General features: G+C 45.0%; 2 protein-coding genes and 1 long non-coding RNA gene across 4 annotated transcripts in view; 2 read left to right on the top strand and 1 right to left on the bottom strand.

Annotated features, from left to right (window-relative positions):
• Positions 1-12,624: 12,624 nt before the first annotated feature.
• LOC146206190 (uncharacterized) lies at positions 12,625-21,405 on the bottom strand. The gene is made up of 4 exons (XR_014704380.1): positions 21,295-21,405; positions 20,475-20,579; positions 15,791-15,859; positions 12,625-12,827 (listed from the first exon to the last, which is right to left on the bottom strand). It is a non-coding gene; the product is annotated as an uncharacterized LOC146206190 (long non-coding RNA).
• Positions 21,406-21,440: 35 nt separating this feature from the next.
• On the top strand, positions 21,441-36,747 carry LOC146206189 (uncharacterized). 2 transcript variants are annotated; one of them, XM_084590818.1, is made up of 4 exons: positions 21,441-21,792; positions 30,382-30,521; positions 31,900-32,031; positions 32,530-36,747. In XM_084590818.1, exons 2-4 carry the CDS (start codon positions 30,432-30,434, stop codon positions 34,603-34,605), a joined length of 2,298 nt encoding a protein of 765 aa, XP_084446944.1. In that variant the 5' UTR covers positions 21,441-21,792; positions 30,382-30,431; the 3' UTR covers positions 34,606-36,747. The 2 variants fall into 2 exon arrangements, with proteins under 2 accessions (XP_084446944.1, XP_084446943.1); XM_084590817.1 differs by lacking the exon at positions 21,441-21,792 and adding an exon at positions 23,154-24,394.
• Positions 36,748-53,938: 17,191 nt separating this feature from the next.
• The window catches only part of LOC146206188 (uncharacterized), a 21,817-nt gene continuing 8,068 nt past the window's right edge, over positions 53,939-67,687 (top strand). The window contains exons 1-3 of the mRNA XM_084590815.1: positions 53,939-54,115; positions 54,641-54,756; positions 67,105-67,360. Coding sequence (XP_084446941.1) covers positions 54,082-54,115; positions 54,641-54,756; positions 67,105-67,360 — 406 coding nt within the window. The 5' untranslated portion in view covers positions 53,939-54,081. The remainder of the gene's footprint in view (positions 54,116-54,640; positions 54,757-67,104; positions 67,361-67,687) is intronic.

Raw genomic sequence — 67,687 nt, 5'->3', positions numbered from 1 at the left:
ATACCTACATACTTTGGACTGCCGAATGTTCAGTTGCACGGCGAGGTGTGTGTGTGTTGTGCCGGCGCTAGATCTTCGGAGGTCGATGCAGGACCTAAGACAGCGTAAATGCTAGGAATAGCTCGCTCGCATTACGGGCAGATCGAGGTGATAGTTTAGTGCGAAGCGAAAGCTGCTCGTGAATGTGCGTATCTCGATGCCAGCTGGTGGAGCTGGTGCAGTACGTAGCATATCGCCTGCGGCTATGTGCTTGACAGCGATGTTTGCCGTACACAACCCTAAGTGAAGACCGTGATCTATGTTAGAACGGATGCACTCTTCGTAGCACCTCATCGACAGTCGCGGCTAGCTGATATCATAGAGGATGAGATCCATTCACGCGTAGCAAGCGGAATGTGGCCGCGTTCGACGTGCATATAGCCATGAGCCTGTATATCGACGTCCGCCGTATCTTTACGAGAATCGAATGGATACGTCGGACGTACCTTTAGACACTTCGATGTTTTAAACCTGTTCCCGATTTTCCGTGACAGTAGATCTTTCCTTCCATACAGCAGGTTTCGGTATTGCTTTAGCATTAAAATGAAAATTTCGCCGACTGCTGGCTTCCGATTGAGTGGCGACTTCAATCGGTAAATCCCTATTCACTATCAGGTTTAGCAGGCGGCGGTTGTGGCAACCCTGTATTACGGAGACGCCATAATGTTGGGCGGTTCGAAACTAAAAAGCGTTCATCAGCGTCCTCCCTGCTGCGCATCGCTGATTTGTCGGATACTTCAGACGCCGTTTGAAACGCCGTCCAACCAGAGCTCGGATTTCACCGACGCGTCATAATTCGCCGTGGGCCCTCCCTCTTCCTTTCTCCCTCTCTCATGTTGCGTTATGCGTTCCATGGTTGCCAGGAAGGCTGCAATAACCTCACGTGAATAAGCTATTTACGTCCGTCCGTGCCAAGTCCGTGCTATGTCCGTACGCTGTCCGAATTCCCCCAGGGAGCATCTGAAAAAAATGGCAGAGCTAAGCTTATCACGCGCATTGAAAGTAAAAGCTGGTTGGTTGGCATCAGCGCGGCTAAGGCTCGATCGTTTTGGAGCATCTAAATATACTCGTCCTTCTCTGGCGGATGCCATTAATACCTGCACTGCCACTGGAGCAGCTGATGCAAACTTAAGCATGAGCGCCTTCCTTAATTCACTCCGTGCTGTTTCGTACCTTCGCCAGTTTCATTACGCGAAAAGGCGCAAAGCTGGCAAAGCTATCTCATTTCTCGGTGGACGCCTCGAACGCCCTGGAGCATATGATACATCAGCAAGCAACTGCATATGGCAGCTTCTGAGAACGACAGATTGTGAGTAAGTTCAGCGAAATACGGATAACGTACTTTAAAAAAAATACATCGTGCTTTTTTCGCCGCAAAGCGTGTGGCTAGAAGGAGAAAAGAGGGGGAAGCATTTTATGGCCTACATCTCAGATACAGTAGATTTTTTGCAATGGAAAACTGGTGTCGTGCAGTCTTCGGAGAGGCTGAGCGGCCCGAACCAACGGCCCACCGCCCACGCTGCCGGTCGGAGAAAATACCAATAGCGTTGCTATGGTGGCGTTGCTTGGTTTGGCGGGTCACAGTGCCGGTGACAGGGCAACGTCTGCGCTGTTCCTTGAAGCATAGAGTTCCTTACACTAATGCCTTGAAGAATGCCGTTTCGTCTGTTTGTTAAAACTGTGAGTGAAAGCAAAAATTGATGGCTCGTACATATAACTGAATACCGTAAAAATACGATAGTAACCTTCAAAACCATAAGTTGCTAATTAATTTCTATAAATAGTGAAACTTATGTTTAAAACGAATGGCCAGCCGAACTGTCGGTTGATCCTTTGTCCGACCGGTGGGGCCATAAAACCTGTTGGATCACCATGCTGTTGGCTCACGCCTGTGACAACTGGCCGACAATTCAGTTTCTCCCATTCCAGAAAAGAAAAATACAGCTAGGCAAGAAACGAAATTACATCTCAAGTTTAATGTCTATAATATACTGGAACATTGCTGACTGGAATCTTGCCCCTTGCCTTGCGCCACCCTTCAGCATTAAAAAAAAAAAGAAAAAGAAAGTAAGTTTGGCAGTCAAACACGAATACAGTGAGAAAACATGTAAAAGAGACAAAAACTTGTGTTGTTGCCGTTCTCGGACAGCATGAGAACTTTGATTGCTTTGATCGTTTGATAATGTAGCCTTTAAAATAAAAGTTGGCTGTGGCTACGGACCCGGTGGTTTTTCTTCGGGCCGGCGTTGCTGCGACCCGGTTGGAATAAGCTAGAAGCTTGGTGCAACCGGGTGAAAATAAGCAAATCGTTATTGCAACCCATGGATTGGCTTGGCTTTGTTTATTATTTTCGGATGGCCGGCGTTGCTGCGACCCGGTTGGAATAAGCTACAAGCTTGGTGCAACCGAGTGAAAATAAGCAAATCGTTATTGCAACCCATGGATTGGCTTGGCTTTGTTTATTATTGTCGGATTGGGGTTTTTGCAGGAAAGCCCAAGGCAGATCACGTGTCGTGTGTTTGTAAACGACGTTTGGAATGTCTGGTCGTGTGAATCACGATTTTTGCGCCGTGCACATTTCGTGCCTCAGTGCTCATCTTGCAGTTTCTTCATGGATTACGTTAGTAACGACAGAGGCGATAGACGCAGTAGAGGCTTCGTGCATCCACGGAAGTTGAAAGAGTGCTCTTACCTGCGGACCCCGTCGGTCTCTCCGTTCATTCTGCAACAAATCATATTTGCGTGTTGCTTGGATTTATTTTTGAAGCATGAATGCTGCACAGTGTGGCATACTAGAAACCAAGAGCGTATGTAAAAGGCCTGTGTATGGGGATCGTGATTTGGTTTGTGCTACCATGGAAGAAGAATATTCTCAACGTGTAGGTGGTCTTGGCTTCCGTTTTGAAGGTCGCGGTGTTTATGTAATCACCGTATGTGATCGCTTGGCTGATTCTGGAAGGGTGTTTATGTGTTCTTTCTTTTGCAATGCCGGGCACTCCAGATAAAACGGGTCTTTTCGAAGCTGCGAGCAGTTTTCCCAAAACTGCCTTAGCGAAAGGACACTTCTATTTCGTGTTATTCACGAGGTGTGCGCGTTCGCGTAGTGTACAAGAGTGTGTAAAAAATATTTAGCGTTCACCCGTTCCTACGTTCCCTGAATCGCACAGGGTATAGGCACTAAGATGGAGCCGAAATGGTGCCTTTTGCCCTCAATATATCCCAATATTAACTTCGAAAAAAATATCCAGCAGGTTCGGTACTCGATTTTCTTTTACCGCTTTTCCCAAGTTGCGTCGCCTGTCTGCACGCATTTTTCACATTGCCCACATTCTGCTGAAGCTGCCTGAATTGAACAAACCTCTATCCACGAGTTTAATCCAAGGCTTTCTGACCGACCGCTTGCGGTTTGTTACTCTTTTTCAAAGTTTTCTTTCAGCTATGTGTTCCACAAAGCACTGTCCCTTACTCTTAACGATCTCCCTTCAGTAACTTCTACCATCCACATTTTAGTTGATGACTGTGTACTTCGCTGCTCTGTAACCAACTCGTCCGACGCTTCTGCCTTATATCTAATTCGCATACAATAGTGATGTGCTATGTGGCCTCCGTCCCTGAGAAGCTTTAAACAGTTGATTTCTTCTCACCACTGCCAAAACAACACATCCTACTTACAAAATTAACACTAGTACTACTTTTTCCAAGAATTCGTTTAAGTACCTTGGTGTTCACCTCACTAATGGCTTAACATTGTCTTGCCTTGTAAGCCATGTAACTAATTACTCTAATAGAACTGTTGGATACCTCTATCCTAACCTACCCATGGCTGGCACCTTCTTGTGTAAAATTACTAGATTACAAAATCCTTGTGTGATCACAACTTTAATATACCAATCATATAGTTGATCCACACTACTGTAACTTTACTTAACCTTATGAGCCTGTTCAAAACCATGCCACCAGTTTCATTCCTTCAAATACTATCTCTGCCATGAAATCTCTGTTACAGTCTCTGTTCTCGTCACTGTACTTCATGCCCCTGTCTTTATCACAAGCTTTTCATACAAGACCTCATGGCAGTCGTCTCAGCTAACCTGTGTATAGAACACCTCGCACAGGTTGTCGTAAAAGTGGCGTTTCACCGCATGCCCGCACAACTACATTTCATGAGTCATTCTTCGCAAGCACTGTTAACAACTGGAATCATCCCTCATCAGTGATCCTGTAAGCTTCAATACTGCCATCGAAGAACCTGTCTAATCATAGCCATGTATACCACTAGCCTGTCGCCATTTATCACTGTGCACAAGCCCATTCCTTCTGTAGTCTTGCATTAGGACCTCTGAGGTATCAATAAACACATAAATAAAAGCATGGTTGATAAAGATTCCTTACAATATGGGAACTGTGATTATGTTCGGCAGGAATATATATATATATATATATATATATATATATATATATATATATATATATATGTATGTAACTGGATCATGTTGAACGGTGTTAAGCTTGAGCTTGGCACAATTGTCTTTCCTGTGATATTGAACTTAGAAATTAGGGTACTGAGTGATAACACTGACATGGTGGCTTGCCTTTTGAACTTAGAATGAACTTAGAATTTAGAATTTGATTGCAGTATTCCTTTCTTATCTTACACTTACTCACCTATGGAGCTGAAACATGGAGGCTAACGAAAGGGTTCTATTTAAGTTGAGGACAACACAGATGACTATGGAATGAAAAATGGTAGGTGTAACATTAAAAAATAGGAAGCACATAGAGTGAGTTAGAGAAATAACTTGTGTTAATTACATTCTAGTGGAAATCAAGAAGATGAAATGGGCAGGGCATGTAATGCGTAGAGAGGACAACCGATGTTCGCTTAGGGTAATAAACGATTCCAAGGGAAGCAAATCGTCGCAGGGGACAGCAGAAAGCTAGGTGAGCGGATGAGGTTAAAAAGTTTGCAGGAGTAAAGTGGATGCAGCTGGCACAGGTAGAGGAGTATAGGAGAGGCCTTCACCCAGCAGTTGGTATAGTCTGGCCGATGATGACTACGAGCCATTGGAAACTTGTCCAGCTGCAACGAACTACACGGTTTGTTTGTAGCGATTCTGCTGTGAATACAAGCAGGTGCTTCACCATCTAGCCTGTCATGCCTACGACAGACAAAAGCATACTTGGAACTCTTATGGAGGTGATGCCACTTAGGTGCCAGTCACTAAATGTGTTTTCAAAACTGTTGGAAAGTCATACAGGGCCTATCGCCAGTGTGTTGAAACTAAGATAGCTCAAGCAATAATTTGAGCAGGCACAGAAGGCCATAAAGTAATGAATTTGAAGGGGAAAAAGGCTATACTTAAAGTGTCACCTATCTTCCCTGAAGGCGTTACTGGCCAGTACCCAAAAATTTATCGGCAGAGGCGCAGGATCAAAAAGCATATGCCCAAGATAGAAAGCAGAAATGTACTGTTCATTGATGTGAACTTCAAACTAGTGGCAATACTTGAGCGCATTATAGTTGTAAAGTCCACCTTTTAATCTTACAAAACAGTATAAATATCTTAGTTAAACGATCTTCAATTATGAAGTGTAGAAGGCAGCATTCCATTTGCTGCTATTTAACCCTTTGACTGCTTTTGCCGTACAGGTGCTGCGGCTGCATGCCGTCCCGCGGCGTTTTTGCAGTACGGGTATTGCGCTAAACACATAGCGTTTGAAATAGTTCGACACTGGAGGTGATTTTTTTTTTTTTTTTGAATATTCGACAGCCAAAGGGTTAAGTGAGGAAGCTAGAATTCTATTATTAAAAGCGAGTCTAGAATCTTGCTCCAAGACATAATGTGATTGCTCCAAAATTCTGGTTTTATTGCTTCAAAGCTGCTCCGAAGTTACTTTATTACTGCCCCCTGAGCTGTTCTAAAACGCTTGAGGCTGCTTCCACCTGTGTAAATATGATTACTTTCTTCCTCTGTACAGCGCTTCAGCCAAGAAAAAGCTCGGTTATAATTTCTTTTCCGTGTGTTTTTGTTTGTGTGACTAAACTATTTAAACTAATATTCTGCCTTAAGGTCTAAACCAACTTAATAATCTCCTTAATAATAAGCGAAGCATATAAGCAGAAGGAGCGATCACTTTCACTTTGACATTAGATGTTGCAGAAAGTCGAGTTCATCATGGTTGACAGCAAAGTCTTATTCATTGTAATAAATTTATGGCTGTATCAATACTTGTGCATGTTACTTTTGGAATGAGGTCTTTGAGATTGAGATAGATGTGGTCAGTGGTAGGGAGATGAACACAGCACTGACTGTCAACTGAGGTTTATTGGAAAACGGAGGAATTTATGCACATTTTCATAAAATGTGACTCAGCCGAAGTCAAAACGTCATATACACGTATACCAGTTTTCTCTCCTAACAAAGCATTGACAAAAAAAAAAAAGTAACAATAAACAAGAAATTACAAAAATCCAAAACACAAGTGAAGTAGTATACACCATGAGCAAGCACATGCCTCACCGCTAAACATTCGATGAAGACAAATGAAAAAGCCAGGTTGAGCTGTATACGGGCTTCTGTTGTCAAAATGTAAAGTATGAATGAGCAGGATTAAGTCGTGTCGTTAGCCTTAAAAACCACCAGATATAGAACCAAAAACTGCCATACAAGAAAAGATATAACATACTAAGCATTTTGAGTAAGCCTATGCTACTTACAGGATCTCAAGTTCTTTTTCACTGAGCATTATCGAAGGTGCACTGACGCACAAGCCCTTTTTCTGTTTGATGACTCTTGCCTCCAGAATCTCTCTTGTAATCTGCTTGTTGCTTCTACCAATAATCTTTGTTTTGTGAAGCCCAGTGCTTAAAGTCTGGCTCAATCGGAGGGGGTCTGTAGTGATTCGAGCATTGGTGGAAAGGGAAATAAAGAGAGAAAGTGGCTGGTTGCCTGTTTTGCAAATCGTTTTATACAAAGGGGAGAAATCATTATTTTTCTCCATCTCTGGTTTTTATTAATACTCAATGTGAAACTGTTGAAACAGTAGAGAAAAAATCTTCCAATTACACCACTGACAAGAACAAAACAATGGTTACCTGGTTTGTATTCTTACAGTCCTCATGCTTAAATTCAAGCTTGTGGGGATCTCAGACCCCTCTTAAATATTATGGGGGGGGGGGGGGGGTCTCTGACACACCCCCTGGCTTTAAGCCCTGTAGAAGCCAGGGCATACAACCTGTGCACCTGCTGCAGTGCAAAGCAACGTTTCCTTAGCAGATGTTTCTTTTTTGCACGTTTTTCATAGTTATAATTGTGTTCTCAGAGCCGTTCATTGAGGCATCTACCCGTTTGTCCAATGTAACATTTCCCACAGCTTAATGGGATCTCATACACCACACCTGTGCTGCAGGGTACAAATAAAGTCTGGTGTTTTATGCTACATGTGCGTCACTGCACACCACAAGTTTGAGTGATCCTACAAAGCTTCGATAACTTTTCTGAAGCTGTAAAAACTACTTCGATATTCACTTTTTTGCCTATTCGTTTCAAATCATGCGATATGCTGTGCAGATAGGGTATTGCAACCAGATTTTGTTGTATTCTGTCCACTGTGTTAGGCATAGCTTCCTTGCTGTTTGTTTTCATTTTTTTATAGGTTCCTTCAGCAACTGAGATGACACCATGTTCCGGATAGCCGGCTTCTTTCAACCTGTCAATTTGATGAATGAAGCTGCTTTCCAGGCATTTTCGAGATTATCTCATTCTTCTTTTGACACCTCTTCCTTTCTTCTGTCACTAAATCTCGTGTCAAACTTAAAATGGGAACAAATTTAAGCATTCCCATCAGGTGATGAGGAATGCTTTGTATATACTGATTCACTAAATGAGAAGCATGGGCATGTTCAACTCAAATAAAATTAGCTACATTTTCTTAATCTTCAAAAAGCATTTGATACAGTGACCCTTAAGGTTTTAACTACCAAACTAATCTACTTAATTGTCTTCTGCTGTCCATTTATTGCTATTCTTATGATTTTTTGCATCAGATTAATCAACCAAATCAAACCTGGTGATAATGTATCAGTAAAGGGGGTTGTAAAGGGTGGGGTTTATTCCATCTCCCATACTTTTTTCCTTAATTTAATAACACAAGCCCCAAAATTTAAACTTCCACGAGTTTGTCCTTCTAGAATGAACAAATTATGTCACTAAGTGTTCTGACAATGCAGTTTCAGTGAATAAGAATCTGTTGGCACCATGCAGGGGTTCATGCCGACGCCCATATCAGTATCTATATCAGTGTAAACTTTCCCAAAACATAATTTTGTTGGCATATTTAGCGCAAGAAATTTTTATGCGCGGGCCAAATTGAAACCACTGTGATGATCGAGCGCGTACCTGGCCATAACCTCCTCTATTTTTTTCGAAAAAAAATAGAGGAGGATATGACCTGGCTCACTTATGAGCCCGTTTCATATGTGCGGGTATACCTTGCTCTCGAAGCTTGCCGTCCCTCCTGTGCGCTACGAAGGAGCAAGTGACAACTTCGGAGCAGTACGCTGCCATCTACGCTACCTGCTCGGGTAGTTTCGGCCGTACACAGGCGAAACCGAAACTATACAGCGGGTGAGCGCAAATCGCCACGCTAGTCATGCATGCTGAATACGCGCCACGCACCGCCGCGGGTGTCACTCCTTTCATAATGTTCGAGAGCGCCCGGGAGGAATGGCTAGCGAAGCGATCGTACAACGTACACCCGTACATATATATGCCGCGCGCACTAAATTATCCTCGACCGAGAGGTTTCGTTTTCTGCCATGCGCGGCCTAAATTCATATTCTAAAAGCGGGGATGATAATTTAAAATACCGATATAGATATTATAATTGCGACCTCAGCAAACCTATAGCTGTTAGTAAATGAGGCGCTAGTGCGCATGACTAGTTAAAAAGTATTATCAGTTATATACCAGCGCCTGCTTAATTAATTGTTACCACGTGTTACCTATTGCCTGCTCCACACCACCGCAGAAATCGCACCGCATACACGGGCACAATTAAAAGCCTCCAGCCGAACCAACCCGTGAAACTACATGTTAATTCTGCAATGCCCGCAGTCCCGGCATATAGTTTCTTTTTTCACGACTCGCACCCGCAGCAGCGGAGGCTGCAACGTATTGCACGCCGCCCGTAAGCGTGTACGTGGCGTCGATCGGCATTGCAGTGCACCGTTGTGATCATTTAAGAGCCAACAGATCCCGTACGTCTTTGTTGGCCAGCGTGTATAAACGAACTGTCTGGCGACTCGAGCAGGGTAAGCCATGCTAATTCGACCAGGAGGCGACTTCGTGCCAGGAATTGCATGGTTGCGATTTTATAGGAAGTCAAGATTGAATTGCGATGGCCCAGTGGAAGCTAGGTGAAACGGGACTGCATGGCCATGTCACAAAAACGTAGCAGCCGCGGGCAAAACCAAGCACCCAACAACGCAACAGTGTCTTCTGCAGTCCCCCCCCCCCCCCCCCCTTCCCCGCTGTGCTGGTGCAGTTGGCGTACTCGACTTCTGTGTCCAAGGGTGTGGGATTCAATCCTGACTGGGGTGACTGCTTTTCGATGGGAGCGAATACTAACAAGGCGCCCGCGTGTACTGCGCGATACGGTAAAAACCCAGCTAGCTGGTCGAAATTTTCGGAGCCTTCCACTATATACGGCGTATCTCATAGCCTGATCGAGTTGCTTCGGGACCTCATAAACCAAACCAACCCATCTTTTGCAGTGCAGTTTAATTCGTCCCCCACGTACCCACCTCGCATACACAGCATATGTAACGCGACTCATTCGAACATTTGACCTCGAGAGCTATTATTCGAACTGAAGTGGAAGTGCGAATTTTCATGTTGCACTTGATCTCAGTGCGTGGTTATGCATATGTTTGTTGTGAACATAAAATATGGAAAAAGAAGTGAATTTTTTTTACTATATATTTTGCGCGGCCGGATTTACAAGCAATGGTATATCCAGCAACCAAATGACCGTTTATATCGAACAATTTGTTCAAATTATTCCATGTTGGTCTCTAACAAATACAGTGCGTGAAATATGCATCAGAGTGAATTGCCGAACTTTCGTCCTCTGATGTGCTCCTTATTAGCTTCGCCGGTTACGCGACTGCCATAGGGCTGCGCTGTAAGCTAAACTCGATAATATATTTTATGTGCTCAATTAGTAGAGATGGCTTACCTGCTTATAGTGCAATAATCAGCGAAAATTGATGGCCATTAGCAACCAAACTGGAAAGAGGGTTGAATCCGTGCCGCGGAGGGCGTGGCGTCGCTAGGAGAATCGACGGCGACGATGCGCCGGCCGACAGCTGCCAGTCGATGACCAGACGCATTGCATGCTTGGTTTGTAAAGGTGACCACTGCACAAGTGCTGCCGATATTTTACGTCGCAGTCGACAAGATAGAAGTGAAAGCGATTAAGTTGACTTACATTGCACTCTCTCCAGGCGTTTTAATTGAGCAGTAGCCCGTCCATGTTTGGTGTCAGTGCTGCGTTTTCATTTTTAGTATCAACCAAGCAGCTCGATTAGACCACTATTAATTGTGCTTGAGGGAGTATATATGACAAACACTAAGTGACGACTAGATATATCAAATTTTCTTTATTAAATATAGTAGTTGGCAGGGCCCTTACCTGCAGGTATACTTAAAGCCTGATAGCATCTGGTTTAAGCACCCTTCCATATATATTTCACGGAAATCAGATTAAGCCTAGCTGAGTCCACTTAGAAAGGTACCCTCTCGCAAAACATGGCTTGCCAGTGCAAAAGCACGAAGGTACTGTATAGAAACTAGCAGATGTCGTCCTTGCATGATGGAAACTGGCAGCTTGAAATATGAAATCTATGTGTGCCAGGAGGAATTCTATGTAATATTAAGCATTGCAATACTTTGCTTGAAAGCATATGCTTTTTTTTTTTTTGCTCATTAGTTTCATTCACAGTGCACATATGAGGTGTCCACTCGGAGACATTTACTCTATTTTCCTTTTCCAAAAGCTTGCTTCGTCCCTGACAGAGTACTGCCAAATTTTTCACTGTTTTAAGCTAAGAAAATTTCTCCCTGCAAAATTGGAAAGTGTGCCAAGTAATTAAGTAAGGCAACAATGCTATGCTTCAGAATACTCAGGCTACTGGAGGCATTAAGCTGAAAGTTTCATCATTAAAATCTTGTCAAACATGAGGATAGTCTGAAACTGAATTGATAAACTACTTAGGTTAATACTGCATTTATGGCTCCAAAATGGCTGGGATCACACATGTATGCTGATGGTACAGTGTAGCAACTTTTGCTGCTATACGTACCTTAATTACTATTTCTCAATTTTTTGGAACGCTGTCATCTTGACAATGCTATATTTTTAACTGCCGATTTTACTTACAATTACTGTGCCTAAAGGTTAAAGGTGTGGGAAAGGTTATACCAGAAACTGAAATACACCTAAATTGAGCAAATGCAACAAATATTTCGGGGGCACTTCAGCACCGCTGTTAAGAAAAACATGCCACAGCATTTACGACTCCTGTATCCTCATCCCTGTACATTTAGTTGGCTACTTGTTGACTCACCAATCTTAGTTTGCACTTTTATCACACATACAAATTTGTAAAATTACTAATTACTGCATTATGTAAATGAACTCCCAACTCACACATCTGACTTGGGATTCTGAAAGGCAATGAGTTTTTCTCATGTCAAAGGAGCTGCTTGGGTAGATAGCTGGACCATACCATGGTCCCCACATCACACAGACCAATCCATCCGGTCATACTTTCTGCCACTCATCCTTGTCGCTCAAATTGCCTTTTTTGGTAAATATGGCCTTTTAATGCAGTCACATTAAATTAGGCGAGGGCTTCAACTATTGTTACATGTAAAGAATTACTGCACACGCTTTTTTTTTTTATGCCCTTTTAGTATGCTGCCTCACCATCCCAGTAGCATATAGGCACTGCAATAGCGTATTGAGAGGGTATCCAAGGTTAGAATTTCATTGCTACAAGCATGTCACCTCGCTATTGAACACAATTCACTTTGAAGGGTTAAGAGTTCAATATTTTAGTAAAGTGATTAGCATTGCCAAATGTTTGAGCATTACGTGAGGTGACAGTATGGGTGTAAGCATTGCAATTAAGAAAGTTGCTGCTCATCTGCAAAATACTGAATTAAACCAACCTTATGCAATTCAACAAACACCGCCCACTTTGCCATTTTATCATCAGTCCCTGTCTGCAGTTCGAAACATCTTCATTGGGCTTACCTCTAAAAATTGTCTACGAAACATATTTGTGAATGTTTCTTACTTCACTGGTTTTGCAGATTATTTCCAGTCTCAAAAGGAATAACAAATACATGTGGTTCTATGACACATACAGTAAATACTTACCTTTCTAGGTAGGTTACAAAAGGGAAGTAATGCAGAAGGTAGGCAGTCTAAACATAAATGAGTGTGTCAACATGGTGTTTTGGCACTGGAGTGTTTATTACTCCAATCATGTTAGTTAATAATGAATGAAAAGGCACATAAGTAGGAATACTTTATTTTGACACAGAAGCTATGGCCAGTGTGTGTGTTGCCATTATGCTCGTAAGTGAAGTGCAGACTTGTGAGTACACTGTTGAGCCAGTAGCACAGGGAGCAGTCAACTTGGGCCAGGGAATGCCATGCTTTGAAAGGTGGGCAGCTGTTGTGATCTCTCAACTAGTATCAGTCACGTGCAGGATCGGCTGTCACGGGGAGAAAAAACAAAATAATGCAACTCAGAACAATAACAAAACACCCAGAGAAACTCAGAGACGTACCAAATTTAAATAAAAAGATAGCAGGACTGCAGCTAATGCAGCAGCTCATATATTCTAATAGTGGATTTGCATATGGTCACTACACCCTCAAAAAGGAAAGAAGCACAAATGCTGCATTCATGACTCGTCAAAGGAACCAGACAAAAAGAAAAGTGTGCACCCTGTAGCATAGCTCAAGAATGAGAAAAGCCAAAACAATGAAAAGGTTACCCTAAGTATGGCCAGTACTAGTGCTCTCTGCATGCGTGTGACAATGTATCACTGCAGTGCACATGCACAGCAGAAATGGACACCATGGGTGGTAAAGAACTGATATGAAGTTATCAACACTGGCCGCAGACATCAGAACAGACAGCTGATTGTGCTTTGGTATACCGCAAGCGTGCGGGCTTTGGTAGGTTGTGAAGCATATAAATAAACATTGAGACATCTTGAAAACCATGTGTGCACATTTTCATTTGCTGCTGCATCCAAGAAGTTTCGCTTGCACTGTTCATTAGACGACATGCGTTGCTCTCGGATTGTAGCGTTTGTCGACTACACAGCATGATTCCAGAATTGCGACTGACTCAGCTGTGAACATTTCATTTTTCTAAACTTGTGAAATCCTTCCTATGGGCTGTGAAAAAGAATGAGGACATGTTCCACCGAAACGTAGTCGCTCGCCCTCTATAATGCACATGATGGCAGCGATAAGTCATTTTGTGCCAAACAGTAATTTCCATACAAGTAACAAGAAGTTCTCAAACTATGTGACAGGACCATAGCTATTTACTTTGAGGGTGGCCACAGCAAACGGGCAACAACCACAAGATGGCCAAATCCCTCACCGAACTACAGCACCACAACAGTTGCTACAATGCTAGCATCATAAAACCACTGGCTGTCTTTGATATATGGTCCTCATCACAAATACACCAGTTCATGTTGTTAAGGAGGCTGTCCATGAGCATCATACTTCTCAAAGCAGCTAAAAAATATTGCAAACAGAGACCAACACTTGACTTTAAGTGCAGTAGCAGCACTACTAACATTCAGACACCCTGAAACAGATAAGACAAAAATTCAATTATAAGTTATTTAGCGGTTGAAGATAAAAACCAGGCGATGATCTGTACAGAGTAATGTTTTGCATGTCGTTAACAAGCAAAATGCGACCAAAATTAGGTACATATGCTCCTGTAAGATGAAGTGCTGCACTGGCCTAGCCCAAGCAGTGCGAGTACCTCCAGTCAAAACGCTTTCAAGTGCCATCATCCATGAGATGGTTGCCCAATAGCAATCGGAATTTTCATAATGCAGTGTTCCTTATCTTCGGCCAGCATTTTTCACTCTTCCCAATGGATGCAACCCTCCCCAAAACTCCAAATTGAAGACATCAATTCAGTCATGAAGAATTGTCAATAATGACCTGAACCACAAACCAACTTGGAGAGGTGGAAGCAGGCTCGAGCACTTTGAAGCTATAAAACGGGAGTTTTGAAGCATTCAAATTGTTTTGAAGCACATTTCTAAAGTCAAAAGATTTTATTAGCTGAATTTTTTATACTTGACATAACAAAATAACCTATTTGTCTCCTTTTTATTCAAAGATCAATGCATTGCTGAAAATACAAGACTAACAGCCAAAACATGTACAGATGTTTAAAATAACACAAATGACCTTAGCAACAATTTGGAACAAACTAGCAGAAAATGCAATGCTTGTTTCTATACTTGATGCCCGAACGATAAGTTTGACTAAAAGCATGACTCTTTTAGCTTGAGAAATGTGGACTATACCACTATGATGTGCTCAAGCAGCACTAGACTAGTTCGGAGTTCACATCAATAAGCAGCACATTTCCACTCTCTATCTTGTGCATATAATTTTTTTTTATCCATGCCTGTTCTGATAAAATTTCCAAGGCACTGATCAGTAATAACTTAAGTGAGGATAGACTGCACTCAAGGATAGCCCTTTCCTCCTTCAGATGCCCTACTCCATGGCTTTCTGTCAGTGGCTTCTCATGTTTTCGCTTGAGTGGCACCGGAGCTTCCTTAGTTTTAACATGTTAATGATGGGCCCTCCATGGCTGCCCAACACTTGTGACATTTCTAATGATTGACACCTTCATGGTGTCACACCCATAATACTGTATGTTTTTGTCTGACGTATGTTTGACAAGCTTATTATTAACAAAGAGGTCCAATGAAATAGATCTACGACTGCCAGAAATGAGGCTCATGCTGGTCTGGCTTATGGGATTTAATGTCCCAAAGCAACACAGGCTATGAGAGGCTCATGTTCTTCTATTTAGTAGAAAAGGAAAAAATTGAGGAAAGCATATAATTAACTAATAAAAACAAAATCTGCATTGGTGATGAATGGCAATTAGCAGGGTATCTACTCTCAAATGAGAAATAACTCATTGCAAACTAGGAAAACAAAACAAAAACAAGAAACATGCCACCGTTGAGGTCCAAGACCTCCACATTATGCATTCTCTGCTTTACAAACTAGCTACAATAATGGCTGTGCAATCTTTTACTTTCAAGCTATTTATGTTGCATGTATCCCAACATAGACAGCGTTCATCAGTGCTAAACTAAACCACAGCAGCAGACGTGGGAATGCCCTGTAAATACAGCAACAAGGTTAACGACTGGGCGAGTTGGTAATCATTCATTTTAAACCAGCCAAAAGACGAGACACAGAAGCCAGCCTCATCTCGTTCGCTTCTATTCTCTGTCTGGTCTTTTGGCTGGTTTAAAATGAAATACAGCAATTGCCAAGTAGAACATGATGTGGAGCGTGGTGTCTGAAGGGTTGTGTATGAACGAGCCGCGCCGGCGTGGCACGCCACTGCTCGTAGTGTGCCCAACCTCCGACAGGCAGTGAGACTCACGGATTCGGGCAGTACGGCCAGTGTGACTCTTTCGTCTTCCCATGATAACTCTAGACTGTTAGAAATTAGCTGAAAAAAAAAAAAAAAAAAAAAAAAAAATGTATTAGTTTAGGCCGTTTACAGTCTCCAAACACACCACAAAATGTCAGCTGTATTGCATTTCGCTTCTGCTTAAGGGGGGACATGGCTCTTAAAATTATTTTCCAATTTTTGACCAAATTTGATAAAACATGGCATTCTGATTCAGTTTCTTGCACTGATTTCAAACATGCAACCATTTTTCCAACTGGCCAATTAGTTCAAGAGATAATGAAATTAATTGTTCATAATTTGCAGAAACAATGAAAAAATAACAGCACTACAAAAAATTCACATGGACACTTTGCTCGGTACTAGAAAGAGTAATGAATACAATGTTAGGAGCATTTGTTTTTTTTAACAAATATATGTTATAGCAGTTCAAAGTTTTCAATTTTGCTCTAAATCAGACAGGAAGGCACTCACATTTGGAGCAGTGAATTTTAAACTGCTATAACATCGCTAATATTTGTTATACAAAAGTGCGCATAACATTGTATTTGTTATGCTTTCTAGTACCTAGCAAAGTGTTCATGTTAATTTTTTGTAGTGCGGTTATTTTTTCATTGTTCCCGCAAATTATGAACAATTTAATTTTATCTTTTGAACTAATTGGCCAATTGGAAACATAATTATATATTTGAAATCAGTGCAAGAAACTAAATCAGAATACCAGGTTTTATCAAATTTGTTGAAAAACATAGGAAAAATAGCTTTAAGAGCGACAACGAGACAAACGCGAGAGCTGCCGCTTTCAACTATTGTGACAAGAATTCCCCACCGGAAAGGAACGCGGGGTGTTTGGCCAGACGGCGACAGCAGCCCAGTCGGGCCATCGGGAAACAAAAAGGTTCAAGTGAATCCCGGCGTCTTCCCGCCTGGGTCAGTACCCTCAAGCCGGCCACGCGGTCATCCCCTTCGTCTGGTCGACAGCGCGCAACGGCCCTTGCGACGCAGACGGTGTGGCCCAGACCAAATCCTTGCTAGCCATCTACACTACTCTTCTCCAATTCGTCTTGCCGACGGCGCGCAGTGGCGCGTTCGACATGGTTCGACAAGGGAGTGCCCCCCGACAATGGGACGCAGACAGACGCCGATCGACGCAGGTGTGTGCCAGACTGTGAGACGCCGGCAGTCAGTGAGCTCCTCGTGTGCTGCCCTTTACACTGCCACAGCGGCTTCCTCCTTCCCCACCAAGTCTAAACTTTTGAGGGGGCCCCGAAAAAAAGAGAGAGAGAGAGAAGAAAGTAATCGGACTTCTTGTGAGGAGGCTTTAATATTTAGACACCGCATGCAGCAAAATATAACATTAAAATCTCGAGGAAACGCGCGGCGTCCCCGCCCTGTGGTGTGCGAGAGGCGCTGTTATATCATAGCTATATTTATCACACCGCCACCAGGGCCGGCATGTGTTCTGGCTGCAATGCTCTTCGCTGATTCTGCATGTAGAAGGTCCCCCCCGCCTCCAATTTCCCCTTTCGAGAAAGATGGCGCCGTTGCAGCAGCAAGACTGTATCTGTGGCTGAGGCGTACCGAGTGTTGAACAGCAACCTTGGAAAAGGCCAAACCTCATAAAGCGTTCAGACGTTGGCCCTTCCCAGTGGTTTGTATGAGGTTTCCAGTTCCTAGTCTCCAGTGGTATACAAAACTGATCATATGCGGAAGCACCTTAACGCAGACCAGACTGTCTGTGCTCGCTGATAGCTTAAACAGCCTCATCCAGCGCTACTCTAATTTATTAGGCGAATGCCACGCTGCACCACACTACAGTAACCCTCAGATGGCATTTTACGCTTTAAAACATGCAAGAGCGGTGTCTGACTGCTGCTCTTCAGTCACAGAGGGGAGTAATTTCATATATTCGTTTGAATCGTTCAATGTGGCCGGCGCACGTCTAATTGTTTACGACATTAATTGACTCATTTAAACAATGCTCATTCAAGATTTATCTTATTTCAACGTCAAGGAGATTTCTAAACTCTATCAAGCCTTTGCGGCTATTTCTGTTATGATATGTTCCAATCAACCACTAAAAATGAAAACCATATCTACGTTTGGTTTTGAATTTTTTCACAACGAAAAAAAAAAAAAAAAAAAAAAAAAAAAGTGTACATGACATCAAAAAAACAAAAGAGCTATGTCTGGAGTAATGGTCCCCAACCGGCTCAAGGTATGAGGATGCTGTAGCACAGGCGTTCGGATCACTTCGGCCACATGGAGTTCTTCAATGAAACTCATCTATAAGCATATGCCTGCCATGCTTTCAGCTCAGACCGAAATGCTGTCTCCCAATTAGGATCAGACTAGGGCATCCCAGCTCAGTACTCGAGAGCTTTTAATGACTAAGCCACCGCGGTGCTGTAATAAGCAAATAAATAAGCTATGAAGACTAAACCTTTTTCTCGGAGCGTACCATAGTTATTTCATCAGTTTCGTTGCTGCGATGCCGCGGATGTGTATTTTACTCTGACAAAGTGACTATAAATCTGACATCGGCTCTCTGTGTACAAGCCCGAATCCGGCTCGGGCCCGCATGTTTAAGTCCACCCCGGGTCCAGCAAAAATGTTCATGAGTCGGCCCAGACGACCCGTGGGCTGAGCCGCACCCGGCTTTTGGGCCGGCCCATGCCCACGCAGTGTCGTGTGAAGCACGTGCTACCTTCACCTGACACTTCTACACAAGGTTTGACTATCCTCTATTTTTTCGGTTCCTGGGGCTGCCTTTCAGTGGGTCGCTTTCTACTTTTCGAAGTCTGAAAGGTAGGCAAGGCCAGCAGAGAATATCGTGGGGATCGCTTCCTTTGCTAGCAACGAGCAACGCTTTGTAGCACATGCCCATTTAACTCTGTCATCCATGTTTTGGACACAAACCTGGGCTCCAAATGCCCCTCACAAACAGTGACTGTATAGCTCGGTCCTATCTTGGTATGCCGGCCGCCATAGCTGAAGCTGTTCGACATCTTTTCGCACCGAAAAAAGCTGACATTTTTCATTGCAGAATACGTAGCCTGTATCGCAGTGCAGAACAATGTACGTTTTTTCCACATTACATTACAACTTAGAATATACCATGATCGAAGAAAGGCGTGGAGCGGGGACGTCAGCGAAAGTTGAGAACTGACTGCCATTTCTTGCGGCAACCAGCGAACCCGCGGCCACCAACAGTCAACGAAGTCTCTCGGCAGCCTACAGAAATCAGCGCATCGGTATCGCCACTTACTGTTTGGTGCTCACGCACTTCTATTCTAACACCATGATGCGGAGGTTGTGGGTCCGGGCCGACCAGAGGCATATGGTAGTTTTTTGCTTGACAATTACTTCAGACAAACTCATTATGAAATATCCATTGACAGCCACGCCATTATGGGCATAGAGCAGCGGTCTCAAACTCATATTGCTACGGGGGCCGCATTGACAAAGCCTTTTCTCTCATGACCCAGGAGCCAGAAAACAAAGTAAACGATAAAATGAACAAAAATAAGCATAACTTCTTTTTTCCAGACCAAGCCCTTCCATTATTGCAAAAGAAAAGCAACGTGTGCTCCTTTCCGCTTGAATGCCGGACAAAAGCAGTTTCAGGATCACTCGGAGAGAGGTACTGAAATGACATACCTGTTAATAAATACTACACTTATAATCCTCAGCAAGAAAAAAAAAAAGCACACTTCGAAATAAAAGAAAAGGCAGGATGTCAGGCTTCTTGCTTTTGAAGGCATAGTGATGTCAAATGAAAGTTCATGCAGATTAAGTGGTCAACGCCTTATCAAAAATGAACGCGTACTAACTGGGTACTAAGTCTAAGCTTATTTTAGTTCGAAATTAAGGCTGGTGGTAATGCTTTCAAAACGTCGGCTAAAAATTGAGCTGGGCAGACTGCATCACGCAGCTTCGTTGGCCGTGCTCCAAGACCCCTGGCATAAAAGGATCATCTCTGATGAGCGGAAAGAGACTGCCCGGCGCAGCTACGCCAGAAGATGCAGGAGATGACAAAGCAAGTGAGTGCGAGGGCGTGCTCACAATTCTTGCTGCTACAGTGAGCCTCATTTGCTAGGTTGCTTTGATTAATGTGAAGCAACCCTGCCACAATCGGCTGGTAGGCACATCGGTGCCCGGAGAAGCTGTCACTGTTTTTAGCTGCTCAACGGCCCTGATAGTAACCAAATAAATAAATAAATTAAGTTCTTGCAGCAACTTTGTCACACGCACAAAAAAGCGACACAACCAATCTGTGTAGGAATACCATTCGTTAAAGAAGGCAGCTTTGCTAGTTTCTCACAGCGAATTGAGAAGACAATATAGTGTAGTTTGATCTTCCATCTCGTGCAAACATTTCTTAGTCTCTTAGTCTGAATCAATGTTCTTAGTCTGAATCAACTGTTACATTGCACACTGTTTGCGATGCATTAATTGCAGCTGAGAAAGAAAGGCTGCGAACTACAAGCTGGACACCGCAGCTGCAGGAAGCTGCAGGGATGCTTGCTTATTCGAATCCTTCATGCACTCTATGCAAACTGGTGACCTGTGCCATGTTCCCTATGTAAAAGTTAAAACAAATGACCAGTGCCGGTGGCACAGCAATTGTTTTGAAATTAAGTACAGGGCTCACCTTGTGGCGTTGGAGCATATGCTGCCTCCGCCTTTCCTAGTTCAGCCTCAGCCTCAGCAGCCAGCAAGCCCATGCTAGACTCCAAAACACACATCAGGAAGGTCCCTGCGTACAAATATTAGACGTCAGCTTATAAGCGATGTTTACACACAAAAAAAAAATTAAGACAAGTACAAGGCGAAATCGCTTACCTCACCGTAATTAGAAAGTGGCCCTGCATACACTTGACAGTGCGCAGTCATAAAATGAGGTATGAAATCATTATTCTACACCGCGTCATTACAATGCGGGTCACACAAAGGGTCACGTCGCACAAATGGTTAGTACGTCGTGGTGCACCGAAACAAAAGCTTCCCACACAGGCCTGTGTGATCCTCGCCTTTCCTGCTTCTACGCGTTGATTTGTCATGTCCTAGTATCTCCTTAAGTCCCTCCATCAGCTCAAAGACGTTACAATCATTAAATATTCATCCAGACCGCTGAGGAAAGTTCACCCAAGTTTCCCGCCATTTTTAGGCGCACGCAAGACTGGTAGTCAGGCGTGTTTTACATGACTGATACTTTCGTGCGGTTGGCCTAATAAACGGTATTTATCCGCATGTTCCTTGGTGTCGAACTACGTTGAGCTTTCGATTGAAACTTTCTATAATACACCTTTGGGCCGTTCGGGCCCACTGCCGGCCAAGCAGGCTCAATGGTCGTCAACAGAACATTCGGGCGCAGGGAAGTTGAAAACTAAATGTAGAGTTCCAGACAGCGGGCAATGACTCAATACATGCATACTGAAATATCTAAAAAATAGAAAAAATTGCTTACGTACCGTACAACACGAGAGCTCACGGCTGGCACGGCGACGCAGCTGACGCAGCTCCCACGGCTCCGACGACCAGCCATTCTGCTACTAAAAACAACCACCTACCCAACAAACAATAGCCGGACGTGACGTTTTTTTTAAACCAGATAAGACGTCATGGGTTGCAGCAAGCATTTTGCTCCTGCAACCCGGTTGCAGGAAGCATTTCGCTGCTGCAACCGGGTCGCAGCAGACGGCGCCTTTTCTTCGGAATACGGCGGACGGACCCGATCAGGTGTTTACGTCGTCGGGAAAGCCGGACGGATCCGGGAGGTGTACGGAGGACGGACCCGATCGGTGGGGTTCTTCCGACGGACCCAACGCATTTTTCTCCGATATGGACCTTGGGATCTGTCGGGAAAGCCGGACGGATCAGATGTGGTTGGTTGTAACAACTTGGTAGCCATATGTAGCCAAATCGAAGTTGGTACGAGCAGTACGAGGTGTGCGAGGTGCAAGAAGTATGTAAGTACAACATACTGCATGCGTGAAATTTGAAATAACAAAGAATAGTACAGTACGTGGCAAGAATAGAATAGTGCCTAGAATAGGTGATAGACTGATAGACTACGTGATGGCATGATGATAGGTTTATGTGAGTTGCACCGCGGCAGGGTGGCAAGCACGACCAGAGCGCAAGCGCATGTAATCGCGGTGTTGACGGCCAGCCCGCGGCCCGCTCATTTGATCCTCGTTATCATGTGGATTAACGTATACGACGGTCGTTACGTAGTTTTGATTCTTCAGTTTCCTCACTTGCATCTGTGATGAGATGCGTCACGTAACGCGTCGCTTTCTGCTCGCATTGAGGTTTGGTGCTGTCAAGTTGAAAAAGCTGGGTACCGCCGGCGTGTCTCTAGCCCAAGCATCGCGTCATTGGTGTTTGTTGTACAACTATACGTGTGGTTTGTGCTTACCGTGAGATGCTGTGATGTACGGATTACGTCCTACGAGAGTGCTGTGATGAGTGCGCCAATATCCGGACGGACATCAGTGTGTTCGTCTATGATCGGCGATGTTCCACGTGCATGTCAGTGTTTATTAGATGCAGTGGTAATTTATTTACACGCGCTGTGCAACAGTCAGACGAAAATAAGTCATCGACAGTTTGTTATCAGACTGCACTACAGAGCTCAAAACTCGGAAAATGGGAATGCACGTGATGCAGTTTTCGCATGTTGGAGTGGACCGAAAAATTGGAGGGTTAAGCCCAGTGGATGCGAAGCATGTTAAGCAGCTGCCTCAGTGTGGATGGGGTTAAGTAACGGAGACGTGGTTTTAGGTTAATCGTCGTACTTTATTCTTTGCAGCCCGACAAACACACTCTTATGGTCCGTAAATGCATGACTCTTGGTTTGCACGTCACTTACGCATACACGCCCGGCGCAAAGACGCTGGCGCGGTTGGGGAGGGTATTTGTGCACACCGTGAACGCGCAATCACGTGACACAAAAGTGACGTAAAAGTGACGTGGGGCTACTACGTCACTTTTGCGTGTCCTGTCCACGTTTTTTTTTTTTTTTTTTCCCTCTGAGCGTAGAAGTGACGTAGAAAAATGTCACTGCTATGTACAATGTCCTTTTCTTTTGCTTTTTTTTTTCTTTCTCCTTCATGGAAGTTAGTGAGAGGGTGTATGCAACGTCTCTCTCAAGTCGGATGCGCTGAAAGGACGTAAGGAAAAGGCACGCGGCCTGGCCAACGCAGACGGCGCGGTTCAAACGTTGCCGTCGGAGCGCGTTCAACTAATGACGTACGGGTTCGAGCTGCCCTCGGCGCTCGATTGCTTCCGGGGGGTCTAGCGTAAACCAGCATGAACGCTTGCTTCTTTTTTTTTTTTTTTTTTTTCTTTCTCCCCTCTAGTTGTGAGGTATGGCCTGCTGTGGCCGGAGCGGAAGCGTGAAGGGACGATAAAAATTCGTCTGCTTCTGTACGCGGCGCTTTAGCAACGCGCGCGTACAGTGCGACGTGCGTGATTCCAAGGTGATCACTTCATGTCTGATATACTCAGAATAAACTTCTCGAACACAGGTCATTTCGCGAGAACTGAACAGCGAATACATGGGCTCAACTAGCCGAATGATTCCCATCTTGCACCGTCACATCGTTGCGGACAAAACGGTCGATCGCAGTGCAAAATTCTTGAATAACCTTTCGTCATAACCTTAAAATCGCGGTAGACTATATTGGGCTCAAATGGGCCGCGTTTATGTATGTATATGTATGAAAACTTTATTGATCCACCGAGATTTGCACCTTAATTAAGTTGCGAATTGCCATCAGCGCGCGCGACAATTAAGTTATACGTGTTCACGTGTGTGCATGCACGTTACTGCAGTAACGTGATTAAAAATTAAGTCGAAATATATATAATATCATGTTCTTTGACGGCCTGCAGCCACGGACACGCACCTCGATCGGACACCGCGCGCGCGATCACTTTTGCTGGGTGGGCGCGCGACTTTTAAATTCTATTTTGAGTGTTTATAGCACAAAATACACAACAGACTGCAACTATAATTGCAAGAGTATACGTGTAATATATATGCTGCTGCTGCTCGCGGCTTTACTCCAAAGGCGATGCGTCGACAGGCTTCTGGTGTTCCCAGAAGCGAGCACCGAAAGCAGCTGGGATGAGCACTTTCGCTGGGCAGGACCGCGCGTGCGCTTCGGTGCCCTTAGGCAACGCGCATGTGGGAGACAAATGTTCTAACTGCATGAGAGCCATCGAGTTCTCCAGCTAGGTCCAGCTTGCCCTGTTCCTGTTTTCTCTCTCTCTCTCTCTCTTGATTTTCTTTGCCTGCCTTTACGTACCAAACGAGAGTCGTGCTTGCGAGTTCACAGTCACTTCGCGAGTTTTAGCGCGCGAAGATGGCGACATCAGAAACTGAAGAGGAAGCAGTACTAAAAAAGTACGCAAAGAATCTGAGCAAAGCTGGAGAATTGTGGATAGGTTGCATAGAGAGTCAGGAAGTACTCGTGTCCATGGAGCGCGATCTCTTGACTTTGGGCGTATCGTTCAAGACTACGACTTCTACGCACTATGGACAAGAAAATTCGAAGCAAGAAGGTAAAAAATTTCCATACATCCTTTATTCCAGCGATCAAAATTAATATATAATCTTTACCGCCGGATGCATATGATACATCCAATAGATATTTAGCGTACGTGTAATGAGTATCGCAAGAGCTGCGCGTCCATATGTGCACTAAAATATTAATTATAACGAAAAGATTTGTGCCCAAAGACGTCCAACGGTGCAGTCATTTGTGTGCGTGAATCGAAAGCGCTAGCTCCTTTTGCTGGTATTTTTTTGGCACAGACAAGTTAACACACACACACACACACACACACACACACACACACACACACACACACACACACACACACACACACACACACACACACACACACACACACACACACACATGCATATATATATATGCGTACGTCATCACTGAGTTACTAGCTTTTTCGACTACATAATGAAGTAATGAAGACCATATAAGCATTGACGGACAATTTTATCATGAAAAAAAATATGCAATCTATCCGGACTGGCGAAAACAGCTGCACCAGTCTATCAGTTGGGACAGTCTTCGCTTCGCCACGCTGAATTTTGTACTGCGGAGAAAATAATTTAAGCTGGGACAGTTTATTCCACTGAGTTTTTATTAGTGTGGAATGCACTGTGGTCTGGTCACGGAGCAATATAAGTCCTATCTCCGTGGGTATGACAAAGGAAAAAATGAGAATTAATTTTCTTCGCTGTCATATTAAGCATCAAGCAATTCTGCGGCATGCCCGACAAGCAGTCATGGCTTTAACTTGTTGCACAAGTCGGCGTCAGCCTTGCATATGTCGGAAGTAAATGGGGTGATGAGTCATTGGAAAGGCAGAGCGAGTTCATCGTTGAGGTCTTCAGGGCGAGCATAGAACTTTCAAACTCGTACTATTTCGCTTTAGGGCTATTTCGCTATTTTTTTTAGGGCTTCGCCGCACTACTTTGTTTTACTGTGGACAAGCCATCTTTGCGCGCAGCTGCCATGATTCGGCTTTATCAATCTTTATTGCACCCTCCCTTGATCAGTATGCATGTCTTTCGATGAGAATGTGATGAACTTAATCAGTTAATTGCCAACAGTTATCTGGGAATTATTTTACTTAGGGTTATTAATTCCTCAATCCGTTTTAGAGCGTATATATAACTAAGCATGGGTTCACCACATTTAATTGTTCTTTGATCATAGGTAAAAGAAATAATTGCGCATTGTTGGTATTGTATGTAAAATGTTCCCCGAATAGAGCAATAAGAATTTTATTTTACGTTTTTTATAGTCTCACTTGCAGGGATCCCATATTATACATGTAAATATATTATGATTTTGGTGCACCAATCACAAAGTAATAAAAGTGATATGCTTGAGCAAATGTAAATGACAGCCGTAATTCTGTGAATGAGGTGTGTGTGTGTGTGTGTGTATATATATATATATATTGTAGTGTGGTAATCTTCATCGATATAACCACTGACATGCGTCGCGTGCTGCCGCTCTCAAGGACGAAGAAGTTGTTCGCTGCCTTGCTCTTTCGCCACGCCTGACGCTTCGCTGCGAGTCTCCCCTGAGCGGCTGGAATCACCTGGGTTCACCGAATAAACACACCCCTACAATTGGTGCAGGTGCTGCTGGGTACGTTCCCATCCACCCTGGAACTTAGAAGCCGCACGTTGACCACTGCTTCCACCATGCCAGACGAGACCACCTCGACATCGGCGCCCCTTCCAACCATCCTTCACCATCGCCTGGGTCGGCGTTCCATGTCCGTATTCCAAGGGTACGCCAACGCCCTACGAACCCTTGGCGCACCGCAGACAACCGGCCAATTTGCTACTCTTGTGGGCTGCCGGGCCATGTAGCCCGTCTTTGCCGCCAACGCCTTCCACCTTCTTGCCCTGACCCCTGGAACTACACGTACGACGCCGACCAGCCCTCGCCGAGAACTCAACCCGGTTCCGAGTTCGTTCCTCGGGACAATCAAACGTATACCTCTCGCCGATCATCTTCCCCTCGTCGCCGTTCACCATCACCGCTTCCCCGACGTTCTACCGGCGCTGTTGAGGGAAACTAACAGTCGCAGTTCCCGGGGCAAGAACTGCGCTTGGTTCGAACTCTTCAAGTCCTCCGTCTTCTCCCGCAAACGTAATACAAGTGTTCGTCGACGGTGTCGCAATACTCGCTCTTGTTGACACGGGCGCTGCCGTATCCGTCATCAGTGAATCTCTTTGCCGTCGTCTTCGCAAGGTGACCACCGCACTACCCGACTTTTCGCTTCGCACCGCTTCATCCCAGCGCATTCATCCCTCAGCAGCGTGCACGGCCCGTGTTCTCATCGAAGACGTCTTATACACCATCGAGTTTATTGTACTGGCTCACTGCTCACACGACATCATCCTGGGCTACGATTTCCTTTCCGCTCATCATGCCGTTATTGACTGCGCCCGCGCGGAAGTTTCCTTTTTACCTCTTTGTGATACCGTCTTGTGTGACGTCCCTACCCGGCCTGCAAAACTCCTCGTCGCCAGTGACACAGACATTCCTCCATTTTCTGCTGCCCTCGTTCCACTCTCCTGTGAAAGCGTTATTAGTTCGACTGTCTTCTTCACACCTTCCGACGCCGCTTCACGCCATCCCTGCCTCCTGCTTCCATTTGCTGTCCTCAAGTTCGAAGATGGCCTTAGTGCAATGTACGTCTCAAATCCATTTTCGTGCCCGTCCGTCCTGCTACGCGGCGAGTGTCTCGGTCGTATTGAAGAACTTGATCCGGAGCTTGTAAATACTCTTCCTGCAACGCCTACTTCATTAGACGTTAATGTGCTCAGCTCTTGCGATACAGTGACCGCTTCGACACCACCCGATGTTCTTCAACAAGCTATTGACGCAGATCTCCCACCCGCACAACGCGATCAACTCGCTGCTCTTCTACAGAACTTCACTTCTGCCTTCGACCTTCCTCACACTGCTCTGGGTCGCACGTCTGTCGTTACGCACGCAATCGACACTGGTACAAACGCACCTTTACGACAGCGTCCTTATCGCGTGTCGGCCTCTGAGCGCCAAGTCATTGCTGACAACGTGGACGACATGCTTCGCCGGGGCGTCATACAGCCATCTAACAGTCCATGGGCTTCTCCGGTTGTTTTGGTCACCAAGAAAGATGGTTCCATCCGGTTTTGCGTCGATTACCGTAGGCTTAACAAAATCACGCGCAAAGATGTCTATCCTTTGCCGCGAATCGACGACGCCTTGGACTGTTTACAGGGAGCCGAGTATTTCTCCTCTTTGGATTTGCGCTCCGGCTACTGGCAAGTACCGATGGCTGATAATGACCGCTCGAAAACTGCCTTTATAACACCGGATGGATTATACGAGTTCAACGTTATGCCCTTTGGCCTCTGCAATGCCCCGGCTACTTTCGAGCGCCTGATGGACACTGTTCTTCGTGGACTCAAGTGGCAGACCTGTCTTTGTTATCTGGACGACATCGTAGTTTTTTCTGCCGACTTTTCTTCTCACCTTCTCCGCCTAAAGGATGTCCTCACGTGTCTCGCCGGCGCTGGGCTTCAGTTGAATTTGAAGAAGTGCCACTTTGCCGCCCGAAAACTCACAATTTTAGGCCACATAGTTTCTAAGGACGGCATTCTTCCCGACCCCACCAAACTTCGCGCAGTTGCAGAGTTCCCGAAGCCAACCTCCCTGAAGCAGCTTCGGAGCTTTATCGGCCTCTGCTCCTACTTTCGACGTTTCATCTTGAACTTCGCCTCTATCATCGCTCCTCTGACCCAGCTCCTTGCCGGCAGCTCCGACCTTTCCGCCTGGACTCCAGCCTGCGATAAAGCCTTCGACACTTTACGCCGCCTTTTGGTTTCGCCGCCCATTCTACGCCACTTTGATCCGGCTGCGCCTACGGAGATCCACACTGATGCCAGCGGTATTGGGCTTGGTGCCGTCCTTACCCAACGTAAGCCTGGTTACAGCGAGTATGTTGTGGCTTACGCCAGCCGAACATTGACAAAGGCAGAATCTAATTATTCAGTCACAGAAAGGGAATGTTTGGCCATTATTTGGGCTATCGGAAAATTTCGTCCTTATGTGTATGGTCGACCGTTTTACATTGTGACCGATCACCACGCTTTGTGCTGGCTTGCCTCTCTGAAAGACCCATCCGGTCGCCTTGCTCGCTGGGCTCTTCGTCTCCAGGAGTTTGACATTCATGTCATTTATCGATCAGGCCTGAAGCATACGGACGCGGATGCTCTTTCCCACTCGCCATTGCCTAGAGATAATTCGTCTGACCACGTCTGTGCCTACGATTTGTCGACTCTTACAGCTATCGACATGGCTACCGAGCAGCGGAATGACCCCTGGATCAATGCACTTTTGGATTTTCTCTCAAGTCCTACTCCCGGTCATTCATCCAAAGCGCTCGTCCGCCAAGCCCACCACTTCTCCATTCGTGACGGTCTTCTCTATCGCCGCAATTATTTGCTTGATGGACGGAAGTGGCTTCTAGTCATCCCGCGTCATCTCCGTGCCGACATTTGTGCTGCGTACCATGGTGACCCACAATGTGCTCACGGTGGCGTATTGAAAACCTACTCGCGCCTACGTCTGCGATTTTACTGGCGTGGAATGTACCGCTTCGTAAGACATTTCGTGCGCGCTTGCGAATCTTGTCAACGCCGAAAAACGCCTCAGAAGTCCTCTGTTTCGTTGCAGCCGTTACCCTGCCCTGCTCGTCCGTTTGACCGCGTTGGCATAGATCTCTATGGCCCTCTTCCGACTACTCCTGCTGGAAACCGGTGGATTATTGTGGCAGTAGACCATCTGACTCGCTACACTGAAACATCACCGTTACCCTCTGCCTCTGCAAGAGACGTTGCTTTGTTCATTCTCAACAACTTGATTCTTCGCCACGGGACTCCAAAGGAACTGCTCAGTGACCGCGGACGCGTTTTCTTGTGCGACGCTCTCGAGGCCCTACTGAAAGAATGTCGCATCATTCATCGCACCGCTACTTCTTACCACCCTCAGACGAATGGCCTGACAGAACGCTTCAACCGAACTCTGAGTGACATGCTGGCCATGTACGTCAACGACGCTCATTCCAACTGGGACCACGTTCTTCCCTTCGTAACCTACGCGTACAACACTGCGATACAGACCACCACCGGATTTTCTCCCTTTTTTCTTCTTTACGGGCGCGAGCCAACCTGCACAATGGACGCGCTTTTTCCCTACCGCCCTGATGGTTCTGAATCGACGCCACTCTCGGACGCCGCCCAGTACGCAGAAGAATGCCGTCAGCTCGCTCGTTCGCTTACAAAGGAAAATCAGTGGCAACAAAAACACCATCGTGACACTGGTGAGGCGCCTTCATATGCGCCCAACTCCCTGGTGTGGCTCTGGGTTCCTGCCACAACCGCCGGCCTGTCAAAGAAGCTTCTTGCTCGGTATCACGGTCCATACCGAGTCCTTCAAAAAACATCTCCTGTGAACTACGTAGTTGAGCCGGTTACGCCATCTGCGGACTTGCGTCGCCGTGGACGCGAAATAGTTCATGTGGACCGAATCAAGCCCTACTACGATCCGTCTGTCCTTTCGGCACCATGAGTCGCCAGGATGGCTCCTTCTCTGCCCGGGGGGAAACTGTAGTGTGGTAATCTTCATCGATATAACCACTGACATGCGTCGCGTGCTGCCGCTCTCAAGGACGAAGAAGTTGTTCGCTGCCTTGCTCTTTCGCCACGCCTGACGCTTCGCTGCGAGTCTCCCCTGAGCGGCTGGAATCACCTGGGTTCACCGAATAAACACACCCCTACAATATATATATATATTACAGGTATATAATATGTTTTAGCAGATAGTTATATTATATATGTGATACTTTAATTATTGTTTATATAGAGAGTTGAGATTTTAGTATTGCACTTGCATGTTATCCTTTGTGTATAAAGTGCATTATAGAAAACATTCATAAAACTTCATGTATTACAGCTCAACTATGTTTCTCTTTGGAGCGTGGAATTCTGCCTCTACGTCTTGACATGCCATTCAGACTGATCTCAAAGGTCCGCAAAGGATGCCTTTTTGGAAAAGATCAACACAAGACACAAGAAAAAAGAGCAGCTGCAATGGTGACTAATATATGTATTTTGAATGAAAATGTTTCCACTAGTTCATAAAGCCTTATTCGGAGTGTGCACGCATATATGAATGCATGGCAACAGGCAACTGTCAAACCCATACAAGTTTGGGCACATTGGAGGAAGTGGCTCTGTGTGAAAGTCACCAACTGTTTAAATACTTCAATGGCAGAAGTCCCAGAAAAGCAGATATAAAGCTGTGGCTGCTGTTCAGAGTTTTTTGTGATGCTATATTTTTTTTTAAAATAAATCTACTGTAAATATTGCAAGATTCATGACATAGTTACTTGCAGCTTGGTGACTCAAGCCATCACTTTGGGGATTGAGTAGCTGTAGATGTAGCTGCCCAAAATCATGATTTTGGGAATATATTTTGGTTAAGCTGCACTTATTCTAACTTTTGGTGATATTATTTTATTATTGAATATAAGCAACAAATTTTACTAAATAATATAGATAAATAAGACTGCAAAATATATGAACAGTATTGTGCATGTATCATACATGTCTAGCAGCTAGCATAAAATTCCAAACTGGTTATCTAAATCATTGAAGTAATGTAGGTGAGAATAAGTGGTAGCGCACATTAATTTACCTTTTTGACAGAAGTCTTGCTCACTGAAACACATGTGTGAAACCTTCATACACTTCACCTGGTGTCAATAAGCAAGATTACACATTATTTGTTCCACACATATGCCACCTACAGCATTTGTGTACGCCACTTCATGCAGCAACCAAATATTAATCAATAAAATCTCATTTCATTTAGAGAAAGCTGTATTTTATAATGCTGCATTTTATAATTTTGCCAAAACTGTATTCTTTTCCCATGTTGCGAAGCAAAATACATAAGAAGAGTGGCGTCCTTTATTGAATGCTTGGGGATATGTAGTGCATATTAGGCACCACAGTTACAAAGGTGCTAGTGCATATGCAGATGCAATTCTGGATTACTTTGTTTAGGACAGCTGAGAGATTGAAGTGAAACTTCTTTGAAACTGGTGAAAACAACACTGCATTATCTTCATCAATCCTTCTGCAGTGTATGAGCTTAACTGATCCTGCAGGTTATGTGAGTTTAATTCATTTTTGCTTTGTACAGAAGTAATGATCATATGATGCGAAATTATTTTACTAGTAGAAATAACACATTTCAACCTACCCTTTGAAACAATCAAACGAATATAAGTGATCAATGATGTGTGTGGGCAGTTTTCATGACTGGAGCCCTTGTCGTACATATTTTAACTAAGAATTCGAAATAAGAACACAACAGCTAGGTTATGATTGACTTCCTGCTAGTGCTATACTCTCACATATATTAGAAGAAAAAAAAAAAAACTAGGTCCTCTTGTCATTTTTGCAGAGCGAGGATTGCAAGCCGGAGTGGAGTGACAAAACCTTCAAGAAAACAAAGACCAAGTTGCAGGGCACAAAAAAAAAGGGCTGCGTGGCGGTCATGCTTGTTAAGGTCATTGACACATTTCCAGAATACAAGGTAAGATGTCTGTGCTATTTCCACACTAGCAGAACAAAGTGATCATATTTTTGTGGTGTATTACTTGGCTGCAATTTTCTACAATACTGCAAGATTTAATTTGTTCAGTTATTATGTGCTAGTACTATAGAAAGATGGAGCCTTAATTTTGTAGCTTTGGTGATGCATAGTAGCTGAACAAATTTAAGTAAGTTGAGCAAAGGGTGTGTATATATATATATATATATATATATAATTCTCAAATCTTATGATTATGGGCATATTTCAGAGTTCTGCCATGTGTAGTTATATAGCGAGAAAGATACACGATCAGTATGTGCTCAGTATAGTAACTTTAATGATCAAAATATGTCCACGTTATGTTTCAGCTGAATAGCATTATCAGCTAAATGTTAATTTTGACAAAGTCTACAGCCTACCATAAGTACCCACTCACACTTGCAAATTGGCAGAATAATGCAGTGTTCTGGAATCTTAAAATGTGTGTATATCTTACAGCTCAAAGCAAGAGAAGGAATTTCGGAACACAAGGTTCGACGCCTGAGGACAGCTCAGCTGTCGAAGCTGGCTGATGCACTTTCTTCAGGCCAAGACGTTATAACACAAAGAATGATTTTCTTTGCAATGTCCCCAAGATCATGCCACACAGAGCATAACTTTTCAGAAATTATTAACTTTGGCCAAACAGTGGATAGTAGTATCTGTCAGCGCATTAAGGATCTGGTGTGTGAAGGCATTACTTCAGTTTCAGAGGTGAAGAAATGTGTACGGTACTATGTTAAAGATGTGCTGTTTGCGGGCAAGCAACCTCCTGATGCCACGTGCCGTGCATTTCATCCCACTAATCAGGATATTGCTAACCACATTCAGGCAGCACTGCGACAAGAAAGGTGCAGTGACCTGGATCAAGAAAATGCAGTTCAACTTGTTCACGAGTTGAAAAAGCAAGACCCCGATTCTAATTTCTTTATGCGTACTTACAAAGAAAGTGAAGGTGCTTCAGTCGATGACAATGAAGATGTTGAAGAGTGGATAAAAAGACAATGTGGCAGCACATTTATTTTTTGTTATCAGTCAAAATTTATGGCTAGTCTTGCTGAAAAGTATGGAAGTTTAATTTGTCTTGATGCCACTAATAAGACCACCGACTATGCCTTACCACTCTTCTTCCTCGTCGTCAAAACACCATTGTGTTACATGGTTGTGGGCACATTTGTAGTGCAGTTTGAAACAGCAGCATGCATAAAAGAAGCCCTAGATATATTTAGATTATGGAGCCCTGGGCTCAGCCCTGAATATTTTATGATTGATTGTTGCCAAGCAGAAATAAAGGCTATTAATGCCGCATTCCCAGAAAGTAAAGTAATGCTCTGCGATTTTCATCGTGAGCAAGCGTGGGAAAGATGGGTCCGAAAAAAAGAAAATGGAGTAGAAAGTAGAGAAGATGCCCTCTCACTTCTTAGGCATATGGCATATGCTTCCTCACCTCATGAGTATGATGCAGCATATAAGTCACTGACTGAGTCAGTGCACTGGACAAATCCCCGTTTGAGGGAATACATGCATACATCGTGGCTTCCCATCTCCCACATGTGGGTAAAGCACTATCGACAAGACTTTTCCATTATTGTGACTACAAATAATGGAACTGAGTCACAAAATAAACTATTAAAGGAGTTTTACCTAAAAGGGGGCCATGGCAGGAAGAGCCTGACAGCACTCATTTCTGTCCTTGTTAAGCAGTTTTTTCCTGATCGGCTGCAACACTTTCACCAAGCGAATATTCGACGGTCATCATGTTACAGAATGTACCATGAAACTGTGCCAGAGTATCTGCAGAACAGGCCACCAGCTGCTGTGAAACATATAATGAGCAGAATGGAAACTGCACAGTGTTACACAGAGGCAGATATAACTGATGGGGATGAAGTTGAGACTTTTTTTGTGAAGTCGAGTGTGCCTGAAAAACACCACATCATTAATTTTGGCATACCATCTTGCTCTTGCCAAGACTTTGCACAGACAAAGTTACTTTGTAAACATTTTTGTGCAGTGCTTTTACACAAAAAAACTGTTTCCTTTAATTCTTTGCCAGAAACTTACAGATCAGGGCCACTCTTGGCTCTCGACACATGCAAATTTGACATTCCAGGACCACCCTCAAATGTGGATTCATTCGGACAGCAGGATGATACAATACCAGCCAACCTTCCAAGAAGAAAAACAAACAGTTTTGCTAAACTTCGTGCAGAAATAAGGGAAGGTGCTGACAAGCTAAAGGCAATGGTAACATATTGCTCTGAAAGGGATAACTTAGAGCAGGCCCACTTTCACCTCCTTGAAGCCCAAAAGCATTTGGCACAAGGTACACCAACCTCAAGTGGAATTACTGTTCGTGGCTCTCCAGTGAAAGGATGTTCTGGACAGAAGAAGAGAGTAGGGCCATTTGTGTCCTTTCGCGCTGCAGCTTTAAAGAAAGCAAAGCGCATTTCTCAGGAGCACTGGAAGTCGAGGGGCAGATTTGGACAAAAGGCTGAATCCATCCGGAAAGGATACACAGCTCCTTCAATATAAGTACCCTAGATCTCCAGGCAATATTAGCACAGGTCAACTTTTTAAAGTATGATATTGTTGAATTAACATATGAATCATCTTTTTGCTGCAAAACTCATCTTATATATTTGTATCTGGATGTATTTGTCTTTACTGTGTGTTTAACATAAGCTTTTTGGTTGCCTTTTTGAGCAAACATTGTTTTGATCATAACTGCAATTTCATTTTTTTTTTTTTTTTTTTTATGGCTGTTATCAGACTGCCTGAAGCAAGGTTTTTATGACATGGTGAATGCTCTCCATGAAGTGCTGCTATGCTTGCAAAACAGCAATGGCAGATATAATCCTCATGCCTAGCTGTTTTTAAATAGACTATATGTCATGCAATCCTTTTATGATATATTTTATTGAATATATTGGTCTATATACTATATTGTATATGCATCTTGTTATATACGGATGTGCACCTCTCCACCTGCACAGATGTACAAAATGTGTCTTCTTTTTGTAACATATATGTAACCTACAACATATATTACCATGCACAATCGTTTAGACTTAATTTTCAACATCTTCTGTTGACAAACTGTGACAATTATTATATATGTTTACTTTATAATGCTTTTTTCATGTATTATAATTTAATTATGCCCACATATATAACCCTGCATTGTGCTTATTAAACTTCTGTAGGGCATTTTGTAACTGTCTTTACTTACCCGGCCATATCCTTTACCAGAAATTATTTGCAGCCTGTGAATAAACAAGTCTATCTAATGTACATAGCATGATTTTTATGGGTTGTCTGATCATTACTGGAGAACATTTTTTATGCTGTTGAGAAGTTGGGTTTTCCTTGCAGCTCACGAGACAGTGAGTGATGTGAGTTACATTTATGCAAGTGGTTTAATTTGAGCTGCCAGATGATTTAGAAGAATAACTGATTTTACAAGTGCGATATCATGCTTTTAATTATGGGAGCATATGCAGTTATAACTCGCACGGCATGCACATGTATAAATATTCTAGAACATAGCTCTTATCTCTAAAAAAATGAATTAACACACAAACACACACACGCACTCATGCACGCGCACCATGCACGCAGGCGCGTGAAAATCGCAGTACGCGCGCGCAGTTCTAGGCGCGTACACCAATTCGCACTGTATATTTAGACTACGATATATGCTCTCTTTTCCTGAAAATAACTCAGATCATCTAGTCACTGCATGAGATAACAATAATTTGCAGCGCCGCATATGTCGTTATATAGTACGCTTGCATAGATCATAACACGGCAGACGCACAATCTCTGCGCGCGCTTCATGCGAAGAAGACTATATACGCTCTCCCGCCGCCGCCTTAATTTTTCATTCCAGCCACACGTCAAACCGACGGAAGGGGATGAATCGAAGTAACAAAATGCGGGTGCGTATAAACGGCGCTCTTCTTATGACGCATCGAGCCTTTTTTTGACCGAGCCCCAGCCCTCTCCCAAGAAAAAAACAAACATGCATATATGCTCTGTCGACGTTATTCCTTTTCCGTCACTGCAGATATATTCAACATAGTAATAGTCCAGAACGGTTGCTTGGCGGGCTAGTTGGTTCATATCTAACTTGTATTACAGCGCGAACCACAAAAAGGTACGACGACAGAGTGAAAAGAGCGCTATTTTCACTCTGTCTGTCGTCGTACCTTCAATTGTGGTTCGCGCTGTAATACAAGCAAGATAGTAATAGTGCTCTTAAAAAGCAAACGCGATACCTGCTCACTCCGGCCGCCAAACCTCTATGGCCAAACGCCAAACCAGCGAAAGTGTGCTTTTCTCAAGAAAAAAAAAAAGAAAGAAAAAAAAAAAAAAACTTCACGAGATACGTGTTTGTGCATCCATGGAGGAGAGGGAAACAAAAACAAAAAAAGGACATTGTACGTAGCAGTGACGTTTTCTCTACGTCACTGCTACGTTCAGAGGGGAAAAAAAAAAAAAAAAAACGTGGACAGGACACGCAGAAGTGACGTAGTAGCCCTACGTCACTTTTGTGTCACGTGATTGCGCGTTCACGGTGTGCACAAATACCCTCCCGCGCGGTTGCGGGCACAGAGACTGACGCGCAGTGTTGCCAACTCAAAAATAAAAAACCCGCAACAGGAACTCCCAAAAACCGCTAAATGTATTTTTTTTTTTTGTGCCAGAAAGTTCATTTTTGAGCATTTTATTCAGTTTGCAAACAAATATAACTAATAATATAAAAAGAAAGATCGCACTTTTTCTTTTCCGACTAAACACCGTTGAATATATTATTTATCGACTAGAGGCTGCATACATGATAATATACGTTAAAGTTCTAAAAACTATTCTTTTTTTTAAATTTCTGAAATGGAAAGTAACTGACTAGACACTGCTCCTGCCTGACTGCAGGCACAATCACAGAAAGATGCTTCATCTGCAAGCGACTGACCACTCGTACTGCTGGTACCAGGTACAGGTGGGCTTCCTGCGCTTTTGGCAGCGTACGCCTCCATTGTGCTGATCTTTCGAACTAAATTTGGTGGCAGTTCGTAGTCTGAGCAGCATTTACCCTGCAGGTGCGAGGATTAGGCTCAAAAGTGCCGCAGAAATCGAGTCATGGTGTGTTCCAATGTTCCGCACTGTAGCATAGCGGCATCCCACCGACGTCATGCGCTCACATGGTGACGTTTTCTCGCAGACGCGACTAGAATCTTAAGACACGTTTACGGTTCAGAAATAAAATCTATAGAACTACCAAAAACCACCAAAAAATCGCCAGAAAGGCTTAAAAACCGCTAAAAATTCCGCCTCCCGCAGTACAAGACTTTTGCCCGCTAAATAATGTAAAAACCCGCTAAATTTAGCCGGAAAACCGCTAAATTGGCAACACTGCTGACATGACGGCGGGCGCGCGCCGCGGGAGGTATTTTTGCCGGTCGTGAACGCGCAATCACGTGACACAAAAGTGACGTAGAGCTACTACGTCACTTCTGCGTGTCCTGTCGACGTTTTTTTTTTTTTTTGTTGTTTTTTTATTCTACTGGGGCAGCGAGAAAAGCGCTTCGCCGTCGGAGCGCGGCTTCGAGCTGGAGGAGGGAGAGCAGCTAGCCGTCCGCACGCTTTCTTCTGTATTTTTTTTTTCCTATTAGTAGGGAGAGGTTGAAAGGAGGGGCGGGTAAAGCCCCTCAATAAAGGGGCTTTAGGGGCGGGCAGGCTAGACAACGTAGACAGCGTGGTTTCAAACGAGTGACGGCTTGGAGCTGCCCTCGGTAAAGCAGTATGCACGCTTGCTTCCTTTTTTCTTTTTCGCTAGCTGTGAGGTATGGGCTGGTTTGGCTTGAGAGGCAGCGGAGGGAGTGCTGAAGATTTGCTGTTTGCTGTCGTTTACCTGGCTCAATCAGCCGCTTTTGCACCTTAAAAGTTACGCCTCAATTATGTACATACAACTATATATATATAATGTAGTGACGTATCCGTAAGCTAAGTAACATCTTGTATAATTTCACAGCTTAATTCCAAACATCAACGTTTACGCGCCGCAAGATGCTGTAAAGGTATTTGCTTTTTGCCACTAAAAAGCTGCGTGTGTGTGGGCGCGTGTGTGTGCAAATAACTGATGCGCAGGTACTCAATATATTTGAGGCCCCGCATAAGGTCAGTACTCTTGCACGTCTTCATTGTAGTGAGGAAGCAATCTCAATCCCTGCAGCGCGCTGCGAAGAAGCAGACTGGCGACTCGGAAGTCCCTGCGTCGCTTCGAATACCAGCTCTAACCCCGCCAGACCACCGGAAGAAAGAGAACGAAAGCAAAAGACTGCGAACGCACAAAATCTGCGCTCACTCATTCCCCCGGGGGAGGAAACTTCTGTTTACTGCTTGAAGCCATGGGGGAGGGGAGAAGACTGTGTTGGAGGAGGAGCCATGGCGTGGACAAAGCCCCTCAACAAAACCGCCGCGAGCGCTTCCTCTTACAAGGAAAAAAAAAAAAGAAAAAGACTCCGCGAGATACGCGTACGTGACGTGTAGGCTACGTCACCCATGTGTCACGTGATTGCGCATCGTCGACCTGCAAAAAAATTCTCCCGCGCGCCGCTTCATCCCTGGCGTGACGTCACATATCACGTGATGCAGTGATGGTGGCGCCGCCGCCGCGTCGCGCGCGACGGCGCGAACTGAAGCGTGGAGGCCTCCGCCGGGCGACGTCGGAGGCGCGATATGAGGCCCCATCTCCAGCCGGTGTGACGTCATCACGTGACGTCGGTGTGACGTCATCACGTGACATCACATCATGTGATCTCATTTCAAGGTCAATGGTGGCCACCGACGGCGCGATATAAGGCCCCATCTGCAGCCGGTGTGACGTCATGTGACCCCACTTCAGGGTCAATGGTGGCCACCGCCGGGCGTCGCGCGAAGGCCCGAAACCTACGTTAATATGCTTCGCATAAAATAAGTGCCCAGCCCACACCGCCGAGATGCGCATTACTACGAGTGAAATGGTTCGGGTTTCTGTAAAATAGCTGCCTGGCACAGCACCTTCCTAAATGTACAGGCTTTGTGAAGGCCACTTTATCATTAATAAAGGAACAAATATGCTTTATGTGTTAATGATAGTGCTTTTTCAATATATTATGCTCATTTTGTTTTCGTTTTTCCTTAGTTTCCTTTGTTTTTCATGCTAGACAAACACAAATGGTACACTTTTAAACTTGTCAGTCCAAAGCTGAACATGAATATCTGCCATAGCTTTAATGCTGGAAAGGTTGACGTGTATAGCATGTACGTACACACTGCGACATCTCAGCGGCACATTCGGCTACTTGCCCCAAGGTCGTAATGTTTAATGCCAGTGATGGCAGTCGCACTTTGCTGCAGGTGAAATGCAGATGCATCTGTTTCCTGCGAGATGTCAATACAAAGTACAAAGCCCGGGCAGTCAAATTATTCTGGAGCTCTCCACTACAGTATTCTTCATAGCTACATATGTCACTTTAGGATGTGAAACCCTACATGCCACAGGTAGGATGCGTTGTTTTTTAGATTTTGTAACCTCTCATCTATGTTGTGCAACATTTGGCTAATTTTTGTTTTCAAACAGTTGTTGAAGATGAAACCGAAGCAGTCCTTGGCATGGTTTCCTGCTTGGATTAATTTGCTAATTGCAGTTCTTTGAAACTTCCATCAATGTTGGACAGTTCAAATAGCAGGCAGTTGAATTACAGGAATGATGTGGATCATGCATTCCAGTTCTGACAAATGGAAAGTAACAGTCCCCTCCATGCATGTATAGGTGCCATTAGACAAATACATACTCGGGTGTGTGATTGTGACACATATCAAGGGTCGACAGAAGGCCATGTGGAGCCAGTGTGATATTCTGCATGAAGGCTAAAATAAAATTGTACAACAGCTGCTGTACCATGCAGAAACAAATTGTTCATTTTGTGTATGATTAACTGACCATGAATAGCGTCTTACTCAGAGTATGATGTGATATATGATATCTGGTTTAGCATCCCAAAACAACTACGGTTATGAGGAACACAATAGTTGAGGGCTCCGGTATAATTTCGACCACCTGGGGTTCTTTTACATGCACTGACACCGTACGGTGCATGACGGCCTATTGTTCCACCTCTACTGAAATGCCCCTGCTGTGGCTGGAATCAAATCTGCATCTATGGGTTCAGCAGCCAAGCACTCTAACTACTGAGCCAGCACAACGGGGTCAAGTAACAAAATGCATGCCATTACATTTCCTTCTAGACTGTGGTTTCCTTCACAGAACTAATCTATACAAGGAAAAGTAAATAGCAAGACAACACTAGTTTTATTGCACATTATATTCACATTTCAGCAAACATTCTCTAGGAAGAAATTTGTCAATGTTTGCATGGAAACCATGAATATCTTACAAAAACAAAACAATGCACTTACTGCATTCCAGTTGTTAATGGGCTAGGTTGCATCTATGCTACTACACTGCACTTATCACAAAACCACAAGCCCCATCTGCTTTGGCCAATTTATTGATGAAAGTAATGGAGACAGATGTCTCACACCACAGACTGGTCGTCTCGCAACATATCTCTGCATGCGTTGCGTTTCAATTTCATGCCTTTCCACTTAGCTTCAACTGTTGCCAGCATTACTAGTCACCCATCTTTTCTGAAATTTCTTTTTACGCTGTTGGGATCAGCATCCTTGTTAACGATGGTCTCTGGCATTCTCGATGCTATCATTTTCACATCTTCCTCACCTGGAAGAACGAAGAAAATGACAATTCTTGAGCAGACAAAAAATTAGGGAGACTCCTAATCTCCACCTGTAAGGGTATGATGCGCCAGCGTTAATGGCTTTATTGTACAGATCCCACTGTGGATTCTCGTTAATTTATATGCCCTTTGCTATAAACTTAATTACTAATTCCTTAATTTATGTCTCTGTTATCTCAGACATACTCATTAGCATACAGTCGTAGGCTGCCCTGTTATGTGATAGACAACCTGGCATAGACCTCTGTAAGCCTCACGTTAACCAAACTGTACAAACATGCCTCCATGGCCTAGGAGTAACCTTTCTTAATCGGAGCTGAAACGTCCCAGAACATATTTCAAATATAACTTTGTAAGCTCGAGTTAACAGCTCCTGCCATGTCATGTGGCCTAGTGACATTTGGCTCGTGCCACTTTTGGCTTGTGCACAGGGTCCATCTGCATGAACTGCAAATAATGATTGATGACCTAGACAGAAAAAGTAGAAAGGTAGGCTTGAAAATCAATATGCAGAAGACTAAGGTAATGTTCAACAGCCTCGGGAAGGAACAGCAGTTTACATTAGGTAGCGAAATACTGGAAGTAGTAGGCGAATATGTCTACTTCTGACAGGTAGTAACCGCAGATCCAGACCATAAAAAGGAAATAACAAGAAGAATAAGATTGGGATGGAGCGTATTTGGCAAGCACTCGCAGATTATGACTAGCAGCTTACCGGTATCGCTCAAGAGGAAAGTATACAACAGTGCGTCTTGCCTGTACTCACCTATGGGGCTGAAACGTGGAGGCTAACCAAGTTCTACTTAAGTTGAGGACAACCCAGAGGGCTATGGAACGAAAAATGGTAGGGGTAACATTAAGAGATAGGAAGCGTGCAGATTGGGTCAGAGAAATAACTCAAGTTACCGACATTCTAGTGGAAATTAAGAAGAAGAAATGGACATGGGCAGGACATGTAGTGCGAAGAGAGGATAACCGATGGTCGCTGAGGGTAACAAACTGGATTCCAAGGGAAGGAAAGCGTAGCAGGGGGCGGCAGAAAGTTAGGTGGGCGGATGAGATTAAGAAGTTCGCAGGGGTCAAGTGGATGCAGCTAGCACAGAACCGGGTTAGGTGGAGAAATATGGGAGAGGCCTTCGCCCTGCAGTGGGTATAATCAGGCTCATGATGATGATGATGATGATGATGACAGGGTAGGGTCCATCTGTTAAATACTGGTTAGCATGCATGAAAAATACATTTTCACACAAACTGGTGGCAAGTGGTCAAGTGGTGCACTGCAGATTCTGAACTGTATACCTATATGCATGCAAGGATGTCATCATCACATAACATGATCAAGAGTTCTGTCAGTGTCCGCAGTTAATGGCACTTCAATGCCCATTAAAGGACCACCTCAGACAATGGTTGTCGTTACAAGACCTGCTCTAACAGCGTACTGACACCATTCCTCTGAGCGATGGACATGTATATGCATACCTTAGATAGCTCATGATTGTGGATCTCATTTATTTCTGACTTCCAAAGAGTTCCTGTCGTCAGAAACCCTGCACTTTATGAAATCGGGTCACCTGTCTTGAAAGGTGATGAAAGGAAATAACCAGGTTACTTGCCGTAATGCTAAATTATAGAGGGTGAATATGCTGCATGAAGATACCAAGAAGCTTGTACAAAGAAAATTGAGAATGAAATGGCAGGAATTTTGAAACATCAAAATAAACAACAAACTACACTTTGTCAAACCTGTCATCGAGGAATGGAAATCATGCAGTCATCAAAAACATATCATGGAGGACATTTTAGGTCATCTTCACAAAAGACACACCAACACCTGACACACAGCTTCATACTTATGAAAGAGGACAAACCAATATACAAGGAGTGTGGAGATAAACTGACAATAAACCATATCTTACATGTGTATCAGACTCGAGAAAATAAGAGGAAAACATTTTGTACAATTTTGCAACAGCTCTCTTTCCATCCCAGCATGATCCTAGGAGAGACGTGCAAATTTCCTGCATTTTTGGTTTCCAAAAATGTTCCAAAACAAGTTACATCCTAAAGAACATTTTAGTGATTACACACAAAATAAATACATTAAACCTTGTTCTTGGTGCATGGCAGCATTAGTCGCTTATGCACCATAATAATCAACACAACACTGTAAGGTATACCTTGGTTAGCTATGGTATATGAGACAAGCTTTCGGTCTGGTGTGGTCCTTATTCACGTGACAGCGCTGTCATGAGGGTCTATGTCCCAGCGATTGGGACCTATTCTAATAATTTTAAAAACTGAAGGCGATTCTACAGATCTCTAAAGACACGCAGATGTTTGGTTTCGACTGGAGTGCTCAACTGCTTTATCAGCGTCCGCCTGCTTTGACAGCCTGGAGTGAAACTGTTAAATTGAAAACATTTTTGAACATTCAACGCGTTTCTGAAGGCGTTGCTTTCAATTACGAGGCCCACAAAAAGCAGCTGAATGTCAAACGCCGCCTAGGTAGGCTTTCTAGCGAGACAGCGGTGTAGCGTGGAAAATCGCTCCGCCGGTCCATCACTGGTGCCGCTGACTTGAAAGGCTAACTGTTCAAACTTATAGCTACTGCCCACACCTGAAACACTGAATTGTGCATGGTCAAGGCAGAACTTAACACTGAGCACTGGTAGCTATCGATTTCGCGCCCAATATTATGAAAATCCGTCCTCTCTTCGATCATTGATACGTCAACGGTTGAACATTTATGCGCCTCGGGGTAGGCCAGCCGTGAGAACATGGATGCGTGGTTATAGCAGCGATCACTTGCATAGCACACTCTGCAAAATTCCAAGAGTCAGCTTCTGCAACGAAATGTGCAGCGCGCATTTTCTATCGCGTACCAGTAAGTCCGGCGACGCATGCATATCTCCCGCTCGTTTCAAAAGCTGCGCGGCCGTTCAGTCGGGTCACGCTAACCTCGAGCATGCGGGGGTTTAAACTACATGTACGCAAAATCAACGACGAGAAAAAGATGCAGGCTGAGCACTTTAGTCTAGTCTTCCCCTAAATACCAAAGAACATTGCTGTTCGTAGGGAATTCGGAGCATTCGCGCTTCCGGCTTTCCGGTTGTGCATTCATGTATTGCGGTGCAGTAGGTCTTCGCCTCGAAGAGTCGATGTGCAGCTCGCCGCAGTAGCTGCATAGGCCTTTAGTAGATTCGGCATGTCTTCTGCCACGGCTCTGAGGTAGAATTTAAATGAAGAATTTAACTAGAAACATCCTGTTTCCTCTGTCTGCATGTGAGGAACGAGCATAATACTATTTCACATGCAGCGTATGCGTATATACATACTTTGGACAGCCGAATGTTCTGCACGGCGAGGTATGTGTGTTGTGTCAGCGCTAGATCTTCGGAGGTCGATGCAAGACCTAAGACAGCGTAAATGCTAGAAGTAGCTCGCCTACATTACGGGCAGATTGAGGTAATAGTTTAGTGCGAAGCAAAAGCTGCTCGTGAATGTGCGTATCTCGATGCCAGCTGGTGGAGTTGGTGCAGTACGTCGCGTCGCCTGCAGCTATGTGCGTGACAGCGATGCTTGCCGTACACAATCCTGAGTGAAGACCGTGATCTATGTTAGAACGGATGAACTCTTCGTAGCACCTCATTGAGAGTCGCGGCTAGCTAATATAGAGGATAAGATTCATTCACGCGTAGCAAGCGGAATGCGGCCACCGTTTGACGTGCATATAGCCATGAGCCTGTATATCGACGTCCGCCGTATCTTTACGAGAATCGAATGGGTACGTCGGACGTACCTTTAGACACTTCGTAAAAAGTTTTTTCCCCACAATCTAGGGATTTTTGTGGCAATTTTAGATGGTTGGTTGGTTGCACAACTTTTATTTCCATCGGAAGTGGGCGTCCTCTTTCCCATGCACGCGTGCCGGGGAAGACGGGGAGTCGTGCGCCCGCGGATTAGAGACTGGCAGGTATCCCTTGGCTTGTTGCGGCCTCTTCCGCCAGATGGACGGTGCGGTGCTGGATCACAGGGTCCGCGCTTCGCAGCAGGGTGTCCCAGGCTGCTCTACTATAGTAATATTTTGTCCTATCCCTAGAGATTGATGTGGTCGAGGGTCCCTCTCGCCCCACAGTATTTGCACAGATCATTGTTCCTAAGGTCTGGTAGCGTGTGAAACGCCCAGACCGGGTTCATGAACGTATTAATTTGTAGCCGCCTCCATGCGACAACTTCTCTATTATTTAGGCTAACTTTCAAAATAAATGTCGTTGCAGGAAAACGCAACACGGGAAATGAAAATCGTTGTGTGCCTCCAGCAGTTTCAAATCGTAACGGGACGCAGCAAACGTCGCCAAAAGTTTTTAACTAAGTGAATTGCAGGAACACTGAAGTGCTCTCCGCTCTTGCCGGATGTGCTGCACCACTTTGCACAACAATACATGTGCGACATTGCGCCAGTTGAAACGGCCGCTTTTCGATGGAGGCGAAAAGCAAGGCGCCCGTGTGCTGTGCGATGTAAGTGCACGTTAAAGAACCACAGGTGGTCGAAATTTCTGGAGTCCTTCACTACGGCGTCTCTCATAGCCTGAGTTGCTTTGGGACGATAAACCCCACAAACCACAGAAACAGTATAGATCTGCTTTCGCTTCCGCGGCCGCAGTCACCGCGGTTACATGGCTCGTCACGGAGGAGTTTTTTTCTTCCTCCATGCCCGTCGTCTGCTGATGAGTGCGGCGGCGCTGTATGCGCGGCCGCGGTAGGCCGCGGCCGCAATGTGTCATGTGCACTAAACTTTTTTTGAAATGTCTTTTTTTAATAGTTGTTGATGGTTACTGCTCAATGCAAGAGCACGTTTTTAATGTCTGTTGTGGTCAAGTAATTTTATTTTAATTAGTCTTAACTTCAGCTGCGTTTTTTGCTGATACCAGGTTCGCCGCAATCGTTCCGACTGTGGCGGCACGGACGCGCAACCAGCGCAACTCGCAACATGTCACAGTGTTGGCATGGGCAGTATTGGCGGGCTTGGTATAGTCTTGGCCTGCTTGATTCGTGACGCCATTTTTGGCTGAGCGGAAAGGACAATGATAATCTACTTTTTCAAACGCGACCTCAGGCTGTGCAGTTGTTACTCTGGTAAGCTGAAGCTGCCATTTGCCGTTCCCGACGTGGTGTCCGAAGCACGTTTTGGTACTGAAGTTATGTTTTACAGTCATCGCACACTAGCTACTTTGTTTTAACTTTCTGTACCCAGCTATTTTGCGCCGATCGGAGCACATTGCAGGTCTTGCTCTTATTTCACGTCACAGTTTTCTTGTTTGCGTAATATTTGTTGTAAACGTGAAAAGCTCGGAATCTGACAGTCGTCAGCGGTTTTGTTGTGTGTGTTTTTTTTTTTTTTATTCCCTCGTGCATGCGATGACCCCGTATTACCTGTCTGAAGTGCTTTCGCTAGTAGGTGGTGGTGGTTATTTATTGTATATACAAAAGGAAAGAAAAGATTTTTGCCAGCCCTGGTATCTGCTATCTGATATCTGAAGCACCTGAACTGGGGCGGCGGAAATAAAGGGATAGCGAGGAAGAGGTAGAGAAATCAGAGGTGAACGATAGGGAGAAAGAAAAGGGTAGGTAAAAATAAAAGAAATATATACACTATGGTACAGTATACAGCAGTTTGTTCCCGATTTTAAGAATGTGTTGTTGCCGCAAAACTTACCGGATGTTATCCTTCTTCCCCTTACGTTAATTTTTGTTTTATTGCGTAAGCAAAACTGGGCCAGGTTTCGTGCCTTCACGTATTCCCGGCGGACGCCGTGCTTGACCTTGAGCCGCAGCTGCGTCGACACTTGAACCGCGCCGTAAGGGAAGGGAGGAAAAGGGGAGTGAAACCACACATTTCAGCGAGCAAGATTTCGTTCATGGAGTTGGTGCTAAATAGTTCTGTGAACTGCAGAAGAAACGGCGCGCGCATTTTAATTTGCACTGTCACTTCTGAAGCTAATGATATTTTCCTGGAAGGATGGAAAAGACGATGGCTTCTTCATGGAGCAGCACACTTCCAAAGAAAGGAAGGATCATGCGAAAGCCAGAAGGTCTCAAATTATTATAATGAATGCGTTGACACGGAAGTTTCACTGAAATGAACTAGAAGATTCTGCCGCCTCGGGCAGCCGTATGAATGGCGAGTTGTCTCAGGTAGCGTCCCCAGTGCTGTAATAGTTTCAAATGACAGTCCGGGAAAAAACAAAAGAGAGAGCATTTCATGCATTTTGTGATGTGCTGATCGAGTCGAGGTGTACGTAAAAAAAAAAGAAGAAAAAGAAAAGCTACTGTGCGTGGGGAAAACAAATATCCGCTCTAACCAAGAGTGCCAATGACGGTATTCACTGCGCAAGAATTCGCTGCGTGGAAGGCATGTCTTCGCACTTGTTAAAAAATTAATCCATGTCATCCCCACAAATTTCTCTGGTTCAAGGGAACAGGCGGATAATGCCGCTTCCACCGGCGCTATGTGAAGGTGCTCAGCCTCTGTCAGGCTCCTGACAGTCCTCTGATTGTGCAGAGGAATCCTATTACCTGTTCAGTGGCGGCTTCAGTTTTTCTTTCTTTTTTTCATAACAGCAGCAATGCTGCAGTCGGTGCGCATCGTCGTATGTAAAGCTCGCCAACTTCGATAACTCAGATTCGGTGAAGTGCTTTCTTGTCGAATGAATGGGTCTAATACCCCAAAATAAGCTTATACATGCCCAGACTGAGGTGTGTATTAAATAAATGAATGTAATGTTAAGCGCAACTGAACTGCCTAGGAGAGCATCCTGCAGCAGCCATTCAACACGCGTTATTCCACTTAGTTCGTCACGCGGGCGCTTCAGAGAGGTGGCGCCACGGTATGTCCTCGCACCCAATATGTTCCCCCTTGTCATCAGCAATGACCCTGGCCAGAAATGTTAGTCGGCACCAAACTGCCGGCCCATTCAGCAACCGAGTAGGCCTAGCCGAGTATGCGGGGTTCGGATCCAGAGCTTTGGTGATTACGGAGTGCGTATTCACAAGCTTTCACGGTTGCATTTGGCCATCGAGTGTAGTTCTGGCAGTAGCGACCCCAAATCGATGACTGCTTACATCACAAAGTGAGTGCACATTGAGCATATGTGACCCTTTCTAGCGAGCGCAGCCAGCAGCGACTGTCGGCGCTGCTTGTATGTATACCTGGCGCAGGCAGGGGACGTAGCATCCACGGCGCTTCTCGCAGCAGTTTGTAGTTTGTTAACAAATGAAGGTGCAGCCGGTGCAAAAAGAAGTGGATTGTTTTGGTATTGCTAGCTCAGCTTGCATTTAATGCAGTGTGAACGAGCAGCATACATCCAGTCATTGCAAAGCTATGTAAACAAACACGTTGGGGGCGCAGTCGTAATCTGCAAATCGGCGCATTCCTGCGACAGTTTAGGATTCACACACTGAATCGTGTATGCTTACGTTGAAGCATTCACAAGTAATTTGCTGGAGAAGCACAAGAAAAATGCAAGGTGAGGCTCTGAATCGTCTGTCGCAGTCGCGCACGCACCTTCGGGGGAGGTGAGACAGAAACGGCGGCGGCGACTGAGTGGATATTGTTCGATGCGGGCATGCAGTGAAGAGCAATTAGGTGTTGTGATGGCGGGACTGAAGTGGCGGCGGCACACGGCTTCGTGCGCGCTAGCCGTGGCCGGAACATAGTTTTGCAAAAATGCTTTAAATAATTAAGTCTGACTACAGTGCAGTCCACTTATAACAATATTGAGTAAACCTGAAAATCCAATTGTTATAACCATTATTCTTATATCTGGACCAGCGAGAAAAAAAAGAGAAACGAGATAAAGCACATCCACATATTCTCCCATGCATGTAGACTTACCTACTTACTAGTGATGAGTAAATCGGGCTGAACAATGCTAATCATCGTAAAGAGCACCAAACATTTTATTACAGTATACATTAATAGCCATAACATAAGTCGGAAATTCGCGCTCGCTTAAGCAGCAGCTGGAGCTTGACAATCTCTGTGAGCATCGCCTTCAGTAGCGTTACGCTGGCGGCAGTCCCTTTTGTGCACACGAAACCGATTATCGAGTGGATAAATTGGAGGACATCCCCAGCCTTGATGATCGTTAAAATCATAGAGTGCGAATGTCCGTATTCTTCTATGAGGCTTCCAACCTTGAAACCCTGCCAAAAATCCTGATGAATCTGCTGTTTCATGTCGAGAGCTATTAGAGAGATTTAGCTTACCGTGATCCGCGATCCGCCACCGTGGCTCTCTACCGCGCGTGGGCGGGGCGGTCAAGCTGATTGGTCCCGACGCGGCAGGTCTGTGTGCCGACATCTACCGACATCCAGTATGTGGCGCCATCTGTCGGCGTCAAGGGGGGTCTAGGCATGCGCAGTGGAACGCGCGGTGGCGGATCCCAGTAGCGGATCGCGGATCACGGTAAGCTAAAACTCTCTATTGTGCCATCCGTCAATGTGGTCGCCGCCATCTTCCACAGACGCAGAATCGGTGATGACGATACGGCCGCAGCTCCAGTAGACGCACCCTTTGCGCGGCTGCGATTGCAATGATAATTGTGCTCATTTCCTTTCGTTTTTTGCAGCATATGTCAAGTCCACGTCATTGTCTTCTTAATATTTTATCTTTTATTAAACATTCAGTCAAATCTTCGTGGTAAAAACCTACCGGACGGCGATAAAGCTATCGTTGTATCCGATGTACCGCCGATAATGGATCATTATAACAGGTTTATTTTTATGTAAGTGCAATGGGAAAAATGATAAATCTCAAGAATTTGATCGTTATAAGCGATATATCGCTATATCTGGTATCGTTATAAGTGGACTGCACTGAAAAGCTCATATCAGCAAGTCAAGAGGTACCGCTTCGTTCTAAAGTTTTGTCTGCTCCTCTAACGTCGAAATGTATGCTTTCGCATCAAGGATGCTTGTTTGAGATTTACTCTTAGTTTCTTAACTGAAAGAGCAACGGCAGTAGCTAGCTCAACAATCAGGAACATAACGGTATCCCCTCCCCACTTTCGTGGCACATGTACACGGTGGAAGGAAACGTTGGACAAGTGCCTTTTTATATGCAGGACCGTTTGTTACTAAAGCAAGCTAACTTTCATTACGTAAGAATAATATCTTGATTGTATGCCTTAAACTATACAGCATGAGCCCGTTGATTTCGGCCTCCTCGGCATCTCTAGACGAAGCCAAAAACAACTCCGAAGATCACTAGTCGCGTATTATAGTGAAGGCTTCTCAAAGAAAAGATAATATGTGAATAAAATATTTTTGCTAAAGAAAAAAAAAGCTCGGTGACCACCATCCATAGCGTGCATGCAAGAGTGCAGCCGACACCGTGAGTAGCAAGGTTGACAACTGGGCACGTTGGTAGGGGTTCATCCAGCCAAAGGACGAGACATAGGAATGAAGAGGACAGGACAAGGCAGCCTTGTCCTGTCCTCCTCTTTCCTGTGTCTCGTCCTTTGGCTGGTTAAGTATGAACCGTGAATAGCAGATGATATGGGTGTAATATGGGGATATCTCGTTTTGACGTCAATAGTTGCCAGACGAGAAGGCTGATTTCGATATTATTAATAAAAAATAATTTTGAAACTATCTACTGCACCGAATGAGCTCAAATTTTGAGGATTTAAATTTAACTTGTGATGAGTGAAATGCAATCAGTTTATACTCAGTTCTTAGCTGTCTAGACCCCTTTAAGCTTTAATTTAATTGGAGAACAAAACCTCAGAGGGCAAATCTCTTTTCCAACCTAAATTAATGGGCAACAATGTGTCCTCTGTTACACCGGCCACTGCCACATTCACACACTGCTACTGCTCAAAATTGTAGCATGCTGAGGCTGACAGGAGTTGGATAAGGACATGGGGCACCTTCCTCTGGCTGCTCCAAGGGCACGGCCAGTGCACGATCGTTGGAAGAAGAAAATAAAGATGGCGGCTGGCACGTAAAGCCACGGCTGGCTGTTTCATTCTGGCCTAGATCCGTGTAACCTTTCTCGTTCCTTGCTGCTGAAACCTTAGGCCTATAGACACTTCTAGCTTTGCTTATGAGATATTTAAATTGCTCATCTTGTTTGCACCACTCGTCATTCTTTTCCCTTAGAACCCCAGTCTGTGGGCGCTGCAGTCAACATGGAGGTGCAACTGGTAAGGACCACAATTCACTCTTTTATTATGGCATTCAATGTGAGTTTCTCAATGTGAGGTTCCAGAGGCATGCCATGTCCCGTCGCACCTAGAGTCAGGCATGCAAACTTCCCACTACAAATCGCTAACTAAACCCAAGTTCTTCCGCACTGTATTTCACAAATAACTGTCTCGTAAGCGTGCATCATGATGCCGGGAATGCAGCTGCTTTTATCTTAAATCATTGATTTCACCTAGGGAGCCCATGTTTGAAAGCTTGCTTGTTTTTCCTCGAATACCGTGCACCGAATTTTGCGGCTTTCTTTTTGGCCTGAATATCTTGAACGCCGGGTGTATTAGCCGTTTTTAAAGATCCGGATTTAGTCTAAAAGACGAGGGTCAACAGACGAACTTGCATCGAGGGTGCCTGTTCAAGAGCGTCGTGGGATGACCTTGTTGCTGCTTATTTAGCCGTCGCCTAGCATGAGAAGTACAATATGCCTTCTTAGCAGTTTCATTGCTATAAGACGATGGGAAAGGCTTCGACCTCAATTCAAGGTATCCAGGGGGCACTAGCAGCAATATCTTTCGGTGCCGGTGTCTAGAGTGCAAAGGGAATTGGTTGACAGACTCGTCACAGACACTCTTGTAGGGTGTCTCGCAACCGGGAAAACCAGGAATTGTCAGGGAAATTTCATATACTGGGAAAAATCAGGGAAATACCAGGAATACCGTAAGAAAATTCGGCAAGTCGGGAAAATGGCACAATATATTCTGCAGTGCATTTTGATTTTAAGCTGAAGTGTGTTATTCCTGCAGAATTCTTTTGTGTATGCTGAGCGCGCGGCCCCCACCGCGCCACAAGGCGAGGCGCGATGTATTATTTTGACGCCAGAGCATGGCTGAGCTGCTACAATAGAAAAACCAGTACGCATGTGAGTTGGGTACTCAATAAAATATGCGGAAACACTGCGTAAGAGTAGTACGCGAGAAAAAGCAGGTCGGCGAGCTGAGGTCCGTTGTGACATCTCACGTCTTCATGATCTCGCCTCAGATTCCACACTTCGTGTGCGTGATAAAATTGCATTAATTCGGTGCCAGCATCACATTCCGCACTAACGCTGAGGTGAAGCTTGCGATGGATTGCAGACTTTCCCGACAGAGCGGACTTCCGCCGTAGAGTCGTACGCAGCAGCGGCATAAACTCAGTGTATCGTGATCCGGGATGCAATTCGCGTTGTAATTTGAACCCGCGGTGTCGTCATCGGGCAGCGTGGTTATGTTCTCTGCACATCTACCAAGTCTGGCACCTGCCGTAACTCGATTTCCCACGGCACGCTTGTGGCCGGCTTCCAAAGGCTCATTGCGTGCACGGTTACAATCTACTGTTTTCTGGCATCTGGACCGCAAGAAAAAACTGCACAAAACGTTGCACCGAGCAACACGAGCGCAAACGGAGACGCGCATGAAGCGGCAGCAAACTCAAAACAGTAAAAAAAAAAAAAAAAAAAAAAAAAAAAAAAAAAAAAAGACGAGCCGATTATGTCAGTCAATGGGAGACACGGAACGGCGCGCTTTCAAGCGCGCCGTGTAAGCGCTAATCAGAGACCATAAACGGCATTTGGAAAACTGGCGCGCGCATCCAGTCTACTTGAGCGAAGCCATTTTGAGATAGCGCACTAAGGAAGCACCTTTAAACCAAGCCCAAGATGGCGACGATCGCCGGCTGCAACGCTCGCTGCGCGCGCGCACAGAAATTTTGAACACAATTTCTCTTTTCGAGGGTCATTTTGTGGCTGCCGGGACGTTTTGAAGGCCGATTTTATCGCATTTCCAGACCAAATTGAGCTTTAATAATTTGAGTGCAGGCGCTCGAGAGGATAAACATTCCGAAAATGAGTGTTTCTCAAAATCGATTTTTGACCATTTTCGACCGTTCTGAGACTCCGGTCTCCCCTTAACTCTACTCCTGTTATCTTTAAGAATTTTCACTAAGAGCGCGCTAAGGGAATCGCGCTCTCCCTCGAGACCGGCCGTGACCTAAGGTGATTCGCATGGAGGCATCCTATATACACCCGAATTCTGACCAATCAAAACCGCCGTTTTTTAATACATGGGGCCTATAGGAAATTTTGCAGCTGGTATCAAAGAGCTCTGTTGAGGTTGGCATCAGTGCGCTTTAAATTTTCAGTAAACTTTCGATTTTCAGTAAACAACCTTTCACTATTGTAAACTGCAGAGTATGATCAATGAACAGCTTTTTGTTGGGAATTATTTGTCTTGCTCATTATAATCAGCAGCTACATTTTTGAGCCACTTCACTCGTCAGGGAATTTGACCTGAAATGGAAAACCTGGAAAAGGAGATTTTGAAAATAGTTGTTTGCTAGACACCTTGCTCTTATAACTGCGGGTCATACTCGACGTGTCTGAATATGTTTCTGAGGAATTGCAGAATATTTAACATTGTAGAACCTGATTTACCTTAATGCAGCACATCCATCTTAATACTGTGTTGCTGTGTGAACATATAGCTAACAGAGATCAATTTACTTGCCTATTTGAAATAAATCATTACGTGATAGTTTGAATGTGCATCTCCCGCAGGAACTCGACTGCTTGGAGAACCGTAGCGAAGCGCCTGTGTCAGGATCAACTTTTGTCTTATTCAACTACTCGCAGTTCGCTGGGAAGGGCAGCAGCCCTGATCTACCAGAGGGGATCACCCCAGACTTGTCGGTCAGGAACGACAGCACCCCTGATGCACCAGAGGACACGGCCATGGACGAGTCATCTGGGAATGACAGCAGCCCTCACCTACCAGAGGAGGCAGCCCCAGGCTTGTCGGTTAGGAACGACAGCAGCCGTGATGCACCAGAAGAGTTAGCCCAAGACTTCAAGTCTTGTCAGTCAGGAATGGCTGCAGCCCTGATCCACCAAAGGAGAGAGCCATGTACAAGTCGGTCGGGAACGACAGTAGCCCTAATTCTTTAGAGGAGTGTAGACGAAGAGCATGGGGACGAAATGCAGGGTGACAGAAAGCAGGGCGTCGAGACATGTGAGTGTAAGCTTCACTATTGATGCGAGACTAGAATATCTGGCATGTGTTGTAAAGTGTTACGAAGACAGTAGTGTGTGCATGAAGGAAGCCTGAAAGTCTAGTTGCTGGCATCCTTTTTGTCTGACGAATCAGATGTTCTGTGAGCGGGCGGCACATACCACACATCTTGGTTGCTAGGCGTCACCCAGTATTTTTTTTTAACATGCATCCCATATTCTTTTGAAGTCAATTGTACATGCAGCACCTACAACAATCTATCTGGCAGGCATGCTTGGACCAAAAAATGTTTCGCATTTCTAAAATATTTTGCACTGGTTTTTTCTTTAGGTGAGTTTTTATATAGTGGCATGTGACCAGCGCCACTATATTCAATTTGGCAGTATTTTTTTTTTTTTTTTAGAAATGTCAAATTTTGTTAAAAGGTCGTTCATTTAAAGACACTTCTGTTCTTTTTTTTTTTGGTGTTGTTTTTTTCCCTCTGGTTTACGTTTTGATAAATATGACCTAAATTCTTTCTGGCAGCTGACTTTACCAAAGAGACATCACAGGTCGAAGCGAAGGTTAAAAGTAAGGCCAAAGAGAAGATTGAGGGGAAGGCCAAAGGGAAGATTGAAGGCAAGCTCAATGGAAAGAGCAAGGTATGTGAAGCATCCACATGTGTAAATAACATCATTTTTGAGTTTCTTGACAGTAACTTTTCTTAATAGCATTGTCATGGTGGAGCACAATGAATGAACCAAACGCTATAATACCAACAGCGTATGTCAGTTGCTAACACTAGTTAAGAGTTGCAAGTGCGGACATATTTTGCCCTACTCTTACCGGTAAGACTGTCCCTGTTATTTTTGAGTGTGGATCACGTAGAATATTTAGATAGCGCTATATATTACAAATTAAAATCTCATTACAAGAGACACTCGGTTGAAAATGGTTTTAGCTGGTTTTTCTATGTCTGCCATATTAAGGGGGGACGCGGGCTTTGAAAGTCTAAAAATCGCGAAAAAGTCTGCTTTTCAGAAAGTACACATCTCGTACACACATATGTACGAGATGTGTACATATGTACAAAAAGTACACACATATGTTATAAACTACCTTTCCTATAGTTATAAACGCCTAATTCATCGTGGAACTGCTTTAAATTAAATATACAACTGGGCGCGGCAGCCCCACAGTCACGAGCGAATGGCAAAAGTACCCAAACTTCGCGCGCGCGCCATTTCTCTGCCACTGAACCGAGCGCCGCCATCTTGGTCTTGTTTTGTTTGTGAATGCTTGTCCTTTTCCATATTGCCTTCGCCGGCGGCGTCCACGGCATAGCAGAACTGCTATTGGCTGCTGCTTGCGCTGACGCGGTGGCCCCTCCCCGGCGCGTCGTCTGCTCTGGCTGCCTACTGAGCTGGCGTTCTTTGTGCGCTCGCTGAATCGCTTCATGTTTCACCATTTTGAGATAGCCGTGATCATCGCTCGTTACGAATTCTGGTGGCGTGTTTTGAACGGTTATGTGCACTTTGTGGATTGTTGCACGGTCGGCCACGATGCGCGCTAAGAAGTTCAAAACACTGCATACGTCGTCGTTCTGTGAATACCATTCGAATCGCGAAGTTAGCGAAGGGCGTTGCCAACGGGCGCAGAGACGCTTCTATTAGTGCTGCTTCTGCTACATCACTACTAGACCGACTGCGCTGCCACTTCCATCTGCTTGTCTTTCGCGTCACCGTAAGGAGCCGGCGTTTGAAGCGTGCCTGCTGTACCGACCATATCAACCTCGGCGATCTCGGCCTCCCGTATCGCGTCTCTCATCGCAAGCGATAACGCGTCGTCAGCGTCGTCCGCTGTTCGCATGAAAATGCACTTTCTGAGGGAATCGGGGAGGTGGAGGCACAACGTGCTGCAGTGAAAAACAAACTTTAGACTTGAAAATGCTATTTTAAACTTCAAGGGCCATTTTCTCAGAATGAATTTTTTTCATGGTATGGTTGCTTATTCCCGCAGTATTTCTGAAACCGCTAATCGGATTCCCACCTGGTTTTTTTTATTGTGTGCCTGAATAAATGTCCGAGGGCAAGACAAGCTCATTTTTTCAAATTATTGAGTCTAGAATTTATAACAAACAATCAAAATTAGGCTAATGCAAGTCCAATTAGTGGCACTAACCTCAATGCACTGCTAAAATTTTTCGGCAGGAAAATTAAAAAAAAAAAAAGGGCTCTGTCTTGCCCTGTGGTACCTATTCAGGAACCTTCATAATGAATTTCATAGTGCCAACACATTTTGCAAGTTCACCAGGCATGGTACAAGGAACCCATGTGAACCATTCTGATATACTTCTCTAACTTGAGTACCAATGTGCGCAGCTCCATGAAACTTTGCAGTTATTCAAATGGCTGTGCCATGAGTCTACCCTGAAAATTTAATTCAATTATCTCAAGAAACAACAAAGTTAGTATTTAAAGGCAGCCTCCCCCCTTAAAGGGGTCATGCAATGCCTAAAATGAGGTAAAGCAAATCGGTCGAGAGATAGGTACTCCCTCACAAGTCAATTCACCGCAAGAATTTTTCAGCTAGCTTCATTAACACCGGAGATATCGGCAATTAAAGATGGCACTCCTCTCACTTCAACTCAATGCTTGGAGACCCTAGAAAAAAAACGAAGAAAACAGCCCGGGAACTCCACCCCGCTAGCCCCGCCCATGAAGCGTCATCGGGTGAAGCTTGGTTCTCAAACTTCCGATCGCCGCGCCGGTTTTCCCGAGCGTCGCCCACGCATTCACGGTTTCTGCCTTTCCAATCCCGTCTGCGTTGGCATAGCTTTCAACCTTGTCTGCTGTCTTCCTCGCCCGCCGGTTTCTTCAGTTTCTTGACCTCTCGGAATTGTGTGCGACAGCAGCCCAAACGACTTGGGTCGTTCGCGAGCGTATACGTGCAGGTGGGCAGGTTGCAGTTGACACATACCGGCGGCCGCTACGGTGGAGCACTTTCCTTCATATCCCTGTCCCAATCAGCGCAAATTAGCATGCACTCTAAGACCGCTTTCTTCTCTCGCGCTGCCGGGGTCAGTCTCCGGTGTCAACAGCTTTGGCACCGTCTTCTGCGGTTTGACCAACGGCGGCCCGTGACCCCTCGCGGAGTTGACGCGATATCATCCACTCTGCATGGATGCTGGCAGACGATCGAGCTTGCGAGTTGCCCGCGTGCAAATACGTCGTTTCTAGCCAGGAGCGCTTTCATTGTGGTAGGCGAGAGGCATCTCTTGTGCATAGCGAATGGAATGTATACGCGTATCACCGACGAGGGCACAGACTGATGATCGCTACAGAGTTTGGATATCGGATGACAAGTGAGCACGAATTATTCTTCCGCGAATCTTAAAGGGACACTAAAGACAACCAAAGATGGTATGAAAATCTAATAAACTACATTTGGTGACACTGTCGCTGCATATCCGGCAGCAAAAAATCGAATAATTGCTGAGATATTGAGATAAGAAGTTGAGGTTTTTTCTTGTTCCCGCCGGTCGAATTCAAACTGTGCCCTCCGACTACATAGTCGGAGTTGAGTGACACACACTATGACATAAGCGGAGACTCCGTGATAGCGAGCGAGCCAACGCGGCCCGCGGCGTCGCATCTCTCAAGGGCCAACATGACAACAGCGTACTCGCAATGACGGCCACAGCCGAAATAAATAAAACGATGAAGAGAGTAATTTACCGAGCGGTGGGCCCATAAAGGAAGAAAAAAAAAAAAACGAGTGCTTGTAATGCACAATACTTTACATGTTTCTCAAGCTTTTGCACTCCTTGCACTGTATAAACAAACCGAGCCCTCGGTCATCGCAACGCTTCCCGACATGTTTACATACAAATAAGATTTAGTTACCAGCAAAATAGTGTCCTCGCTGCTGCGCTTGTCAGTTTTGAAGCTTCGTCGCACTTTTTTCCTTCAAGGTTTGTGCTACAGCTTCGTGTTCAGCGAAAATTACGTCCACGGTAGCAGAACATGACCGAAGTGTCGGCGCCACTACAGTTGCCAGTGCTGTGAAATTCCACATGTTAAAATGGATCCAGTGCACAATATAGTGCGCATAGGCATCCAGAACATTAGTTGCAAGACGTGAGAGCAGGCAGCATGCGCCGATGGTCAAGAAGTTGTAATTTTTACACCGACAGCAGAAACACTTGTAAATGGGGCCATGACATAAAAACCAGAAATATTTCCAAGGTTCCTGTAGCGCGGCGTAGCCGAGCGATTAGCGCCGAACGTTACGGAACAAGCAGTAACGAGTTCGAATCTTACCGCTGGTGGCGTTTTTTTTTTCTACAAATCGATTTTTTTTTACCTTTTGTAATGTATTTCTGGTGCTTCGTTATTTTTAGTTTTTACTTTTTACCCGAGGCCCTTTTTTTCGCCGGGCGACGAGCGCAATATATCGAAGCTCTCCTTGGTATGAGCGGCAAGTATGCCCCTTTTGTTTACGACGCCTGCAAATAGCACGTTGAAGGTCTTGTTGACGCAGTATGTTGGTCATATGTGCCATGATTTAGTGAACAATTGAATGATAATGCGTTTTTCCTTCGGTACTTAGCATATGTATGCTTTTCGTGGCGTACGTAGCTGCAGTCGAGCGGTCAGGTCGCAGTCGAAGCAGTGACGGCGGCGATATGTTGGCGCAGAAGTGTGAACGAAGGAGCGTGTCGGCGGCAGCGGATTTCGCTCGCTCGTGCCTCCGAATGCTCAAATGGGAACCATCAAGGCGCATCTGCTGCTCCAAGCTCGTAATTCAGGCGCTGCAGGTCCAAACAAACTATCCGAGTGCGCACGAAATGCCTGAGCCGAAACATAACCAAAACTGAAGTGGGCGCCTGTGGCGTCTCCAAGTATATTTTTGTATTTGACTTGCAATGTTTACATTGTCTTTTCGCCGTCGTTTACATATGATAAAAGCGTGTTATTATATTCGAGACAAAACCTACGACCGCATTCAAACGGGCAACGTAATTCGCATTTGTCAGCCTCCGTGATCCCTAGCGCGTCACGTGATTTGTAGTTGCGCGTTTCGACTGTGGCGGCGATACCTGTATTTCTGTTCTTTCTCTTTACTACCTTATAACAGCTCTGTTTTCAGTAAGAGTGAATTTTTTTTAATCAGGAATTGGCATTCTATCGATGCAAGCCCACTTCAGTTTTCTCTTTAGTGTCCCTTTAAGGGTTGATAGGAACAGGATAGTGAACTTTCGCACATCGTTTAGGAAGTGCCGATGCGTAAAGTGCACGCGTTTTATCTCGTGTACGCATCGTCCGAGCTAGAATCGACGGCGCAAAACATCAGCTAAGCAGCTCGGCACATTTAGTTCGGCAGCGCAGGAGCATGCGAGCGGCTACGCTAGAGACGCAGCGAAGCGGGCGATTCCAAAACGCCGTCCGCCGCCTTAAGCGGTGCATATTTGTGTACTTTCGCGATGAAGCTGAGGGCAGACCTTTTTTGACGCATGTTCCATTTGTCAATACGCCGCACAAATGGTCGATGCGGCAAAGACGAGACGGGACATGGGACTACAGTACGCTGCTGCGCCGTCGGTCGCTACATGAAGGTTGATGCTGCCTATTTAATCGGTACGGTCTTGAATCGGACCAGCTGGTGCTCTTTTCGCACTACTGCACTGATGCGCACTTTCAGTGGGGTGCCACCACCTTTTCGGTTAACATCGCGAGCCGAAGCGCCAAGCTCGGGTTCACACATGCAGTGCATGCATGCAGCACTCGAGCAGACGACTTTCACAGCTACCGGAAGTGTGTCCGTGACATAGTGGCCGTCGTGGCTGCAGCCAATGGCAGCCTGTCGTGGCCTGTCACTCTCGGCACTTGTGACGTAGGTAATCACGGTAGAATAGTTCCAAATCTCGCCGCCACGCGGAAATAGCGCAGCCTGCGAATTTCAAAAAATGCTGTTTTTAAAGATTAAAGGTCCACGGAAACGGCCCCCAAGAAGGCACTGACAAACGTGTTGACTGTGTAGAATACATCCTTTTGAGCATTAACGCAAAGGATAACTCCTTGGAACAAAGCCAGCGATTTATTATTAATTTTTAAAAACAGCGTTTTTTGAAATTCGCGGGCAGAGAGAATGTCGCTTGGTGGTATCGCATGGAACTATTTCCTTGACCCGTGACGTCACGGGTAAGTTGACTGGCAAGGCTTGCTAGAAGCTGCCATTCGCTGCGGTCACTGCAGCCATGACGTCACGGACACACTTCCGGTAGCTGCGAAAGTCGTCTGCTCGTGCGCTGCTCGAACTCTGTGCGGGCTGTTACACAGCTCGCCGCCCTTATCGGTTAGGTGGACATTGCCCATTAAGTACAACAACCGAAGCGACGCAGGGATCGGCAGAACGAAGCTGCATTTACAAATATCTTATTTATATAACGTAGTTTCGGGAGTACCGGTGTGTCGTCCGACGAGGCGTCAACAGCACGGTCAAGCACCGCACGATGGCAGCATCTCCTCGACCGCCATAAACACCGCCGCTGTGGCCCCTCCTCCCGCATACCGTTCGCAAACGACACGGCGGATCATTAGCACCGATGTCCGAAATAAAGCGTGCTAAAATTTGTTGGCGTATGGAATACTGAGCCGAAATCAAGTATGAAGCCCTCGTGAGGATCGCTGACCAGCAGCAAATTGCTGGTAAGAGCGATAGCCGTGATACAAGCTAGTTTCTGCTCAAGCCAGCTGCCGCTGGTGCATTTCGGCTGATCCGATCTGCTCGTACTAGCTATGCGTCGGCAGTGTTAATCCTATAATTATTTTACTATGGCAGGAAATGATTCACTATAAGGCAGTTTCATAAGTAGACGATTTACGACAGCGTTGATCATGTTCCAAAGCGTCGACCGCCACGGCTTCGAAGCGAAACAATTTAGGCCTAGCAACGACTAGGGACGGTCACGCACGGCGCCGTCGTTCGCCGTGCTCGCGTGCCCCACCCCCGCGGTAATTGTCTAACGTACCTCAGCCTGCTCGCGGCATCCTGTGCTGCAAGCGTTGCAAACTCGTGTACTTTCATAGCTAAGGCCGCGCATTTTGTGACGTTCTGCTCAGCAACAAGCCGTTGAAACGATACTGCAGGCAAGACAAGGCTTCAGTACGCAGTCGCTGCGCTGTCGGCCGTAATCGAAGAAGTCGGGCGGCACCATATTCTATACATCGATCTTTAAAAGTGATACAGTGGGCAAATGAATAACATTGTGAAGCAGACCCGCTCGTACGTTTCGCGCACTCGGGCGCCGACGAGTAGCTTCCGTCAACAGACGCCGTCATAACCTCGGTTAACGACGCAAATCGAGGTCGTCAAGCTCGGTTTGCGATAACCGCTGTTAGTGGTGTAACCATGGTTTTTTCCGCCGTGTAACATAGGGTAACCGCGGGTTCGCGGTTACACTAACCGTCGCTGCGCGAACTGGCGAACTCAGGCGCGTGCGAGCGAGGACGGGTTGATGCGAGTACGCCAGCGAACGAGCGCACTGCAACCGGAAGTTCGTCGAAGTGACGTATGTCTGGGCGGAGCTTTGAACTTACTTGTATTCTTTATTTTTTTTTTATGGCTCCCTTCGGCGTACGAGTTCAGAGGGAAAATTGGAAGGGTCATTTTTAATCGCCGATATCTCTGGTGTTGCAGAAGCTAGATCGAAAATGTTTGCGGGTGAATGATGGGTGGTTCAATAACTAACAGTGTTATGGCGTTGTTTATCCTCCTTGGTGACCCCTTTCAGTGGATCTTTAACAATAAATCGCCGCATTTTTTTCGAGGAGTTTTACTTTGGACGAATGCTCGGAAGCATTTGTTTTACACATTGAAAACATTTATCAGTGATTTTTCTAGCCGTTTCCTACCCCCTTTAACAACATTGCATACAAAAGACATGGTTACAAGACATGTATACAAGAACAGGGTTGGTAGAACGCCTGTTGCTCGACGGGCAGCAAGACTGTACAATAGTAATCGATATGAAATTTGTTGTTCGGGTGATTTCAGGTGTCTGAAATAACCTGAGAAGTGAAACTGTGAAAAACCGTTTCATACAAGCAGGCTTTAAATGTGATGTCATGATGTAAGAGGGCCCATATATGGATTCTGTGGAAAGCTTCCTTGAAAATGAAGCTTAGGCGAGCATCCAAGAGACTGCTGAGGTACTAGAATATATTGTAACGTAACGTTACACAGAAGGCGCTCTGGCACCGAAGAACACCAACAACCAGTCAGGTCAGCACGAAAGCGGAGCACCGTTTTTTGCTTAGTCGTCTTCTCCGAATCGCCCGTTCAAATCTTCGCCGTCTATGAATGGCATGTGTCAATATTGAGGAATTCGTATCTACAGGTGCGAATCTTGTGTGCTTCCGAAGAGCTTACAGACCGTGAAATTCTCACGCAAGTAAATGGCACATGTGCCATAGAGGATGACTACGAGGACATTTCAGAGGAAAAGTGTCAACATCTGAGGGTGACGAGCATGTAAGAGTGCTTCAATGGTATTAAAGCAACAGGAAGGCTTACAAAGGGAAGTGCTTTACTACCAGAATTTGGGTAGGAACACACACTGCACTCACAAAAATACATACTAGTACAGTAAAAGTTTGTTAATTCGAACTTCACGGGACCGGGAAAAGAAGTTCATATTATTCGATGTTCGAATCATCGAATGGCCTCGAAAAAACACAAGAACCATCTGCATTACGGTAAATCTACCGTATTTACTCCCGTAAACAACCCACTCCCATAATGAACCCGGCGAGCCGTGATTTTCACCTTAGAACTCGAAAAAAAAAAAAAAAAAAGCGTCAGCCGTTAAAGCATCTCTCACGGTCCACAACACATTTCTTGGCAGTGCGCCAAGATGTTGCGCAGCGATAACATAGTGATGTGTTTTTCTTTTGATGTTGGCTCTAGCAAGGGGGAAAGCGAACTTGGCAGGGTGCCAGCGCTTGTCCGGTTGTGCAAGCCTCATTTTCAATACGTTCGCATTATCATGCCATAGGTAATTGGGGCGGGCACTGTCTACTACCACGCGCAATAGCAGCAAACGCCTTTTGAATGGGACGATGCTAAAAACGTCATGACCGCGGTCGACCGCCTGCTCTCGTTGACTGCCGACGGATGAGAGTGGATGACTCTAAAAAAAAAAACGTAACCCGTAGCGCCCATCCGAAGTCATAGCTTCTTGTGGGCGTTTGCTGGGACCGCGCTGACAGTGTTTGTGCGCATTTCCGAATTAACAGGGCTCGAATTAAAGTATTTAGTTGCGAGTTTCTGAGGTTGCGCGGAAGAGAGAAGACAGCCGCGGTCGTCAACCCCTACCCTCCGGCGCCGCCGCTCAGGTCTTTACCCACTCATCCATGGTTCTATCTGGTTTATCTTCTGTCCCCGTTTTGGAAGTGTGCAGCCTTTAACTACGGCGCTCTTTCTCTGAGGGATTTTCTTTTTGCCACGTGCTGTGCGCCAAGCCGCCCATACGCGGCGGCGCATAGTTCGAATTATCCGTTGCGGAACCAACTCGCGTTTGAATTAGCGGGCTTTTTTGTGCACAGATCTCTATGGAGCTTGGCTGGACCAAGTTGTGTAGTTCGAATTAATGAGCTCTCACTGTATGAATAACTTCTTAAGCTTTCCTGGACAATTTGTGTGTGAATGCATTTATATGCTGATGTGCAATTAACTGATCAACACAGTGCTTTTAGAATTTTCGGTTACAAGAGACCTTGCTTACCAGAGACATCATTTTCTCGTCCCTTGAGTGTCTCTTGTAACGAGGTTTTACTGTAAAATAAATTCAGAAGCACTCCTAACAGCCCATATAGAATGCTTTCGTTTGGCACCCAGCTGTTACACGGTGAACATGGGATATGGCTGCCGATACCCCAATTTCATGGCAGTTTACACTGCGAAGTTTATATGTATGTTTCACACTGTCCATGACTTGCATTGTGTGTGTCACAGCACAACAGACTGAAATGAAAATCACTGTCAAACTCTACGCTGCCTGCGGAGTGCGCAACCTGAAAATGCCTTTCCTCGTATGATGCGAAAAAAATGCAGGGGAAACGAGGGGCTCACTATGATACACAAATAAAAGAAGTCAGTGTTGACGCATCATAATTTATGTATTGTGCCTTGTTTTCTGAGTGTGTAAATGAATTTCGGCATCCTTTCACCAGCTCATGCTTCTAAATTGCTGCACCATTTTTGTTTGTTCAAGGAGGGTGTTTGCACGGTGTCTTAATTTTTAAGGCCAAAACCTTGTTAAGCAAAAATATGTCTGCCATTTTTGTTTTAGTAGTGGTTGTCACAAACGATGGAAATCGTAGAAGTGGCTTCAGTGTGCAACATTACTAAAGAACCATGGCAACTGCGACACAGCCATTTTCCATGCAGTGTTTTGGTTGGTGCCACCATGCTTACACTTTCATACGTCCTGAAAATTCGTTCATTACCGAAGCATATTTGTTACTTCATACTTACAAACTGCCCCCTCAAGAACACTGTACATCAATAAACCTCGATCCATCAGACCTCTCATATTCCATTTTGAAGAGCAGTGCCGTGCACTCAACTTGCTGGATGCACTTCCTGATATTGCACGGAGACCTGACCCACTGCCAACTTGGTACAACTTCACTGCTGTATGTGACCTCACATTAACTCAATTTCGCAAAGCACAAACACCGCATGAACACAATATACAAGATTTCTTGGCATTAAATGAGAAATACAGTGATCACAAGGCATTTTATACAGATGGTTCAAAGACAATATTTCATGTAGGCAGTGCAGTAATAGAAGACAAACAGGAAAAAACAGTAAGGTTACCACAGTGTGCCGCAATATTTACTGCAAAATGCTTCGCCGTATCCCTAGTAATAGATAAAATAGTCAACAAAGACATCACAAAACAGTATCATCTATACAGACTCTCTGAGCATCACTACATCAAAAAAATGCTACAGAACCTTTAGTAGGGGACGTAGTCCATTATGTAGTGATAGCAAAAACACAAGGACTTAATATCAAATTTTCCTGGGTGCCAAGCCACGTTGGAATCAGCGGTAATGAGAGAGCTGATGAATGTGCCGCGGCCGCCTGCAATGCTCAAGTACAGAAAGTGAAAATTCCACACAATGATGCCATAAAATTTTACGAAAAACACTGAGACAAAAGTGGCAGGCTGCATGGGATAACGAAGTTAATAACAAGCTACACCTAGTAAAGCCAGTTATAGAAGAATGGAAAACATGCAGCCATCAAGAACGTTTTATTGAACGTATCTGACACACCCACCTGACTCATAACTTCATCCTAGCAAAGAAAGACAAACCCATATGCGAACACTGCGGAGAGGTGGTCACCATAAACCACGTCCTAATATCCTGTATAAAACTCGATCAACTTAGAAAAAAGCATTTCCTACAGTTCTATCACAACAACATTCCCCTACATCCTAGCTTACTCTTAGGAGAAAATTCGCTGGTTAAAACATCTTCTCTCATTGACTTCTTAAAAGATGCCAACATCCTAAACCTACTCTAGTGTATTAAAATAATTGCTTGCTTCCTTTCACCAAGCAGATATGTAAACCCCGAGTTTGGCGCATGATGGCCTTAGCTGCCTATGTGCCATAAAACACAAAACAACACAATATTTTGCTTCTTATTTGGCACGCGTTTTCTCTTCAGTTTAGAGGCTCGTGTGAGATAGGAATTCGAACCTACTTTAATTTCCTCAACACACTACATGTTTTTGTGCAGTCAGTGCCATCAGAGGACTGGGAGGGTGCCGTCAGGGAAGCAAAAAGGGCATCATGCTTAATCATCATGAGGTGGTGCTCCGCACAGGAGGAAGTGTGGCGATCGGCAATGCATAGTGTGAGCCACCTTTCACCTGCATTCACTTAGGCAGTCTTAAGTGTCTGCCGCCGAGTCTTAATTTTTGCTTGATTGCGCACTCTTGCTTTACTTTCGGCCGGCATCCCACCAGGCACGGGCTTCTCTGCGACCCTGTTGTTTTTATTCTGTAAATGGTGACCAGTCAACTATGCGTTAAACTGCCTTACCGAGAAGGAATACAAGCTCTCCGCGCGGTGCATCGTTCATGTGGGATTTATCGTCAGAAGCATATGACGTCAAGAAGGCTGCACAATATCCTGACATCCTCCTATAGCTGCGTCGTGTTCTGGTGGCGCACTTCAGCTGTCTTCCCACTGTACATCAGTTACTTTCAAACCTTTGATAATGTTCGCTTAATTGCACACGCTACAACTATAGCGATGGCAATTTTGACAGCAGTGTTAAGCACGGCATCTTTAAGGATAAAGGTCAGCGACGTAAGTTATGCCCGTGCGAAACTACAGTTTAATGATCAGTGGCTGGTGAACATGGTGGAATTACGCGCAGGTTCTTTTGGAAGGTGCTTGCATGCCGACGCGAGTTCGATATTACATTGAGATGTGACTTCTATTGTAAACTCCGGAAAATTGCTGTTAACGTAAGATCAAAATTCTGCATTGGTGACTGCAGGACTAGTTATTTAAAAATATCTAGCCGTCCACTGAAGCACTGGCGGCCAATAGCCATAGTGGCATTGATCGGCACAGTCCCGAATTCTTGGCAATCTATAATCCAAACTGAAAAACAAAAACGTTATACGTTAATGTACTTGTATGCGACCTTATTGTTGTCAGCGTTGCTTCAGCATTTCGCGAAACTTTACACCTGAAACATGCCATACGAAACCCTATAGCTCCCTTGCCATCAAAGAAATGGACTGAACTTAAGGTTTCCCTTTCTAGGTGCTTATTCAGGGTTGGGGTAATGCAGCATTGCTATCTGCAATACTGACCCAACACAGAGCACTTGAAATTCGCTACTGTTTTCCTTGAAAACGGAAGACACAGCCTTGACTGAGCATCTATAAATTTGGGTCCATGCTTTGTGCAGGTCCGCCGTTACGGAGAGTTCTTTGTTGTCGATAAGCACCTGGAAATGTCATCTCACTGGACGAACAATGTGAAATACGCACCCAGCAAGAGCAGGCACAACCTGGTTGGCTTCGTGTCTGGCGGAGACATTTACTACCGCACACTGAGGGACATTGATGTCGGAGAAGAACTCCTCGTCAGATACTCAGTATCGTTTGCCAAGTGCTTGCTTGGGCAGCGATTCAGATCACATGGATCTCCACCGCGGAAGAAAGGTATGAAGCGTACACAACCCTTCATAACTGATCGGTAATAATCGTGGGATGACGTACACATTCTGCAAAAAGTGAGCAGGCATGGCAGCCCTATTTCTGCGCGGACGTCGACGCGAGAGGAGAAGAGAGAGAGTTGCATTGCGTGAATAGCAGGAACATTGTGTTTTTATTACCAGACAGTGTATGGTCCCTAGAGAGGCATATTGTGAGTGTAAAACAGCCTAGGAAGTATGAGATAACTGCCTGCTGCCTTAAAATCAACCTGTGCAAAGCTGGTCACCCTTTGAATCTTAAATGCTTAGACTACCTATTGACTTGACATGAAAG

Source organism: Amblyomma maculatum, chromosome 1, assembly GCF_055883805.1.
Source record: "Amblyomma maculatum isolate TAMU_Amacu chromosome 1, ASM5588380v1, whole genome shotgun sequence".
NCBI lineage: Eukaryota > Metazoa > Arthropoda > Arachnida > Ixodida > Ixodidae > Amblyomma > Amblyomma maculatum.
The sequence above is the reverse complement of the archived record's forward strand: the minus strand, read 5'-3'. Positions and strand labels throughout refer to the sequence as shown.

Coding starts and splice junctions, on each gene's coding strand:
- LOC146206189 (XM_084590817.1), top strand. CDS start 24,196: ATGGCGACATCAGAAACTGAAGAGGAAGCAGTACTAAAAAAGTACGCA. Junction 24,395..30,381: donor AGAAAATTCGAAGCAAGAAG/GTAAAAAATTTC, acceptor CATGTATTACAG/CTCAACTATGTTTCTCTTTG. Junction 30,522..31,899: donor AAAAAAGAGCAGCTGCAATG/GTGACTAATATA, acceptor TCATTTTTGCAG/AGCGAGGATTGCAAGCCGGA.